Raw genomic sequence first — 68,377 nt, 5'->3', positions numbered from 1 at the left:
GTGTGTCTGCTCTTCCCTGTATCTTGCTGTTATAACTCTTGAGCTCTTGCTCAAGAGATAATTATGATGCTTAGGCTCTATTAAATTGTTCATGCTGTTGCTATATGGATCCTGTCTCTCTTGTGTGTGCCTTTTCATATCCCTGGCTTGATCAGGGTGCTTGATCCTTGCATTATGCAAGTGCCAGTGCCCTGGGTGTGATGTGTATAGGGCTGTGAATCTTGGAAATGCTCAATTGAGCATGGCTGTTGACTAAACAACACCATTCCTTAATGGTGTGCTTCTGGATACAATTGTATTTAATTTAATTACTCATCTGTGATGCAATTATTTATGAGATGTGGCTATATAGTTGATCTGGTTAAATATGTGGTTGCTAGTCTTGGCTCTAGCATGTATTATCATGCTCTAGCAAGCTTCTGGTGATCATATGATCATTAGTTGCTTGTAAAAGTTGCTGTGTTATGACTGTGCCTCCCTTCTGCTCATCTTTGTGGCTGTGTGACACCAAAATTTGTACTGATGCATGCTTTGACTTGCTCAAGCAGTTGCTGATGCTTGCAATGATCCATTGGATCATCTGCTAGATCCAGTGCATAAGTAGCTTAATTATTTCATTTATCTGTGCAGTTCTTGTTGTTTAAATAGATAAATGATGTGAGCTGTGATACAGTGATGATCATAATGATTTAATTTGCTTGGCTGGAGGGATGCCAACACTTGTTGGGTACCCTAGCCCACTCTGAACCCATCTGGGTGATGATGCAAGTACTGGCTTGGTGGTTTAGTTGTTTTGGTTGGTTGAGGTGGCCTTAGCAGCCATGCTTGGCTGCTCAGGAAGCTCCCACCATAGTTGGCTTGATGTGAATGGACAAATGCTTTCTGGGTGATCCATTCATTGGATTACCAGTAGCCCTTTTGATGTTGACAATATTAGTAGAAACTTGTATTTCTACCTTCTGATGGTGTAGCTGGACTGTTAGGTGCTTGGTGACCTTGATTGGCTAATTAGGATCAAATCCATGATGGATTTCTCTGGTTGTGTCACTGTGTTGACACAACCAGTGTTCCCTTGGTTGTTTTCCTGCTAGCCTTTGCTTTATTTACTGGCACCAAATGGTTTTGCAACCAAGTGATGATAAATCCAGGGTTTCCCACCCTTATTTGATTCTGTGATGCAAGTGTATGCTTATTTATGAGCAAAACAGGGTTTTGCTCAGGTTGATCTTATTTATACCTCACTCCAGCTCCTAGAATGAGTTGTTGGTGTAGAGGATTGCTTCTGGTTGATTTGATGGTTGAGTTGCTTGCCCTGCTCCTCCTGGTGAGCTTGTGCAGCTTGGTTTATTTTCTGGTGATTGGAAATAGATGGAACAGCTCTAGCTGTTCATCTGTTCTTAGTGTTCTTGGCTGTTCTTGATGAACTTACCACTGCTGCTGTCGATGGATGAACAAATGGCTAGGGTTTGGGCTCTGGAAAGGTTTTATATGGTGCTCCTATGCTCTCCACGGTCGACGGCTTGGCACTGGTTACTTTGGGTGACTCACCGATGCTTGTGTGTGTGTTGTGCCACATGCACAAGCGGTGGCTTGGTGGTGAGCATGCACACCTGCTTGTGTGTGCTGCTTGTGTGTGTGTGTACACCGGATCCCGTGAACTTGGCTTTGGAGAGGATCAGCTCGGCGAGGCTGTGATATTATCCACCATTTTAACTTCTTTTCTAATCGCCAAGTGGCTTTGCCACTTGGCATAATTTGTTCTTCTACTTTGTGATTTTGTGCGGGGATCAAGAATGGATCAAAATGGACTTGGAGTTCATCATATACGGGATCAGATGAAGATGAACTTGTAGAATTTAGTCTAGGATCAATAAATTGTAATTTTTCTTTATTTTTCTTTCTTCTATTCTGCCCATTTATGTGATGTGTTGTAATTCATTTATTTCCATTATGAATAATGTAAAGACAATGTATCTTGTGTGTTATTCAATAAAGCTCAAAGTTTTCTCTAATGAGCTTTACTTTAATATAATTGTTCATCTTATTTATTATTGATCATTTACTTAATGAATTTCCTCAATTGAAGTATTTAAGTAATTATTTAATGTTTGAATTTGAAATTCAAATTCAACCTTGGTTTGAATTCAATCATGTCATAACTTTTAGAATTCAATCATGTGAACTCTCCCCTCTCTTCTCAAAACCCTAAACTAGTGAAGTGAGAAGCAAGTTTGTCGCACTCTCGAAACCCTAACCCTGTAAGGTGTCGAGAGAGAAACTTGTCCCCCTTCGATGCAGTTTTTGTTTAAAAGCGCGAAATTTCCCCAGAATTTACTATGCAATGCACATCCCTTTCTAAAATCTACCCCTCGATCGTCTCTAAACCTGGGACATTACAAGCAACAAAGCTTCTTGATAATATGATGGTTAATTACTCTGAATGGCACACGGAAAGAGCTCCACAAGGTAAGAAGGTAAATTCTGTTGAAGAATCCTCTTCCTTGAGTGATAAGGTTGATGCTATTATGTCTATGCTTGCGAATGATAGGACTAATGTTGATCCTAATAATGTTCCATTAGCTTCATTGGTTGCACAAGAAGAACATGTTGATGTAAACTTCATTAAAAATAATAATTTCAACAACAATGCTTATCGGAACAATTCTAGTAATAACTATAGGCCATATCCTTATAATAATGGTAACGGTTATGCTAATTCTTATGGGAATTCTTACAACAATAATAGGAATACACCCCCTGGACTTGAGGCCATGCTTAAAGAATTTATTAGTACACAAACTGCCTTTAACAAATCTGTTGAGGAAAAGCTCAATAAAATTGATATTCTTGTTTCTAGAGTTGATAGTCTTGCCTCTGATGTTGATCTTTTGAAATCGAAAGTTATGCCTAATAGGGATATTGAAAATAAAATTGTTACTACAGCAAATGCCATCCAAGTTAGAATTAATGAGAATATAAGATTAATGGCTGAACTGCGTGCTAGGTGGGATAGAGAAGAAAATGAAAAACTAGCTAAAAAGGAAAATGTAGCTAAAGTATGGACGATTACCACCACTAGCAATGCTAATGATTCATATGTTGCTGCACCTCCTACTATCCATGATAAAATAATTGGTGTTAGCAAAGCTTCTACTCCTAGTGCAAAGCGCGCAAAATTACCTGAAACTGCTAAAACTGCTGAAACTGCTTGTGATAAAACTCGCTGAAATTTTTTCCAACCTTGGGGATGATAATCCCATTGCTTTAGATTGTAATGATTTAGATTTTGATGATTGCCACATCTCTGAAGTTATAAAGTTCTTACAAAAACTTGCTAAGAGTCCAAATGCTAGCGCTATAAATTTGGCTTTCACAAAACATATTACAAATGCTCTCATAAAAGCTAGAGAAGAGAAACTAAAACTTGAAACTTCTATTCCTAGAAAGCTAGAGGATGGTTGGGAGCCCATCATTAAAATGAGAGTCAAAGATTTTGATTGTAATGCTTTATGTGATCTTGGTGCAAGTATTTCGTTATGCCTAAAAAAGTCTATGATATGCTTGACTTGCCACCATTGAAGAATTGTTATTTGGATGTTAATCTCGCTGATAATGCTAAAAAGAAACCTTTGGGGAAAGTTGATAATGTTCATATTATGGTTAACAATAACCTTGTCCCCGTTGATTTTGTTGTCTTGGATATTGAATGCAATGCATCTTGCCCCATTATATTGGCAAGACCTTTTCTTCGAACCGTTGGTGCTACTATTGATATGAAGGAAGGTAATATTAAATATCAATTTCCTCTCAAGAAAGGTATGGAACACTTCCCTAGAAAGAGAATGAAGTTACCTTATGATTCTATCATTAGAACAAGTTATGATGTTGATGCTTCATCTTTCGATATTACTTGAGTTACACTTTCTGCGCCTAGCTGAAAGGCGTTAAAGAAAAGCGCTTATGGGAGACAACCCATGTTTTTACTACAGTATTTTTGTTTTATATTTGTGTCTTGGAAGTTGTTTACTACTGTAGCAACCTCTCCTTATCTTAGTTTTATGTTTTGTTGTGCCAAGTAAAGTCTTTGATAGAAAAGTAAGTACTAGATTTGGATTACTGCGCAGTTTCAGATTTCTTTGTTGTCACGAATCTGGGTCTATCTCCCTGTAGGTAGCTCAGAAAATTACGCCAATTTACGAGCATGATCCACAGATATGTACGCAACTTTCATTCAATTTGAGCATTTTCGTTTGAGCAAGTCTGGTGGCCTAATAAAATCCATCTTTACGGACTGTTCTCGCTTTGACAGATTCTGTCTTTTATTTCGCATTGCCTCTTTTGCTATGTTGGATGAATTTCTTTGATCCATTAATGTCCAAGTAGCTTTATGCAATGTCCAGAAGTGTTAAGAATGATTGTGTCACCTCCGAACATGTGAATTTTTATTATGCACTAACCCTCTAATGAGTTGTTTCGAGTTTGGTGTGGAGGAAGTTTTCAAGGATCAATAGAGGAGTATGATGCAATATGATTAAGGAGAGTGAAAGCTCTAAGCTTGGGGATGCCCCGGTGGTTCACCCCTGCATATATTAAGAAGACTCAAGCGTCTAAGCTTGGGGATGCCCAAGGCATCCCCTTCTTCATCGACAACATTATCGAGTTCCTCCCCCGAAACTATATTTTTATTCGGCCACATCTTATGCACTTTGCTTGGAGCGTCGGTTTGTTTTTGTTTTTTGTTTTGTTTGAATAAAATGGATCCTAGCATTCACTTTATGGGAGAGAGACACGCTCCGCTGTTGCATATGGACAAATATGACCTTAGGTTCTACTCATAGTATTCATGGCGAAGTTTCTCCTTCGTTAAATTGTTATATGGTTGGAATTGGAAAATGCTACATGTAGTAACTCTAAAATGTCTTGGATAATTTGATACTTGGCAATTGTTGTGCTCATGTTTAAGCTCTTGCATCATATACCTTGCACCCATTAATGAAGAAATACTTAGAGCTTGCTAATTTGGTTTGCATATTTGGTTTCTCTAGAGTCTAGATAACATCTAGTATTGAGTTTTGAACAACAAGGAAGACGGTATGGAGTCTTATAATGCTTACCATATGTCTTTTATGTGAGTTTTGCTGTACCGTTCATCCTTGTGTTTGTTTCAAATAACCTTGCTAGCCTAAACCTTGTATCGAGAGGGAATACTTCTCATGCATCCAAAATACTTGAGCCAACCACTATGCCATTTGTGTCCACCATACCTACCTACTACATGGTATTTACCGACCATTCCAAAGTAAATTGCTTGAGTGCTACCTTTAAAATTCCATCATTCACCTTTGCAATATATAGCTCATGGGACAAATAGCTTAAAAACTATTGTAGTATTGAATATGTACTTATGCACTTTATCTCTTATTAAGTTGCTTGTTGAGCGGTAACCATGTTTCGGGGACGCCATCAACTATTCTTTGTTGGATATCATGTGAGTTGCTATGCATGTCCGTCTTGTCCGAAGCAAGAGAGATCTACCACCTTCATGGTTGGAGCATGCATATTGTTAGAGAAGAACTTTGGGCCGCTAACTAAAGCCATGATTCATGGTGGAAGTTTCAGTTTGGACACATATCCTCAATCTCATATGAGAATAAAAATTGTTGCCACATGCTTATGCATTAAAGAGGAGTCCATTATCTCGTTGTCCATGTTGTCCCGGTATGGATGTCTAAGTTGAGAATAATCAAAAGCGAGAAATCCAAAATGCGAGCTTTCTCCTTAGACCTTTGTACAGAGCGGCATGGAGGTACCCCATTGTGACACTTGGTCAAAACATGTGCATTGCAAAGATCCGGTAGTCCAAGTTAATTAGGACAAGGTGCGGGCACTATTAGTATACTATGCATGAGACTTGCAACTTGTAAGGTATAACTTTCATAACTCATATGCTTTATTACTACCGTTGACAAAATTGTTTCATGTTTTCAAAATAAAAGCTCTAGCACAAATATAGCAATCGATGCTTTCCTCTTTGAAGGACCATTCTCTTTACTTTTATGTTGAGTCAGTTCACCTATTTCTCTCCACCTCAAGAAGCAAACACTTGTGTGAACCGTGCATTGATTCCTACATACTTGCATATTGTACTTGTTATATTACTCTATGTTGACTATTATCCATGAGATATACATGTTACAAGTTGAAAGCAACCGCTGAAACTTAATCTTCCTTTGTGTTGCTTCAATACCTTTACTTTGATTTATTGCTTTATGAGTTAACTCTTATGCAAGACTTATTGATGCTTGTCTTGAAGTACTATTCATGAAAAGTCTTTGCTTTATGATTCACTTGTTTACTCATGTCATCACCATTGTTTTGATCGCTGCATCCACAACATATGTTTACAAATAGTATGATCAAGGTTATGATGGCATATCACTTCAGAAATTATCTTTGTTATCGTTTTACTGCTCGGGACGAGCGTAACTAAGCTTAGGGATGCTTGATACGTCTCCGACGTATCGATAATTTCTTATGTTCTATGCCATATTATTGATGATACCTACATGTTTTATGCACACTTTATGTCATATTCATGCATTTTCCGGAACTAACCTATTAACAAGATGCCGAAGTGCCGATTCTTGTTTTCGCTGTTTTTGGTTTCGAAATCCTAGTAAGGAAATATTCTCGGAATTGGACGAAATCAAAGCCCGAGGGCCTATTTTCTCACGAAGCTTCCGAAGTCCGAAGGAGAGACGAAGAGGGGCCACGGAGGGGCCACACTATAGGGCGGCGCGGCCCCCCCTTGGCCGCGCGGCCCCGTGGTGTGGGGCCCCCGTGCCGCCTCTTGACCTGCCCTTCCGCCTATAAAAAGTCTCCGTGACGAAACCCCCGGCACCGAGAGCCACGATACGGAAAACCTTACCGAGACGCCGCCGCCGCCGATCCCATCTCGGGGGATCCAGGAGATCGCCTCCGGCACCCCGCCGGAGAGGGGAATCATCTCCCGGAGGACTCTACACCGCCATGGTCGCCTCCGGAGTGATGAGTGAGTAGTTCACCCCTGGACTATGGGTCCATAGCAGTAGCTAGATGGTTGTCTTCTCCTCATTGTGCTTCATTGTTGGATCTTGTGAGCTGCCTAACATGATCAAGATCATCTATCTGTAATTCTATATGTTGTGTTTGTCGGGATCCGATGGATAGAGAATACTATGTCATGTTAATTATCAAGTTATTACATATGTGTTGTTTATGATCTTGCATGCTCTCCGTTTCTAGTAGAGGCTCTGGCCAAGTTTTTACTTTTAACTCCAAGAGGGAGTATTTATGCTCGATAGTGGGTTCATGCCCGCATTGACACCGGGACGAGTGACGAGAAAGTTCTAAGGTTGTGTTGTGCTGTTGCCACTAGGGATAAAACATTGGCGCTATGTCCGAGGATGTAGTTGTTGATTACATTACGCACCATACTTAATGCAATTGTCTGTTGCTTTGCAACTTCATACTGGAGGGGTTCGGATGATAACCTGAAGGTGGACTTTTTAGGCATAGATGCAGTTGGATGGCGGTCTATGTACTTTGTCGTAATGCCCAATTAAATCTCACTATACTTATCATGTCATGTATGTGCATTGTTATGCCCTCTCTATTTGTCAATTGCCCGACTGTAATTTGTTCACCCAACATGCTTTTATCTTATGGGAGAGACACCTCTAGTGAACCGTGGACCCCGGTCCATTCTTTAATACTCGAAATACAAATCTGCTCGCAATACTTGTTTTTACTATTTTCTCTCGCAAACAATCATCTTCCACACAATACGGTTAATCCTTTGTTACAGCAAGCCGGTGAGATTGACAACCTCACTCGTTTCGTTGGGGCAAAGTACTTTGGTTGTGTTGTGCAGGTTCCACGTTGGCGCCGGAATCTCCGGTGTTGCGCCGCACTACATCCCGCCGCCATCAACCTTCAACGTGCTTCTTGGCTCCTCCTGGTTCGATAAACCTTGGTTTCTTTCTGAGGGAAAACTTGCTGCTGTGCGCATCATACCTTCCTCTTGGGGTTGCCCAACGAACGTGTGAAATACACGCCATCAGATGCCAAGACGATTGAAGCCATCGTCTACAACCGCGCTGCAAAGCCGCCGATCCAGCCCTCCGCTGATCCGTCGCTGATGAAGTACACCAAGACAGCGGCGGTTCCGACAATGGTCATCGATGCCACGAACATTGAAGCCATCGCCGATAACATCGCTTCAACGGCGGATGGCGCAGATGACCACCCTCGACCGCCCGTCGTCCCGGCCTTTCTTGCCCATCGCTGCGCGGCCGTGTTCGACGCCGCAAATTGGGATAAATTATGATAAATTTGTATTTTTCAATTTCCAATTGGGATAAAATTGTTCGAACTACTACCTCCGTCTCAAAAAAAGCTTCTCCACGTTCTTGATGTGTCCATGTACATCCGTATGTATGATTTGAATTCTATCCCAACTTGATTGGGAAGATATTGATATGTATTTGATCCGGAGGCTGGTACATGCTTTCACTTTTGGGATCCCTTCACTTTTATAAAATGTTCATGCATGCTAAAATTATCGTGCACATTACTTACCACAAATAGGAAATTGTACACCAAAATACAGTGCTTAGAGCCACAATAAAATACAGTGGTTAGAGCCATCTACTGAATAACAATTCTATACTAAATCATCTACCAGAACCACATAACTGCTAGGACAGGGATGACACCTAATAAAACCGCACGTATGAATCTACTTTTCTCCTCTCCCATCACTTTAAGTTCATGTTCTAGATTTTCTACCACTTGATCAAATACGGCAAGATCTGTCTCAACTCTCAACTTCTCCTTGCGAATAAGCTCTGAATTCTTCTTTTCTTCCTCCACAATACGCTTCAGCTCGAAGATCATCAGGTTTTTACGGGCCAATTCATCACCTAAATTGGCCACCTTCTCCTCCAAATCCATCCTCTGGCTACACCACTCGGGTTGATTCATCTTGGTATGCAATGTACCATGGATCATCGGCTTGCTCGGCTAACTCGTAACAATAATGGAAAAAAGAACAACTGAAATCACTCCAACAGGCCATGGCGGAACTTCAAATTCAACGGTAGTACAGAGAGCTGAAGCTAGATACCTGCACTTCCTACGAGGTAGGAGAAGTAGAACGTGGCCACGACATGATCGAATCGCCACCCTCGCCGGTGTACCCACTACGACCAGACATTGAGGACTATTTCGTACCTGCAAACTCCAATAAATTACGGGAACCGAATCGATTAGGAGGCGGGGGAGGCAGAAGCGGAGGTCTTACCAAGCTATACCAATTGGTGCGCGGAACAAATCCCGGTCGTCGTGGGCGGCGGATCTGCTTGCGGCGGACTTTCCTGCGGTGGGTACAATGCGTGCGGACGAAAGAAGTGTTGGAGCCGTGGTTGACGTGCAGCGCCGCGAGCTCGTCCGACGCCGCCGGGGGACGGAGCCGGCGGCGCGACGAGGCGCCGGCGATGGCTGCTCCGTCCGACGGTGGGGAACGAGCTGCCAGCCGGTTATCCAGCCTAGCTTAAGAATAATTAATTAGCGAACTTGTTGCTTCTCTCTATGATATTTTCTAAAGACATATATCGAGCGGCAATATGTGAGTTTTCCCGAAAAATAGACGACCCCACTGGTCATTGGCTGCGCAGGCCCCACGGAGCGGCAATATATGATTTTCTCTCTCTAAATAAATAGACGACCCCATCGGTCATTGGCTGCGGCAGCCCCACGAGCGGCAATATGTGTCTTTTCCTGAAAAATAGACGACCCCACCGGGTCATTGGCCGCGGAGGCCCCACAGAGCGGCAATATATGATTTTCTCTAAATAAATAGACGACCCCACTGGTCATTGGCTGCGGCAGCCCACGGAGCGGCAATATATGTGAGTTTTCCTCGAAAAATAGACGACCCCACCGGTCATTGGCCGTGGAGGCACCACGGAGCGGCAATATATGAGTTTTCCCTGAAAAATATACGACCCCACTGGTCATTGGCTGCGGCAGCCCTATAGAGCGGCCCCATTTGTCATTGGCAGCACCGCGTATAAAATCATGAAATAAAATGGCCCACACGTCGCCGATAGATGGATGGCTGCTCCGACGTGTCTCCCGACCCTACCCGTCGGGGAGAAGCTGCCCCCGTGCGGCCCCACCCGGTCAGACTAACGGTCAAGGCCTCCGACCCGACGGCTACCGGCCGTTCCAGCACTTGTGCGTGTTTCAAACTAGAGGAGGGGAAAACTGAGGAAAAATTAAGGGACTGGGGAAAACTGAGTACAACTAACGAACCAGGGGCACGAAAATAGAAATCCCTAACCTCTATACCGCGGCTTGATACCAGAAAGCCAAGAAGTTTTCCGGCAGGAACACCGAAGGTGCATTTTGCCGGATTAAGTTTCATCCGGAACCTTCTCAAGTTGTCGAAAGTTTGCCTCAGATCATCGATCAAGGTGTCTTTTACCTTAGTTTTTATCACGACATCGTCCACATAGACTTGCATATTTTTTCCAATATGATCAAACAGGAATTTTTGCATACAGCGCTGGTACGTTGCACCAGCGTTGCGCAAACCAAAAGGCATAGTGACATAGCAATAAGCCCCGTGCGGGGTAATGAACGCAGTTTTTATTTGATCTTCCTTTTTAGGGGAATTGGTGGAAACCGGAATAAGCATCCAGAAAAGACAACAACTCACAGCCAGCAGTAGAATCGATTACCTGATCAATCCGGGGTAAGGGGAATGGATCTTTTGGGCAAGCCTTGTTCAGGTTGGTGTAGTCGATACACATGCGCCACACCTTTGGAGCCTTGGGTTCTTCCTCTTTTTTCTTCTCGACCAACACCGGATTGGCTAGCCACTCGGTATGCAGTACCTCCACGATGAAACCGGCAGCCAATAACTTTGTCACCTCTTCTCCAATGATTTTCCTCATGTCTTCAACGAACCGGCGTAAGGGTTGTCTTACCGGCTTCGCATCCTTCCGGACATTCAAAGAGTGCTCAGCCAACTCCCTCGGAACACCCACCAAGTCGTCGGTAGACCAGGCAAAGATGCTCTGATTCTCACGGAGGAAGCTGACGAACGCGCTTTCCTATGCCTCACTCAGGCCGGCACCGATACGAACGGTACGCTCTGGGTATGCCGGATCCAGCACAATGTCCTTTGTTTCCTTGGTTGGCTTGAATGCCGGTGTGCCCAAGTTGCCACTCATTGCAGCTAAGCTCAACTGTGAGGACTGAGCCAGCGCAACTGCGGTTTGCATCCTTCTTTTTTCATCTGCTATTACCAGCGATTCTGCTAGGTTTGATCCGGCGGAAGCGGTTTCCAGCGAGACCTTATAGTTTCCCACCACAGTTAATGGTCCACGAGGTGTCGGCATCTTCATCTTGAGATACGCTGTATGAGTTGAAGCTATGAATGCCGCCAGAGCCGGTCTCCCCAGCAGTGCATGGTAAGGACTGTCCAGATCCACCACCTCGAACAGAAGGTTTTCGACCCGGCAATTGTCACGCCCTCCAAACGATACATCCATCCGGATTTTTCCCATGGGCGAACAAGACAGACCCGGAACGATTCCATGGAACATTGAGTGAGTTGGTTGCAACATTTTTTCTGTTATTCCCAGCATACGCATGGTGTGCCGGTACATGATGTTTATGCTACTCCCATTGTCTATCAGCACCTTGCTGAACTTGACTCGAGTCGTTGGCCCATGCATGATTGGGTCCACAACTAGAGCATAGCCACCTGAGTTTGGCATTATCTTTGGGTGATCCTTGAACGACCAGGTAATTTCCTGATCTGACCACAACGTGTATTTCGGAACTGCCGGTATCACTGCGTTCACTTCCATGGAATGGCGATGCATGCTTTTCTTGTATGTTGGCTCAGTGACGAACACAACACAGCACAGGTGCGGATCCTGATAAACGTTCCGGCCCAAAGGTGCCGGTGGTGGTGGTTGGCCATTGCCATCTCCCACCTGATGAACTTCTTGCTGCTGCTGCTGCCGGTTTGGCTGAGGCTGTACCGGTAGCGCATTTATTACGGTAAGCGGTGGTGGTGGGGGTAATCTTCCGGACATTAGGTCCCTTGCATCTTTCATCATGCCTTTCTCCATTAACCTCTTGGTCCAGGAGCAATCTCTTGTCAGATGGTTCGCAGGTCTCGCAGGATTCGGTGTGTGCCAACGGCACGGCTGATCCATAGCGGATTCTATGGTGTACCTCTCATCATTTTGCCACGGTTTATTTTCAACCCATTGTTTCTTAGGACCCGTCCACGGCTGCGATCCGATTTTTTGTCTCTGGCTTCCGCTGGCGCCGGAATTATCCTGCACCGCGGCCACTTGCTGCGGACCATACCTCCGATCCGGAAAATCTTCCCTTCTTTTGTTGTGCCGGTTGTCTCGGTATTGATCTTGGCGCGGTTGGCTCGTTTGCGCCGGTTCAGCTTGAACCGCCGGTTGCATTGGATCTCCCAATGCGTAGCTATCCGCCACACGTATCATTTACGTCAAGGTTGTTGGCATGTTTCTCTGCAGCTTTTGCCACAGCGGTGAACCTCTTCTGCACCCATTGCAAAACCAAACAATGGCCTATGCCTCGATCACTCCTTCACAGGAGTTCCTTGTGGAATTCCACCGGGCCAGGTAATCCCGGTCTGTTTCATTGGAGCGCTGTAGGCACAGCGCGAGCTGCTGCGGCCTGTTTGGCCTCCGGTACGTGCTGCTGAAGTTGCTCACGAAAGCTTCCTCAAAGTCCAGCCAGCCATTTATGCTTCCCTTTGGCAAATTGTTAAGCCAAATGTGTGTCGGTCCTACCAGGAAGGACGGTATGATTCTCACGGCCCAGCGCCGGTTTCCTCCACCTATCATGGTTCCTCCGCCACCAGCGACGTACACTGCGGTCACATAATCCGCAAGCCAATCTTCCGGCTTAGTGGTGCCATCGTATGTTTTTATGTCACGGGGCAACTGGAAGTTGCGAACCGGTGGTTCCTCATTCATGATCCGTGGGCCAAAGCACTTTGGACCCGGAGGACCTTTTGCTTCGATCAACTCAGATAAGTATACTCTGTCCAGCCTGTGCCTCGCATCCCGGTCTGGCAGGCACCTTTCACCTAAGCGTTCCCCCAAAGGGTTCCGGTAAGCTCCGATCATTTCCATTCCAGAATCAGCTTCATCGTAACGTTCCGGTACCGCGGCTCGTGCCTGCCGGTACCTTGGTGAAGGCATTTCCTCCTCAACATAAGCTGCTCTTGCTGCACGATAGTTTTGCCCGGTTTCACCTTTACCGGCATAATCTTTCCGGCGTAGCCATCTCCGGCATAGCCACGAACTGCCCCTTGGCTTTTTCTTTTGGCCTCGTGTCGCCCGGCTTGTTGTTTTCCGGCAAGTACTGGATCATATACAGTCATTTACTGCGCATTCACTTCTTTTTCTCTTCTTCTGTCCGGATGGGGGGACAACGCCTGCCCATGCGACTTGCTTCCGGCATTCTTTGGCGAACGCACTGATTTTGACGCTGCTGCTACTTTGTTTACCCTAGCAAGCTGCTCAGCGTTTTGTTCCTGTATCATATCGAGCAACTCCCTAACTCGATCTTGTTGCTTTGCTAATGCATCTCCGGTAAGCGAGTCACACAGCTCTACTGCAGCCCTAGCAGCTTTTATTGTTCTATCCGGGCTGCTGTACTTAGGTTTTTCCACGATGCTCAAGGATGCAGACGTAATTTTTCCGGCAAGAACTTCCCGGCGCAGATCCTGATCTAGGTTGCGAGCTCTAAGCCGGTTTTCCGGTACTCTAGCAGGCTGAGCGCTAATAGAAGCAAAGCCATGGGCAGCGTTGTACTCACGTAGGGTTAGGTTCAGCTCGCGCTGCGCCCTGACGATGTTCGCACCTCCGGAGAGCAGCTTCTGCCGCTGCGCCTCCAGCTCCGCTTGAGCCGCTGCCGGATCGATGTTCTGCGCGATAGGCGTCGCCAGAACGCTCATGGCCGCTTGGAGAGGAGTCTCCGGTCGCGCTGCAGATGCACCCGCAACCACTTGGTCATGCTCGGTCGGCGGCTTGGCCGTGCGCGCGGACTTCGTCTGTCCAGCGCCTTCCGCCGCTGCTCTCTTGCCGGCGTCAGCCGTGCCAACCACCAGCACCTCCACGCTGCCAGCGGCGCAGCCGTTGCGCAGCGCACGAGCAACAGATCTTGGCGGGTCCGGCGCTACCAGCACCGGCGAGAGTTACTGGCGCTCCGGGACGGTGCCGTAGTAGACGCGGTGGCTGCCGAACTCGATGACGCGGCCGTTCTTGGGGAACTTACCGCCGTTGGAGAAGCAGCCAACGTTGTCGTTGATGAAGTCCAGCGAGCCGAGGCGGTAGACGAGGCCACTGACCACGCGCTCGCCGGGGATGGTGAGGAGGCCCGCCCGAATGTGAACTCCAGCAAGCGCAGCAGCTGGCCCCACGGTGGGCGCCAACTGTCGTCGTGGTGAACAGACAGATGCCATGGGATGGCTTGAGTTGGGGCCGAATGTGCGCTAGAGGATTCGGGGGAGGGTTTTGGTAACACAAGGGTGGATTTCGGGTGGAATACCGGTATATTATTGATGAACTTGGCCTTGGCCAGAGGCTGAAGAAGCACAGTACAAGCTTCTACTTCTAACTTAGAATCTGTCTATTGAATACTCAGGTACCCCGCGCAAGGGTGTGCTCCCTCTCCATATATAGGGGAGAGGGTGACTTACAGGGGAAGAAACCCTAATGGCATCTTTGACTAGACAAACTACTTTATAAAGCCTCTTTGGCAGCAGGTGACGCCGGTATGTCTTTAATCAGGAACGGTGACATCCTCCGGTAGCTTTTACGTCATCTTCTGCTTTGGTCTCAGAGCTTCGATTAAAGCTGATGTGCTTCGCTCATTCTTGTCCTCTAGTCCTTGAGGGAATCTTTGACCAGACTGCCGATGTGCTATAGTGTAGCCTGTGCCGGTACTCCGGTACTTCTTAGCGTATTCCGGTATACCCCTTCTGGGATACCGGCATAGTTTCACTTAAGCACAAACTTAACTTCATTATCCGAAATAACCTTTAAACCGGTACCTCAACAGCCTAAGCCAGGCCAGTTTAGCATGCCTTTAGCATACCGGGGGTCATCCCCCCAACAACCACTTTATTGGAATTTAACTAGATACGTTAACTAAATTTAAACTAAAATAACGACTTTGACTAGTTCTTCGTGCATCCGCTGCCGCCCTCCTGGCTGCCGCAGCTGCTGCTGCAGCTCCTCTTCACAATCCAGATCCACCACACGTCGTCGCTTATGTAGCTCCTGGAGACTCTGCCTCTCAAATGCTTCTATGGTAGCCGCTAGCGCCGCCTTGTCCCACTCCTCTATCTCCGCGAGCTGCAGGTCCACCTCATCCGCTGCAGCCCTCCTGGCTGCCGCCTCCTGCCGTAGCAGCTGCTGCAGCTCATCCCACTCCTCTATCTCGACGAGCTGCGGGTCCACCTCCACCGGCGGTGGGTGTGGCTTTGGGCGCGTTGTGAAATGGGCTAGGGTTCGGTGAGTGAAGTGGGAGACGGGGACGTAGGAGCTATTTATTGAGGCGTGTAGGCGGGAAATCTCCCGCGCGGCGTCATGGCGGGAAACTTTCCCGCGCGACGTCTTGGCGGGAAACTTACCCACCATATGTTATTTTTTGATTTGAAATCAGGCGGGAAACGAAATTATTTGAAAAACTCACTTCATATTCAAATTCATATTCATAAGTTATTCAAATTCATATTCATAAGGAATGTAAATATTTAAATGTTCATAATGAATAAATTATACTTTTATTACATAGAGATTTCTTTTCTTAACAATTTGATTTATCATATCTGATTTTTTGATTTGAAATTAGGCGGCAAACGAAATTATTTGAAAAGGCACATACAAATTTGCCTTTGGTCCCGGTTCGTGCCACGAACCGGGGCCTAATGGTTATTTTGCGCGGGCAGTGAACATCCCACCGAAAATGGGCCTTAGGTCCCGGTTCGCGCCACGAACCGGGACCAAAGAGGCGCCTTTAGTCTCGGTTCGTGCCACCAACCGGGACCAAAGGGTCCTCCCCTATAACTTCTCCTCTTCGTCTCCGCGGAGATCAATCCCGCGGAGAGAAGCAAAAACGATGCCGCCATGCTGCCATTTTTTTGCGCGCCCGCCGCTCGTCGTTGCTGACGCCGTCGCCGTGCACTACCGCCGCGCACGCCGACCACTGCGCCGCCGCCCTCCGCGCGCGTCGCCGACCACCCGGTCGCCTCTCTCCTCCTCACATTCCGCCGCGTCGCGCCGACCGCGCGCCGTCCGCCGCGTCGTCCACGCGCGCCGCCCGCCGCGTCGCCGTCCACGCGCGCCGCCGCGCCTCTCCTCCCCGGTAAGCCCCCTCCCTCTCCTACGGCCGGCCGCCGGCATATGCATGCATTTTTTTTTGTTCGATTAGTGTAGTGAAATTAGTAGTGGTGACAAATTAGTTAGAAAAATAGGTAGAAATATTTTTTTGTTAGATTAGTGTAGTGAAATTAGTAGTAGTGAAAAATAGTTAGTGTAGTGAAAATTATATTTTAGTGAAATTTATATGTTAGTAAAATTTATAAAAAATTATATGTTAGTGAAATTTTAAAAGTAGTGAAATTTATATGTTAGAAAAAAGTAATATATTTGTTAGATAAAAATTTATTAGTTAGAAATATTTGTTAGTAAAAAATTAGTGAAATTATATGTTACAAATATTTGTTAGATAAAAATATTATTAGTATAAATATATTAGTAATATATATTCATAATTAGTAAATATTAGTAGTATAAATATTTAGATAGATATTCATAACGAGGAGGCTGCGGAGGCGGAGCTCGGCCGCCAAGTGCGGTTGTGTCTCCAGCAGGCGAACCACGAGGCCTGGGATGCCGGCCGTGTCCGCCTCGAGGCACGGGACGCTATGGAACGTGCCAAGCGCGTTGTGTGGGAGCTCTCTTAGTGGGGGAAGCGGGCCGTGACACCGCAGGAGGCGGTGCGCGCCGAAGCTACGAGGAGGGCCAGGAAGAGGGCGGCTGCAGACGAACGCCGGAGGAAGGCCGCCGTCGGGCCGCCCAGCTGATAAAGCTGTAGTGGTATCCTCACGCGTACAGGCCAGCGCGCCGAAGCTACGAGGAGGGCCAGGAAGAGGGTGGCCGCTGCTGGGCCACCCAGCTGATAAAGCTGAAGTGGAATTCTCACGCGTCGAGTGAAATCCACGGCCGCGGCGATGAGTCACCGACGAGTCGGTAGCTAAGCTAGTAGTAGTACTAAGAAAATATAATATATTTAATTTTAATGAAAATGATACTATGTCCCTACAACACGCGAGCCAGGGGAGGACATAGGAGGACGCGAGCGGCCAGCGCTCGACGTCCACGGCACGCAAATGAGACCTAAAATTAGGCCGGGTTTAAGTTATCTCGAATGCAGTGGCCATCCGTTTTAAGGATGGATCTGCACGGTGAGCCACGTTTTTATCCGGTTTAACCTATCCGACGCACGGGCGGCGAGATGGGTACCCGTGTTGGAGATGGCCTAATCAAAAGGAACGAGAGCCATCCATGCCCCATCTCCGTACAGCACTAGCGGTTCAGGCGAAAATAAGACTACAGTGGAGCACCCTTTTACAGAACAAATTAGTACTTCCACCAAAACAAATGATGATCCCAGGATTGATTAGGCGCGAGCCAGCTCACAGAACAGATTCCGCCAAAGCTATATACTACTGCGAGAGATGGGCGGCCCCACCTGTCTGTTGCTTTCGGCGAATCGGGCGCGCGCACTCGGGAAATGACAGAAAACAACACGGCCTCGTCGTGTCCTGTCGAGCTTACAAGTGGGGATAGCTTTGCTCCGGAACACGCGTGTCAGTGGCCAGGGTTCGCCGTCTGCGCCGTAGCGAAACGGAAGACACGCGCCCGGCCGGATATGCGAAACAAATCGCCGCCGGGGCCCGCCGGCGGTGGGAAAGGGTACGGTCGCAGGACCCTTATCTAATCTTGCGCTCGCTTGTTTGTGGGCTCGATGTGTCATGCTCAGGACATGGTGTCAACTCGAGGAGCCAGAGCAAATCATTAGCCTCCCTCTACCAGGAGATAGTAGCGACGCTACGAATACCAAGGGAATGTACCATAACCCATGCATGAACACACTTAACCCATGAAACATGTTTTCGGTATTTTCTCTTTTCCAGGAAAAATAATGGCCTAGAGTGTTGTTTTAAAACTGTCAGCGTCGTTACTCGCAAAAAGGTTGACCGAAGAGGATGCCGTTACAAATTTCCAACCTTGCCGCCCCAGAGACAAAAACAAATTAAACCCTTGCAACCGTCGGTCCATGAAGATATCAGGCTGAGGAGATGGGCGTATAAATACATCGGCTCGAGGTCATGTCGTAGCTACGAACTCTTATAATGCCGTTCGAGATAGAAGGGATATATCACTATGATTTGATCTTCTTGCAAGGAGAAGTGTGATATAGTCTACACCACGGTTCGTAAATATATCACCGCCTTACCACGTGTAACTACCGATGTCAAGCGACAACATATGCTCTCGATCCCTCACTGTCACAAGAATATTCATACCCAGAAACTCCTAACTTTCGAGTCCTCTTTTGATTATTTTTGCACTTCACTTCCTTGTTGCATCCATAGTAGAGAGCAAGCTAGCTATTAAGTAAACAACGTCGAGAAGTAATGCCGCCGATTAATTCAAATGGATTGAGATGTTGAACCAAAAAAAAGGAAATTTGAACCTCAAATGTATATGTACTTTTTATTTCCCAATCTCTATGGTCCTATATTTTTTGAAAATAATCTATACTCATAAAAATCTTTAAAAACTCACACGTCAATGACTCAATATGGTTTAGATTTCAAGCTCATAAAATTACAACTGATTTCATGGCTGTGTAAAAATACAAACCCAAGAGTCTCCTCACCACCTAAATATTATATTCTACCTTCTTGGTTTTTCATCCAGACTACGAATCAACAAACTACCACAAAAAGTTTGGCGGCGCATTCTTACTCTAATCTCTACATGACTAGTTTCTTCTACTGTATGTGTTTTTATCTTTTCAAACCAGTTTATAGAATTTCCAAGAAAAAAAAGACCAATCCTCAGTCGGAAAATTGCTCTCTTACTACTGTCAATTGTTGACACACCCCTAAATAGCCAAAATGCAATAAATAAATCAACAAAATTCTTTCTAATATTTTAGATAGAAGAAATGTTTCTTCTATCTACTAAAATATTAGAAAGAATGTACTCTTCTATCCAAATCTAATTTGCATCGATAAATCAAAATTCTAGTAGAAGATGAATAATTGTGTGTACAAGATTAGAATAACTTCAAAACAGCTGGCATAATTTTTAATTTTTCCTGATCAGAAATATATATGAAAAAGAAAGGAGGTAGAATTTTTTTGGGATTTACGGGAAAACAAGAAAACAGGATTCTGTTGGATTTCAAGTATTCAGTTTCACCAATAAGATATGGAGACTTCCTTTACATTTGGAATTACACAAAAAAGATTTGATAGCCAGAGTGCAGTGGTGGCCGTAGCATTTCCGTCTTCTCTTTTGACGAAAGTAGGCTGGAGAGCGCACACCGCACCAACTCCGCTGCTGCGTGCGCTGCCGCTCGTTATTCGCCACAACTCTCCTCTGCGCTGTGCTACCGCCGCTTTCGCCTTCGCTAATCATCCCTCCCACCACCCATCGTCGCCTCCTTCTTCTTTCTCCCTTCCGATCCTTCTTCTCCAGCAGCATCATCTGAGGCGCTGGCCGGCGACGCGGAGGGGGAGGGGGAGGACGGGATGGCGTCGGCGGCGTGGGGCGGCACGAAGCAGAAGTGCGCGTCCTGCGGCAAGACCGTCTACCCGGTCGAGGAGCTCGCCGCCGACGGCCGAGCATACCACCGCCCCTGCTTCCGCTGCCACCACTGCAAGAGCACCCTCCAGGTCAATCCGATTCCTCGCCTTCTTCCTTTCCCAGCTCAGCTCCCCCTTGACCAGAATATTCGCACCGAGAGCTTCACTGTTCATATCCTCCATTTCAGGCTACAAAGTACAAAGTACATATGCTATAATTCATTGATCCTTTCATTCTGATACCGTGCTTATGCTCTCCTGATTCCTAACTACTATTATTGCGAGCTTTGCAAGAAGGGGTACTAATGCGCCTACCTGACCATCATCACAGCTTGCTAAATTATTGTCCTTGTTCGATTGACGCGGTAGGTAGTACTCAAGTCGATGATTGTACTTGCTGTGGGTTTCTCTTTCCCAACAACAACCCAGTTAAACAAGTTAGGCTGCATGTTTATGTCAACCGCCGCGACTTCTTGCCATTAGCGCACAGAACAAGTTAGTGCTGATTGCACACCTGCAGATTATATGTGAGCCCGAAATGATGATGTTATAATCTGCATTTAATTTCTTTCGAGGAATGAATCTCCAGTGCGCATTGAGGTGTCACATTGGCATGATGAGTTCTATGTACTTGCCTTTCCTTAAAGGAATGGCCAAGACAGCATAGCACATGCAGTTTAGTGATGATTTGCTGTGGGTGGGCCCCTTAAGCCCTGATTGGATCCCTGAAATTCTCTTTCCAAGATCATAAAAACAATTTAGAGCTATGATAGTATGTAGGCAGTTGAACTAGCAATAAAGCCAAAGACAGAATTAGGTTGGTGTGTCATCCATCCTAGTGCTAGATTAGGCATGCTCTCCTTGCATTATTCGTTCGGACCACATGGTTTGGCAGTCTGTACTATGTAGCTTTATTTAGAAACTAATCATTTTGTTGAAAGCAGAAATGATCATGCCAAATGTTTTCTGCTACATCATACTTTCTGTTTTGAAAATTTTATGCTACATGATACCATCTTTTTTTTTTCTGTTTGCGGCTAAAGCCACATCTCTGAAACCTAACTGAACTAACACTGATATTGTTTCTGTTGCAGTTTAGTAATTATTCTTCCATCGAAGGTGTGCTGTACTGCAAACCTCACTATGACCAGATACTGAAATCAACTGGCAGTTTGGACAAAAGTTTTGAAGGTACTGAAGAAAATACTTGACCAATTTGGCTCAGATGTTTTTTTGTCAGGATTAATATTGTTCTCTGAAATTGGGAAACAATTCTGTATTTTCTCAGGTGTGACGAGAGCAGCTAAGTCAGAAAAATCGAATGGACAGAAGGTAATGAGCTCATGTAGGACATGCCTTTTGTGTGGTTAAAGCATATGCCCAGAATCAAAATTTGTTACACTTATGCTGCAATATACACATAATTTATGTCCATTTCCACATTGATTTTTTTTTCGCAAAATGCAGGGCCAGCAAAACAGCAGATTCTCTAGCATGTTCGTCGGCACGCAAGACAAGTGCGTAGTTTGTAGCAAGACAGTGTACCCTCTTGAAAAGGTTGGTATTATTTAGTCTTTGGTTTTGTTACTCTAATACACACTAAACCAACAACTGCTGAGAAAAAATAGCATTCTGTATATTTTGTTCTGTCTAATAGCCCAGATTTATATTGGTGTCTGTAAGTGAGGAATTGTGGTTTGCTCTATCATCTTGCCGAACCTGCCATTCTTATTAGAAATGTAATCTAGTTATTGATGTTTATTGTTAGAAATTTAGAATAACTCCCTAATTGTTACAATCCAGCGAGTTTCCTGCATCTAATGCAGTTCTCCAATCTAAGTTGCAAGTAGCATGCAGGAAAAAAATTGATCAATATCTTAGCCACGATCCAAAGTTACTTTTTTTGGTGAAAAGATGTTATGTCGATCCAATAGTCATAGTTAAGTCTTCAATGCCTTTTAACATAGTGCATAGCTGTGGAAGCGTCATATAATTAACTTTACCTTCCATGGCGGGTCCGATAAACATCAATAATGTTGACCTTCCATGGCGGGTCCGATAAGCATCGATAATGTTTGCATTTTTAGCTATATTTTCCTTTAAATCTATATTCTTTCTCATCTCATCACTGTATGTATTTATCTCATTGACTGTTTTTTTTGGTTCAACTCATTTTTTTGCAGGTTGATCTTAACGGAGGCTCATATCATAAGTCATGCTTCCGTTGCACCCATGGCGGCTGTACACTCAGCCCATCCAACCATATCACGCATGAAGGCAAACTTTATTGCAAGACCCACCATTCTCAGTTATTTATGGTCAAAGGAAATTTCAGTCAGTTTGAGGAGAACACCGCAAATGCAAAAGTGGCTGTCGAGAAAGAAGCAGAAACTGTAGAAGGCACCAAAAAACCAGGTCAAAGTGATGAACTTGGTGAGAAACCCACAGAAAATGAGCTCACGGCAGACAAACCATCCCAAGATGATGTTGCAGCTGAAAAGCAAGTGGAAAGTAGCATTGATGTTCCTAAACCATCAGAGAGCATAGTCCAGAAGTCAGCAGAAAGTGAAACGGTAACTGAGAGTGATTCAAAGGGTCAGGTGGTCAACAAGAAGCCGTTAGAAAGCAGTGCCGAGAAGCCACCACAGAGCAGTGTGGTTGATATTAAGCCATCAGGAAGCAGTACTGCCGTAAGAAAACCATGGCAACGCAGTCTTCCCACAGATAAGCCGTTAGTGAGTAGTGCAACCGCTGAAAAGCCATCACCGAGTGATGAAGCCAGTGAGAAGCCATCTTCCAGTAACGGGATTAATGTGAAACCATTGGACAGCAGCACAGTTGTAAAAAAGTCATGGAAACGCAGTGTAGCTACTGAAAATCCACAACAAAGCATGCTACCATCGGATAAGCCAGCATCAGGCAGCGCAGATGATGTGAAGCCATCAGAAAGCGGCAAAGCGGTCAAAAAACCATGGCAACGCACTGTGGCTGCTGAGAACCAAACGCAAAAGAGTGGACCAATTGAGAAGCCGTCACCTACGAGTGATACAAAGCCATTAGATAGCAGCAGCACAATTAAGAGGCCGTGGGGGCGCAGAGTGGCCAGTGAGAAATCTCTGCCGAGCAGCGAGGTTGATGTGAAACCAGTGGAGACCAGTACAGTGGTCACTGTGCTACATCAACAGAGTGAAACGACTGAGGAACCTCCAGAAACTAAAAAGGCAGATGACGTGAAGCCTTCAGAGGACACTGCAGCAGTAGAGAAAAAGCCATGGCAATTCAACCTAGGAACCGAGAAGCAACCCCAGAGCAGTGCAGTTGATGCAAAGAAAACTGAAAGTATTGGAGTGGTCAAACGGGCGTGGCAGCGCAACACATCATTTGAGAAGCCATCACAAAGCAGTGCAGCAGCTACAGCAACATCACAAAGCAATGTTACCGTCACAAAGCCAGCCCCGAGCAACATGGCTGTGAAGAAGTCATGGCAAAGAAGTACAACTCCAAAAACCATTACAGGGAGTGGTATGACTACCAATAAAGCATTGCAAACCAAGGCAGTGATCGAGAAGCCATCACAAGAATGTTCTCAAGAGAAGCCATTACAGGAAAAGACACCTCAAATCGCTGCAACCACCGAGAAGCCCTCACAAGAAAGTTCTCAAGAAAAGGCACCTGAAATCACTGCGGTCATCGAGAAGCCATCACAAGAAAGTTCCCAACAGATGCCATTACAAAAGAAGGGACCTTCTAAGGAGCAATTTCAGAGTGAAGAAACTGTTGAGAAACAACTTCAAACTGAAGGTACTGCTGTTGCTACACAACAAAGGGACCTGATTATCAAGAAGATACCAGAGCCTGAAAGCGACGCCACTTCTGACAAGCCAACCAAGGAACCATCAGAGCATGAAGGGGCTGCATCAGGTGAGAACTTGTCAATGTCTCAGAGTAAGCGAACAGTTGAACAGACATTGGAATCTCAGGACGTTGCTCCTGAGGAGGCAACTGAGCAGATACTGGAAGCTAAAAATGATGCAGGCATTGAGCAGCCATTAGAATCTGAAAGTATTGCACCAGCTGAAGTTCCAGTGGAACAGCCATTACAATGTCAAAAGGATGCAGCTACAGCGCAGCCATTGGAATGTCAGCGTATGGCCGATGACAACGATCAATCAGAGCCTAATAGTGATGCGATTGCTAAGGAGTCATTGCAGCCTGAATTTGACACACCTGCCGTGAAGTCATCCGAACCACAAAGAGATGCAGTTGTTGATCAGTCAGTTGAGAAACTACCGGAACTTCAAAGTGGCACATCGGTGGAGGAGCCAGCAGTCCATCGAAGTGACATGTCTTCCAAGAATCCATCTGAGTCTAAAAGTGATGCAGATGCTGTTGAATCATCAGGACAGCCATCAGAGCCTCAGAACGTTCCATCTGCCAGTAAGCCATCAGAAACTAGTGATGCAACTACTGAGGAGCCATCAGAAATTGATGGAGCTCCACTTAAGCTAACTAAGGAGCCATTGGAACCTCAAGAGGATGAATCTGTTGAGAAGCCACCTCAAGAAGATGAATCTATTGAGAAACCACTGGAAACCGCCATTGGTGTTGTTGCTGATAATCCATCAGAAAGCAGCTTAGCTACTGAAACACTGCCTGAAAGCACTCCAAAGATCAGTACTGCCACTGAGGAACCTGCACAAGGCGGTATTTCTGACGAGACACCGCCTCAAAGCATTTCACTAGAAAAAAGCACTGTACCTGCTGAGGATTCCGTAGATGTCAGAGAGGCCAGTGTTGAGACATCAGATGACAGCTCAGCTCTTCAGAAGCCATTGGAGGACAATGACAGCAGTGCCAAGCCATTAGAGGACAGCATAACTCCTATGAAGCCATCGGAGCAAGGTAATGCAAGCATTGAGCTAGCAGAAGACAACGCACCTCTTGAAAAACCATCACAGGAAGATGAGGGGATTGCTAAGCTATCAAACGTCGGAGTGGATGTTGAGAAGCCATTAGTGGAAGAAGTTGACACTGTCAAGCCATCAGAAGACATCATGGCTCTTGAGAAGCTAGTCATCGACAAACCACCAAAGGAAGATGAGGAGATTGCTGGGCCATCAAACAACAAAGTGGATCTTGAGAAACCATCAGAGGAAGAAGCTGACACTGTCAAGCCATCAGAAGACAGCATGGCTGTTGAGAAGCCAGTCATTGGCAAACCATCGAAGGAAGACGAGGGGAGTGCTGAGCCATTAAACAGCACAGTGGACCTTGAGAAGCCATCGGAGGAAGAAGTTGACACTGTCAGACCATCAGAAAGCAGCACAGCTCTTGAGAAGACAGTAACCGACAAACCATCAGAGGAAGACAAGGTGAGCGTTGAGCCATCGAATGACAGCGTGGATCTTGGGAAGCCATTGGAGGAAGAAGTTGACACTGTCAAAGCATCAGAAAACAGCACAGCTCTTGAGAAGCCAGTAACCGACAAACCATCAGAGGAAGACAAGGTGAGCGCTGAGCCATCGAATGACAGCGTGGATCTTGAGAAGCCATTGGAGGAAGAAGACGACGCTGTTAAGCCATCAGGGGATAGCAAGGTTCATGAGAAGTCAGCTACCGAGAAATCATCAGAGGAAGCGGAAGAAGGCACTGCCAGCAAGAAACTGTCGCACAGCGATGCTGTCATCGAGGCACCACCGCAGAATGACACAGATTCATCCACTGACAAACCCCCACCTTCCTCAGAATAAAAAATGCCAGCATGAGTCGGTACAGGTTAGCTGGATACACAGTTAGTATGCAATGAGCAAAAAGTTATTAACCAAGACGGTCAGATACTACCGGTGATAGTTTTGTGTGCCATTTTTGTTTATTTTGTCTGTACAATGTTTGTTTGAGTTGTAAAATTTGAGGGAAGGAAGAAAGAAAGAAAGAACTATAGGTCTTGATTTACTCACAGGCAATAAGCCCCTCCCCACATTAGGAGGAGGGCAGCATTGTGGTTTTTACAGCAGAATTTGGTTTGGTTGGTTTTGGTCATATTTCTATATCAGATGATGTAAACGATTCAGTACAAATTTATTCGTGCTTGCTGAATCTGTTCAGAATTGTTTGTGTGCTGTGATTAGATATTCAGAGTTGGTCCTGTCTCTTGTCCTGTTTCAGAGTTCATTTATATGTTCCTCTTGTGAAGTTTCCACACTGCTAACCCATTAGTAGAAGCAGAAGTTAGAACAACCTTCCTTAATAAATATTAGGACAAAGCGGAAGTTTCAGACATACTCCCTCCGATCGATATTACTTGATGCTAAGATAGATGTATCTACGACTAAAATATATCTAAATACGTCCATATTAGCATCAAATAATATGGATCGGAGGGAGTATTAGAAAGGGGGCGAAGCGAGGAGAGGAGGGAGTGGGGATGCGAAGTTTTTGATGGAGCCAAAGCGGAAGCCAGCGCCGACGGGATATTCTGCGGCGTCTCCACCTTCTTCGTGCCCCGCGGAGTCCAGTGGCATCATTTGGGTTTTTTACAGCAGAATTTGGTTTGTATTTTTGCTCATATTTTTGTTGTATATGAGATGATGTAAATGATCCGGTACAAATTTGTTTGTGCTTGTTGAATTTTTTCAGTATGTGTTGTGTGATGTGAGCGGATATATTCATGTGCTTCCTGAATTTGTTCTCTTGTGAAGTTGCCACTGTGCTTACTCATCAGTAGATGCAGAAGTAGAGCAACCTTCCTTAAAAACAAACAGTACAAGCTAAACCTCCAAACCTCAGAACCCTGAGGGCGGCGCGGCGAAGGTCTCGATGGCGCCGAAGCGGAAGCCGGCGAACCCGCCGGCGGACCCCGACGGGATATTCCGCGGCGTCTCCGCCTTCTTCGTCCCGCACGGCGTCCAGTCCCGCCGCCTCGAGGTCGCGCTCCCCACTTCCGCTCCCCTCGATTTGCTCTATCTGGCGCCTCCATTTGTGCTTAGGTTTCGGATGCGGTGGTGCAGGTGTGGAAGCAGAAGCTGGTGCAGATGGGGGGCCGCGTCCAGGAGCACAAGGCCGCCAAGGGCGCCACGTTCAACCACGTGCTCGCCGCCGACGCCAAGGCGCTGCTCCGGGAGCTCGACGCCGCCTGGCTCCACCGCTTCCGCGGGGTAATCCCTCCTCTCCCTGGCCCCTTTTTCCCCTTATTTTCCCCTACTCTGTCCTAACCTGCATTGAGTTCTGAAAGACTCCTTTTTTGGGCACTTGCCAAAGCAATGTGAGGCATTTTTTTTATCAAATAACCCTGCTAGTATAAAAAAGCCTTCTGAAGGTGCATGTACTCACACAAGGATTGGATTTTGATCGCAGAGCACGGTGTCCTTTGATTGGCTGGAGGAGTGCCTCAAGGCCGGCGAAAGGCTGCCCGAGCACAAATTCACTATCAATTACGAAGAGGAATTTAAGCCCAAAAAGGCAGCTGGTGCAGGAGATACAGGTGTGTCAAATCCTGCGAAGAGGGGCAAAATGGCATCTGAGAATCACAAAGAAATTAGTGGGCAGGATGGGAAGAAGGAGATAGCGACCGGAGAGCACAAAATTGTTGCAGAAGGTTCAGGTGTCGAAAAGGGGCCTAACCAAATTGCATGTAGCCAGAGTAGCTCTGGAGATACTAAGGATACCATAGGGTCTCAGGGTACATTTGATGCAGAGGTATATAATCATGGTCTGATAAGCCAATGTGCCTAAACCATCTTTACTGTAAAGCTTAAATTAGATAATTTGACACATACATTCTTGTTTAGTTTGCTGAAGTTTATTCACAGTGAGGCAACAGAAGATAGATATTAGGAACTCCTAGATATAGTTTCTACTTACATGTCTGAATATTGGAATTCTGCTCTGTTATCCTTTTATCAAGTAACTTTATGGCTATTCAAATTTGGATCTATGGAACGGAAACTTGAAAGTCTTGACATGCCATTACTGGGCTTCATCTCACTTTTTTGCATAAAAGGGGATTTTTATGTTGTGCGTGCTAATTCATTAGTTATACAACCAGGAAGCTTCTTCTGGAGGACCCACAACATATACTCCACCAGATCTCAACAGGAACATCACTGAGATTTTTGGAAAACTTATCAACATATATAGAGGTAAGGTCATTGACACATTGCACATAGTAATTTTCTCATTATTTGTCGATTGCTGTGGTAAATCATTTTCCTTTTGAAGCCCTCGGAGATGACCGGAGATCATTTAGCTATTACAAGGCCATTCCTGTAATCGAGAAACTGCCATTCAAAATAGAAAGTGCTGACCAAGTTAAAAACCTCCCTGCTATTGGGAAATCTTTGAAAGACCATGTATGTATGTATGTCTTATTCTATCATTTATTACTGTTTGTTGGTTACTGCTAGTGTAGTGTGCTCACTATTGGCATTTGAGCGTGTAAAATAAGATCTACAAGTGCCAGATGATGCTGACTGAATTGTTGCATCAATTATGTGCCCAATAGGAGTATGACCATAGAAGTTCCGAGAAAAGGATTGATTTTGCATTCATATTGATTTTCTTTCTCTTTGGTAGTGATTGTATTAACCAATTCATATATGCAGATTAATGAAATAGTAACAACAGGGAAGCTTTCCAAGCTGGACCACTTTGAGAATGATGAAAAGGTAACCTAATTTGAGCAAGGACTACACTCTTAAGCATTATTCAGCTGTATGTCCTGAGAATAGATGTACATAATTTTGAAGGTGCGGGCTGTCAACCTATTTGGTGAAGTTTGGGGTGTTGGTCCTGCAACTGCTCTCAAGTTATATGAGAAAGGATATCGTACTCTTAATGACCTTCAAAAAGATGACTCACTTACATATGCTCAGAGAACTGGCCTGAAGTTTTTTGATGATATCAAACAAAGAATCCCTCGGCATGAGGTATGTAATTCGTGGAATTTTTTGCTATTAGCTGCTAGCTTTGTGCCATACAACGTTGCACATGTTACCTTATTTGCTTATCTAGGTCAGTGAGATGGAGAAGCTTTTGCAAGAAGTTGGGAAGGATATCTTGCCTGGAGTGAGTTACATTGACAATTTCGCTGTTAAAATAAGCCAATCATTTCCTGTAGTTATTACTAAAATTTTAAATGTGTGATTCTTATTTGGAGGTGATAATCGTATGTGGAGGATCGTACAGGCGTGGAAAAGCTTCTTGCGGGGACATGGATATTGTTATTACTCATCCTGATGGTTTAAGGTATACTTCAAAGCATATGCAAAATTTGTTGACTTCAAAATGTACAGGTTTTGAACTGGAAAATCATGTCATATAATTTTATATTGAAGTTTTGGGAGAACCCTTTTTTTCACTGTATGCTATGATATTCTATTGAATTCAACAATGACTAGGAAAAGCAAAAATGAGCAAAAGAGAGAACCTCAAAATCATTCCGAACAGCATTTTTTTTACCATTGTTAGCAGCTCATTCTTGTAACTTGCAAGTTTGGTTTCGTGACTTATTTTCAATTGTATAAATGTCAATTCATGGTTATGCCAGGATAGTTTGGTAGTAGGAAATTGTGTATGGGACCTTACAATCTTTGCAGTCATGTAGGTTTTCTGCCAAAGTTTGTTCAGAGGTTGAAGGACATGAGTTTTTTGAGGGAGGATCTTATCTTTAGCATACACAGTGTTGAGGTAAGTAGACACCGCTTTCACAGGATTTAGGAAGACAGATTAAATGAAAGAAAGCCTATAGATAGGAATCCAATAGGCAGTGTGGTGATAATAACTAGGAAAATGACAATATTTTGTAAGGTCCTTTTTCAACTTCCTGAGAAATCGTGTTAGAGCATTTCGATTAACTAACATTCCTCAATGAAATGCAGGGAACTGACTATGGGGTTGATACATATTTTGGTCTTTGCACATATCCTGGACGTGAGCTGCGGCACCGTATTGACCTGAAGGTATGGAGTCATTCCAGTGGGAGGAAATTCTGTTGTGTTGACATTTTTATTCTTCAGTTAGCATAATTTGTTTCTTTTGGAGATGAAGAACAATATTCATTTGGTATAGGTTCTTTTTTTTACGGTTATGTGCATTGTTATTTACTTGTCTTGTGTTTGTAGAAATTAACAACTCCAGTATTTTTTATTGATACCTTGTTAATAACAATGATGAACTGTCAGCGGGCATGATGGGTGGCTTCGCCATGTACAATATGTTGTATAATAATGAGTATAATAATAACATTAATATATGCGGAGTAGTATTTATCTGCTGATAATCCAAGTATCTGACGTCCGGTGTTGACAGGTATACCCAAGGAACAGATATGCCTTTGGGCTGCTTCATTGGACTGGAAATGATGTTCTAAATCGACGGTACAGTTTCAAGCTACATAGGTTCTGATAAACTACATATTAGTTTTTGAAATAATTTTTGCAATTAAAACATGCAGATTAAGAATATTAGCAGAATCCAAAGGTTACGTACTCGATGACACTGGTTTGTATCTTGCCACACAGAGCAGTGGTGGAAAGCGCGTACGTGTATACTTGTTTTTTCGTCATTACAGATCGGTCTACTTTTTCTGTCTGAATTCTTCATTTATCATGAATTTTACAGGCGGGGAGATCAGAAGCTATAGTTAACTGCCACGAGGAGAAGGATGTGTTTGACACACTTGGATTCCCCTGGTTGGAGCCCCATGAACGAAATCTCTAGTTATAGTACCCTAAACCTTTAAGAAGAAAAGTAGTTTGCTGGACCCGTATAGTTTTGTTTCCGTTCCGTGTACTGTAGACCAGCGGGTAGCTGTTTTCAAACCTTTCTGTAGAGAACATAGTTTGGCAGGCTCGTATATAGTTGTTGTTCTTGTTGTATTGTAAAACAGTACGGAGAATGTTCTTCATGACAGCATGAATCTACGGCAGGTCCTGTAATATACAACCGCTTTGGCTTGTCAATAGACACGATGTTTGCATGAGCATCTATCACAAGGTGTGATCTCAAACTTTCTGTGATGTTGTTCTGGATTGTATCAGGAAGCAACTTTGTGCCGATGTTTTTGGTTAAATAAATGTCAAGAATTTATGAAAAGGTGAAAACGTAAGTTATTATATTTCAGAAAATCTGGTGTTCTATGATTGTAAAGTTGTGATGCGGAAGACTGCAAATGTAGAGCTTTTGTAATTTTGTGTTTTGTAGGATTAAGATAACCAAACTTTGAGTAATTGCTGAACAACCAACCCTAGAGACAATGCCGGTGGATGAGCAGTGTTGTTTTTGTTGGCAGAATGTAAAGGTGGATGGAGCAGCGGTTCAAAGCTTATTCTAGGTTCCATTATCATGTCAGCCCGAGTGGGAGTTGGTTGAAGAAGGATTTTCTTCTTTACAATAAGACCTATGATTATGTGCAATAATGCATACACAACAGGGTTTTGTGCAACTATTACCATATAATATTATGTTGTTATCCTGAACTTATAAGAGAGAAATGCACTTTAATTAGAGTATTTAATTTAATACAGAATAATAATCAACACGAACGATCCAAAGTTCCAGCGAAATACCACAAATACATCTCGAGGAACTTACAAGTTGGGGCATTCAAAGCCTGATGTACCGCCAGATAATAATCCAAAATCCAAAACTCTCCTCTCCCTCTGGACGTTAACCATCTAAAGTTAGCACGCAAAGTTGGAAACCATCTGATAGATGTTGCCATATATGCTGCATCCCAGCCACTGTCAGTGACTGAGAGCGGAGCTGAAGTTCCAGGCTTCTTTTAGAACTAATCATAATCACCTACATAGATGGGAAGATTACTTACATTGTTTTCTTTGCCTATGCCTACCGCACGAACTGAGAAGCAAACATTGACAGCAAAAGCTGTGATCAATAAGAGCTATTGCTGGGACCACCACCAAGCATTTCCTCCCTGTCGATGAAACGCTCGAGAAGCTCCTGGTCCTTGGTGACTAGGCATTCATCACCTTTGCCAAACCAATCGTACCGATTCTTTGCAATGTAGTCATAGGCTGCATCACGTAGTGGTATGGGGATGATCAGCAAGGAGCTCAACACCGAGTAGGGAAGAGGCAGGTATGATGCAACTTTCAGCGCAGCTGCAACCAAAAATATGAAAATGGTTAGTGCCATGAGAACCAAGAGGATCAACAATAATGAAATAACTGTACTTTAATTGTTTGTTTTCTGAACTGTGTGTGTGTGTGTGTGTGTGTGTGTGTGTGTGTGTGTGTGTGTGTGTGTGTGTGTGTGTGTGTGTTTTAGTCTCATGCCATTATATCACAGTATAGCTCTGTTCATAATTTGCAATTCGCATGACATGCATATAAAAATCTTAAACTCTCTGTGTACTTTCAGAATTGTGATGCCTCGAGGACTGATAGAACTACAGCTTATAATGTTACTATTATGCATTTTATAGACCAAACGCATTTTACACAATCTAGTGCAGGAGAGCAAAAATAGTTATCATTGCAAAAAAAACTAGGTTGAATAAGGGGCAGTACAAATTAGCATAAAACATGCAGATGAAATAATTTCAGCGAACCAGCTGAAGTGCAAATACAGATGAGTTCTATGATAAGTAAGGTGCCTGTGTATCCTTCAAAATCCTAGCTACAGATAAGTCAATTGGCCTGACTCAAGAATCAACAAGGGGCCGGTGATGGCTCCCAAGTGATAAATTATGACCAATAACATATTTTGTACTAGATGGTACTGAAATAAAAATCAACTCTAAGATTTCGAGTAGCTCTGTCTCATGTTAGCCTTCTGCAGAAAAGACAAGAATTCCCAGCTTTAAATAATGACCCTGTCTCAGGGTGATGTTAGTTTTACTCTCAGGTCTCAGCGCCGTAAAATGAAAACTCTCCAGTATCCCATTGCTATTCTATTGATGATACAGCACAGTGGCCAATCTTTTCTTGACAGTTGACACAACACGGAGCCTGCTCCGAATCTGATGAGGAGCATACTAACCTGTGGAGCCGTCGTAGTAGGCCTCAGGCCCCTCGATGAAGAGCACGCGGCGCAGCACGTCCTCCCGGTCCATGCCGACCAGCCGCAGGTACGGCTCCGCGGCCTTGGACTGCAGGCAGCAGAACCTGATCTTGGCGTGCTTGTCTGCCTTGAACACCCATTTCACCCCTGCATTGCAAATAAAAATCGCGAACGATTCGACATCGCAAGAAATCCAATGGCACAGCAAACGAGTGCCACCGAACGCGAATCGTTCCCCCAAATTAGCCGGCGGTTCGAGCCAAATGGTACCCAGGGTCCTAGGGCTAGGTCGGTCGGATGTTGCTCACCGCGGTGGCAGAGGTGGCAGACGCCGTCGTAGATGAGCACGCGCGGCTGCAGGACGGTGGGCAGCGTGGCGGCGATGGCGGCGCCGCCGACGCCGACACCGACGGGGGCCGCGGGCCGCGGCGTGTCGTCGTCGATGGCGATGTCCGTGGCGGCGACCGAGGCTGAAGCGCGGGACGAGTAGCCGCGGAGGGCAGCGAGCGACGGCGAGAAGCGGGGGCGGAGGAGGCGGCCGGTGAGGGTTCGGGCGAGCATTTTTTTTTCTTCCTCGCGGCGAGGTGGCGGTTCTACACAGGTCCTGATTTCCCTTTTCTTCTTCGGGCTGCTCTTCACTTTCTCTTTTATTTTATTTTTCTCGCTTTCGCTTTTTCAACGCTGACTGCGGATCCCCAGGGCTTGTTCGCTTGGAGAGCAAGTCAAACATGGCTTTTCTCTTCTTGCCTCTTGCATTATTGTTTCTCTTTTTTATGTTAGCAGTAGCGAAAAGATGAACAGACACATTGGTTTTAAGTACAATCGGCACGAAATCTAAACAACGGCAAACCACACCTAAACAAATAGACGCTAGAAGGTGGAGCACACGAGACACATAGGCGAGCTATTCAAGGGTCTCATCACTCGTATTGTTCACCAACAATAGTCGCATCGTCCTAATCTTCCATGATACCTTTGGCCAACCTAGTCGACACCCGAGAGGGATGACATTCAAAAGAGGAGGACATGTGCCTCTCTGAACCCATAAGCGAGACCAAATCGGCTGACCCGACGCTCCTTCCATGTGGAGGGGGCTCCTACTTCCCACCGTCTCACACCCTCGCTAGCCATGGGTCATAGAAACCTCCTCCAAGACGATGCCCCCAAAGAGAGAACATGACACCGAGTAGCGTCACCATCGTCCCAGGGGCTTGTTCGCTTGGAGAGCAAGTCAAACATGGCTTTTCTCTTCTTGCCTCTTGCATTATTGTTTTTTTTTATGTTAGCACTAGGGAAAAGATGAACACATACATTGATTTATATTAAGTAACATCGGCACGGATCTAAACAACGGCAAGCCACACCCAAACACATACAAGACACCAGAAGGTGGAACACACGAGGCACATAGGCGAGCTATTCGAGGGTCTCACCGCTCATAGCGCTCACCAAAAATAGTCGCATCGTCTTGATCTTCCATGATACATTTCGCCAACTTAGTCGACACCCGAGAGGGATGACATTCAAAAGAGGAGGACATGTGCCTCTCTGAACCCATAAGCGAGACCAAATCGGCTGACCCAACGCTCCTTCCATGTGGAGGGGGCTCCTACTTCCCACTGTCTCACACCCTCGCTAGCCATGGGTCATAGAAACCTCCTCCAAGACGATGCCCCCAAAGAGAGAACATGACACCGAGTAGCGTCACCATCGTCCCAGGGGCTTGTCTGCTTGGAGAGCAAGTCAAACATGGCTTTTCTCTTCTTGCCTCTTGCATTATTGTTTTTTTTATGTTAGCACTAGGGAAAAGATGAACACATACATTGATTTATATTAAGTAACATCGGCACGGATCTAAACAACGGCAAGCCACACCCAAACACATACAAGACACCGAAGGTGGAACACACGAGACACATAGGCGAGCTATTCGAGGGTCTCACCGCTCATAGCGCTCACCAAAAATAGTCGCATCGTCTTGATCTTCCATGATACATTTCGCCAACTTAGTCGACACCCGAGAGGGATGACATTCAAAAGAGGAGGACATGTGCCTCTCCCGAACCCATAAGCGAGACCAAATCGGCCGACCCGACGCTCCTTCCATGTGGAGGGGGCTCCTACTTCCCACTGTCTCACACCCTCGCTAGCCATGGGTCATAGAAACCTCCTCCAAGACGATGCCCCCAAAGAGAGAACATGACACCGAGTAGCGTCACCATCGTCCGATTTAGAAGACCAGATCTAGGGTTTCCCTAGAGCATTCCAGCAAAAGGCAGCTAGGAGCTGCTACGCCGACGCCTCCAACAAGAGAACGACGCCCGTAGGAGCTGATGTCGATGACTCCAGCCGCAACTAGGGTATGGCTTTCACCGGTTGTCTCACCCGCACAAGTCCTAAACCAGGAACCGATCAGCCACCACTCCACCGATGCTACCACGGATGTCTACGCACGCTTCTATTCCTGTAGACAGTGTTGGGCCTCCAAGAGCAGAGGTTTGTAGAACAACAGCAAGTTTCCCTTAAGTGAATCACCCAAGGTTTATCGAACTCAGGGAGGTAGAGGTCAGAGATATCCCTCTCAAGCAACCCTGCAATTACGATACAGGAAGTCTCTTGTGTCCCCAACACACCTAATACACTTGTCAGATGTATAGGTGCACTAGTTCGGCGAAGAGATAGTGAAATACAAGTATAATGGATGATTGTAAGTAGTAATTGCAATCTGAAATAAAGATGGCAGCAAGCAAACATGTAGCAGAACTTGTTGGAAACGGTGTTTCAATGCTTAGAAACAAGGCCTAGGGATCATACTTTCACTAGTGGACACTCTCAACATTGATCACATAACAAATAAATAACTTCTCCTCACTTGGGCTACATACACTCTCTTGTTGGATAACAAACACCATTTATTATGTAGGGCTACAAGAGCACACCTCAAGCCGGAGTTAACAAGCTCCACAACATTCGGAGTTCATATTTAAGTAACCTCTAGAGCATAATAGACCGTTGCAATTTAGACCGAGTACTAACATAGCATACACACCGTCAACAATAGCTATGAAAGGGGGAATAGATCACATCAATACTATCATAGTAATAGTTAACTTCATAATCTACAAGAGATTACAATCATAACCTACGCCAAGTACTACATGATGCACACACTCGTCCACATTACATCATGAAGGAGGAATAGACTACTTTAATAACATCACTAGAGTAGCACATAGATTAATAGTGATACAAAGCTCATGATCACATAAAGATCACATGGGAGAGAGAGATGAACCACATAGCTACCGGTACAACCCTTAGCCTCGGGGGAGAACTACTCCCTCCTCATCATGGGAGACAGCAACGGCGATGAAGATGGCGGTGGTGTCGACGGAGATGCCTTCTGGGGGCAATTCCCCGTCCCGGCGGCGTGCCGGAACAGAGACTTCTGTCCCCCGAACTTGGCTTCGCGATGGCGGCGGCTGCGTAACTTTTCTCGTCCCGTGGCTTCTCTTCTTAGGGTTTTCGAGGCGGAGAGAATATATAGGCGGAAGGGCAGCCTCGGAGGAGCCAGGGGTGCCCCCCCATAGGCTGGCGCCCCCACTTGGCCGCGCCGCCATGTGGGGTGGGGCCCCAGGGCTCCCCTCTGGTCCCTCTCTGGCTCTCTGGAAGCTTCCGTGAAATATAAGATCGTGGGCGTTGATTTCGTCCAATTCCGAGAATATTTCCTTTGTAGGATTTCCGAAACCAAAAACAGCAGAAAACGAGAACCGGCACTTCGGCATCTTGTTAATAGGTTAGTTCCGGAAAATGCATCAAAACGATATAAAGTATGAATAAAACATGTAGGTATTGTCATAAAACTAGCATGGAACATAAGAAATTATAGATACGTTGGAGACGTATCAACCACTGCCTCCACGGTTGTCCACACCTCCCTAGAAAGCCCAAAGCGATGGCATCCCTTCTTCCTCTTCCCCACTCTAGACGGGAGGATGCAACACCTTCATCAGCACCATTCATCTTCCCCCAGCCACCACCAACTTGCCAAGTGTTGAGGGTGCTCCCCGGCAATGCCCACCATGAGGGGCTTAGGGTTGACGGAATCCTGCAGGCTGACACGAGACATCGGATACCAAGCAAACGGGGAGAGAGATTTACCTAGGTTTGGGGCCCTCGATGAGGTAAAACCCTTACTTCATGCTTGTCTGATCTTGATTATCGAATATATCGGGTTACAATGCGGTAGCCGATAGGTTGTGATGGTTGTCTCGTCGAGAGGCTAAGGTTCTAGGTTTCTAGCTCTGACTTACGGTGGATCTATGTGTTCAAGTTGTGTATCGGCAAACCCTCTCTTGGCCTTTATGAAAGATCGAGATGTCGCCTAGAGGGGGGGTGAATAGGCAATTACAAACTCTTGCGGATTTTTCTTGTAAGAATGCGGAATTAAACTAACATTTAGTTTACAAGCACAAACCCTAAATATGCTAAGCTCAACTAAGTGTAACAATGGCAACTAGAGCTAAGCAAGATAGGCACAAGATATATGTAGCACAAGTGATAGCAAGATATATGTACTTCAAACACGATGGCTATCACAAGGAAAGAGAGCTCGGGTATAGAAATAACCGAGGCACGCGGAGACGAGGATGTATTCCCGTGTTCCCTTCCTTTGCAAGAAGGTACGTCACGTTTGGAGGAGTGGAGGTCCGAAGGCTCACCCTATTCTCCGAACCACACCCACGAAGGATAATGGCCCTTTCCTTATGGTTAGCTTTTCCTCCGCTCCGGAGATGGCAAGCTCCACAACCACTTCACAAGCTCCACGAAGGAGAAGCCCGGCCTCTTCACAATCTTCTTGAAGAGATCACCGGAGCACCAACCGCCAAGCCAACTAGGAGGTCTCCCTCCAAGAGTAACAAGCTCACGGTCTCTCACTCGAACTAATCGTGGTGGAAGCTCAACACTATGCAATGATGCAAAGCAAGAACACTAGAGGTGTTCAAATCCTTCACACTCAAATCCAACCCAAACAACAAATGCTAGGATGAGATTGGAGAAGAAGAACAATGGGGAAAGTCAACAAAAGACTACAAGATCTAGATCCCAAGAGTTCCCCTCACTTAGAGGAGAAATGGATTGGTGGAAGTGTAGATCTAGATCTCCTCTCTTAGATCCCTCGAGAATGAGCAAGAATCATGGGGGGAGACACGAGAGAGAGAAAGTTCTTCAAAGGCAACAATGGAGGAGAGAGAATAGGAAGAACTAACTTGCTCAAGGTGGAAGAAGGGCTATTTATAGCTAGGGAGCAAATAAAACCGTTGGGGAAAAAAGACAAGTCAAGACGCGCAGGAAAAATGACCCAGACGACGCACATGCCGGCCGACCGGACCTGGAGCCGGCCAGGCCGGTCACCAGTCCGGCCGGACCGGGCCACAGGCCGGTCGGGGCGGGAGCAAGCTGGAAGGGGCGGAGCAGCCCAACCGGTGGCCCAGCCGGCTGACCGGGGCTGAGGCCGGACAGGCCGGTCTGGGATCCGGCCCAGCCGGACCTGCAGCCGGGCGGAGAGGCGCGCTGCACAGCGCGACGGATAGGTTGGGCGAGGCCGCGCGAGGTGGGCCGCGCGGGGGAGGCGGAGACGGCCCGGCCCGGCCAGGAGGCCGGTCGACCGGGCGGGGCGACGAGCGGGCCGGCGGGCGCCGGGTGCTGGGCCAGCCCAGACCGGAAACGCCACAGTAAGCGGCCCGGCTGGCACCAGCACCAGATCCGGTTCGGACCGGGTGGGCCGGTCTGGCCGGGCGGCCGGCCGGCCACTACCTCCCCTTTTCTTTTCCTTTTTATACTTTTCCCTGTTTCTTTCATAACAAAAGCTCCCGAACTCTGATCGACATAAAACCAATTTTGTTGGAAATATGGAGACTCCTCACAGAATATTTTATATGATTTTAGAGAGGGAGTCTCCCACCGTCAAGAAACGGTGAGGACGTCCAAACTCGAAAACGCAATAGAAGATGCATGCGGATTCCGTTTTCGATGAACTTGGGCTTGTTGTAAAGCTAGCAACAAGCTCAAGAACCTCACACAGAGAAACACCAAGAAGCAATAGGGATATGCAAAGTATGCAAAGGATTGAGCTCCCTAAGACGATGTGATCAAGTTACCCAACCGAAAGCCCCTCTTAATAGTGCGGCTATCTATCCTATAATCCGGTCTCCCATCAACCACCTTGAGACCGGTAAAAGGAAAATCTATCAAGGCCATACCTTTTCCTTGCGCATCCCGCTTGATCTTGATGATAACTCTTCAAGCTCCACTCAAGCCGGAATGCCTCACTTGATGATCGTTGCTTCGTGAAGACTCACAAATGCTCCCCCATACACCATGATGGGAAAGCTCCATTGATGCACATCTTCACATGTCTATTATCACCAAATGAACGGCAAGCTTCAAGCATGTGATCCACTTGAGATGCTCATCTTGAACTTGCACGACTCAACCTTGTATCTTCTCATACTCTATCATACTATCTTGAGATGTATATAAAGAATTCTTCACTTGGAATCAAGCTCTCAAGATCTTGATCATCCATTGCTTATCACATAAGATAGAGCATGACTAATATTGAGTTCCACATAAGAACTCCATCTTCATTTCTTCTTCTTGATCATATCACATATATATCTTCAAATCGATGATCTTGATGCCAATACACAAGGTGTATCTTTATCTTCATGGCATCCATACTTGAATCCAGCATATGGAATACAAGTAGTACCTATGGAATATTCCTTCATATACACTCAATGAAAACATTAGTCAAAAGGGGTTGTCATTAATTACCAAAACCACACATAGGGGCAATATACCCTTACACTTTATATAGCAGGCCAGGTCCCGAGAGTTCTGTCTGGACTCGACTAGGTGACAAAGAGATCTATTCTAATCTTCTCTTGTATAGCGTCTTCTTGCCTTGTTCGTCAAGAATCCTTCTTCAGATAAGTCTCCTTCTCTAGAACCGACGTATAGACCCATCTTGGTTGTTGGGCAATCTTCATGGGCCCCTAGTTGGGCTGGAGGAGGTAGTCTAATGTTGGTTACCCAAAGGGTAATGCCCACATCACCAAGCATCGCAACGATGGACCTCCTTCCCGCACAACTGTGAGCCAACAACACCAACCCGAAGAGCTAGCACACACCGAGCTCACATGACGTGCCAAGCTCCCGGCACCAACCATGTTCACAGCCACGTAGAAGCCCAGATCAGGCACGCACAGACCAGCGCCCCGACGGAGTCGACCGGCCACACCCCTGCCCTCTGCCACGCCGATGTTGCGCAACAGCCGAGATCATCCACCAGCGGCGCACACCGCACAGCCACCCTTCTGCTCGTCCGCTTGCGACCCATAGGACACCACGCTTGTGTTTACCTCTTCCAGAGCCAGCCGAGCCGGCCTCCCTAACGGCCAACCGAGTCGATTGCCTCCGCCTCGTTAATCTCAGTGCTCACAGACGAGGACCTTGGACCGCCGTCCGATTTCCACATCTCCGACCGGCAACGCGGCTTAGGCCGGTGGCAGTGGCAATGGGGAAATCGATAAAGGTGGCCTAGCGACACGGTCTCTAGAGTATGCCCTCACGTCGCTTGGGGAGTGACACAAGTCTGATTGGCTTCTTGTTCATACCTTATTCTTTCCCTTTCAAAACTATCACTACTTCTACTGTATTACATTTTTTTCTGGATGCCTCAATTAATTTATGTCAGATAAACTATCTACAGTTTGTTAGGACAAACATTTGATCGACAATATGTTTTAGGGCCTTATTGGTTCAAAGGATTTCATAGAACTTTTAAAGTATTGGACTCCCCGTGACTTTTACTACTCCATCCGGTCCATATTAATGGACTCAACTTTGTCTAGATTCACATGCATCTAGTCTAAAAACTTAACTAGATACATATGAATCTAGATAAAGTTGAGCCCATTAATATAGACTGGAGGGCGAAAATTTTCCCGGATAACTCCTAACAAAGCTCGCTTTCACCCAAGCCTCTTTTTTTATGTAAAATCAAGAGGCCCTTAGAGCATGTCTAACAGGTCCCGTATTTTTTCGCCCCTTAAAACGCGAGTAGAGGGCCCTGTATTCAGTTTTCGCCGGCCGAAAACTGGGATGAGCTAGCAGAGGGCCCTGTACGGGGTGGGGATACGGGGTCTGCTAGCTCATCCCAGTTTTCAACCCCTCAAAACAGGTTTTTTTGACAAATTGCATATGAACCAACACACCATTCACATAAAATAAATGTTTTACATCACACAATAATCGTCATAATTATTACAATAATGTTTTCGGAAATGTCAACAAATGTTCTAATGGAAGAATTAAACAAATAACAAATGTTTCAGACATACAACAATAGGAAATGAATGTTTCACACATACAACAATGGGAAATGAATGTAATAAATCATTGGCCATGCAACTGCCAATGGTGATCAATCAAATCTTGGGTCAGCTGGTGATGAGTCTCGGCATTTTCAATGCCTTGATGAGCTGCAAGAAAAGTTTCAATCCGATCAGGGTTCCTCTCGGGCTGCACTCTGGTGCCAACATTGTCATAGAAACATGGCAAGTTCAAACCTCTTTCATCTTCAATGATCATGTTATGAAGAATGACACAACATGTCATGACATCAACAAGAGTTTCCTTGTCCCAAAACCTAGCGAGACCCCGGACAATTGCAAACCTTGCTTGCAAGACACCAAAAGCTCTCTCAATATCTTTGCGGCATGCCTCTTGATTTTTGGTGAAGCAAGCTTCATTTCTTGTCAAAGCCCTGTCCTTTTTCTCTTTTATGGACTTGACAAGGGTTGCATAGTTAGGGTAAATACCATCTCGTGAGATAGTACCCCATGGTGTACTCATTGTTCATAACTTTGTAGTTACAAGGTGGAGCTTCACCCTTAACTAGTCTTGCAAACAAAGGGGATCTATTCAAGATGTTGATGTCGTTGAGTGTCCCCGGCAATCCAAAAAAAGCATGCCAAATCCATAAGTCTTGAGAGGCCACAGCTTCAAGAACAATGGTAGCATCACGGCTTTTGCCACAATACATTCCATGCCATGCTTTTGGACAATTTTTCCATGTCCAATGCATGCAATCCAAACTACCAAGCATCCCCGGCCACCCCCTCCTTTCATTGATCTCCATGAGCCTTTTTGTATCATCCTCATTTGGAGCTCGGAGATACTTCTCTCCATACAACTTGATCACCATCTTGGCAAACATACGCACGCAATCCGTGGTTGTTTGCACACCAATGCGAAGGTACTCGTTCGGTATAATCTGCCTGGTATACCGTATGCAATAACCCTCATGGCGGCAGAATTTTTTTGATATGGGCTAAATCCCATGACTTGGGCAGCATTTCTTCTTTGCTTGAAATAATCGCAATTTGCCTCGCAATCTTTGACGATTCTCTCGAACAAAGACCTACGCATTCGGTAACGTCTACGGAAGAGGCGGGAGGATAGGTCGGTACCTCGGCGAAATAATCTTGCATCGACTGTTCGTGGCCGAGCGCGCGGTTCCGCGGAATGCACATACGCCCCATCACGGATCCTTTCCGCCGATCCGAGCAGCTTCATGCGGTCCTCCGTTTTCTTCAAGCCGAACAGGAGCACCATCATCTCCGTCTCGTCGTCGTTGAGCAACTCGTCGATGTCCGAATCGTCGGAATCCGACGACGACCAATCGGTCGACGTCGCCTCCAAATCCGCCATGTGCACATCCTCCGAAGCCATCTACCACGGTGTACCATACATCAGCCCGAAATCCGACCAATTTACCGGCGGCAACGAAGAAGAACGCGGCGGAATACTCACCGGCGACAAACGGCAGAGAAGACCACGACGGGAGGGCGGCGGCGCGCGCGGAGGGACGCGGAACTTCGGCGGGGGTGCGGCGGAGGTGCGGCGGGCGTCGACGCAGCTCGGCGCGGCTCGGCGGACGGCGGAGGGGCGCGGATCTGACGGATTCCGGCGACGGCGCGCGGGTGGCTGCGGCGGCGCGCGGGGGAAAATGGATGGGGACAACTGAAATATCCGCGCGCGCTTTCGGAATTGGGATGCTAGTTTCGCCCACTATCCCCGCTCCCACCCCGCACAAGTAGGGGGCGACGACCCGCCCCGTAGTCGAAAACAGCAAAAAACGATGCGGGGGCCATTTTTACGGGGCGTGCTAGACGGCCGGGTAGAGCCGAAACCCTCAAATCGGCGGTTATTATACGGGTTTGCCCCTTTTACGGGGTCTGTTAGACCTGCTCTTAGTATGTTACCTTTGTGATACATAATTCTCAAAAAAAAAAACCTTTGTGATATGAATTAGTGGCATCAATTGTATGTTACCATCGTAAGTGTGTTTTTACAAATGTACCAACTGAGCTCGCCCTACATCAAAGCCAAATGACATCCTGTCCCTCCTTTTTTCCATCCAGCGTCTCTGGACGGGTCTTAGAGAAAACAGACGAACACAAGGGCGAGAACGTCAGTTCAGCTCCTCCGCGACGCGATAAGAGGCGCCGGCCGAGAAATGCTGCCATGGGCGCCGACGGCTTCCTCCTCCGCCGCCGCTACCTCCCCCCTTCTCCATTCCTCCCCGCTCCCCGCTCACCCCTGTGCTGCACCACGCTCCTATCGCCCACATCCCCACGTTCCGCCGCCGCTCTCAATTGGCTCCCGGGCCCCGCCACGCGCTCTCCCGCGGCGGCGCCGCCTTCTGGGAGGAGCCGGACGACGGCTCCGGCAGCGAGTACGAGGATGAGGGCAAGCAATCCACCAGACAAAGAAGCTCCCCTTTCCCTTCCCCCATCCCGTTCTCTAGGGTCGCTACGGCGCGGCAGCAAGACCGTGAAGAGCAGGAGCTCCGGAGAGGTACCATATCGACCGAGTCTCCGGGGCAAATTTACTCCTTCAGCAGTTCTTTGATGTGACTGTTCTTACACTTTGCACTCACCAGTGATTGTGCGGTTTATGCTTATCAATTCTCATTTTGGTACTTTTTTTTTTGGACCGTACAGCTTATCCTGCCGCTATTTTGTTGTTTTAGAAATCGAGCTTCTCCTAACGCCGGAAGAAGAGGCTATCTTGGATCAGAACCAGACCGCTGATGTCACCCTAATATCATCAGTTAAGTGTGTTCCACTATCTTACAGACAATTTTTAAGTGTCTTTCACTGTCTTAGAGATGCTCCTTATCATGTCTAGCGTGGTTTAGGTGTTTATGCTACCTGTAAGAGTGACACGCAGTCTGTTGCCAGTGGCTGATTTCCATGCCAACTATCGCCATATCATGCCATCTGAGAAGCTGATTATCCGATTAAAATGCAGTGTATTGGTTGTAGCAGATTTTCGGTGCCTTCTGTTGCGGTGTTGTAACCTGATTTCTACATCGATGTCTTGAATCAATTCATAAACTTTCATACTGAATTGTGCACCAGTATCTAGAAAAAAAATATGTTGGTTATGGTACATTTCATAAATTGTATCTGGATAGCAAGAGACATTAATGAGTGCAATGTTGAATGTCGATGTTGATTCTAACTTCAGAAATTGCAATGCTTGGTGCAGCCGAAATGGCATCCGCTTCATACCTATGCGTTGGCGCTGCAGATACCTCTCATGGACAAGTTGCTGGACAATGGTGTTGATATCAATCTAGTCGATAAAGTAGGTTCCTGGTTTATCCATTGTGATGGCTGTCCAAAACCACCTCATCTAGGATAGTGGGGCTAATGTTGGGACTGTTGCTATTGCAGGATGGTTTCACCCCTCTTCACAAAGCAGTAATAGGCAAGAAGGAGGCTGTCATTAGCCATCTCCTAAGAAAAGGAGCAAATCCTCATGTCAGGGATAGGGTAACCGGCACTATCTTTTGTGGTTTATTTTCTGTAGTTTCATAAGCAAGTGGTATTAACACTTGTCAGACTGATTTGGTTCTTCACAAGCAACAGTTCAGTTGTCATTTTAGGTTTGTGATTTTTCCTGTATGTTGGCACTGGAATTTAGTCTGCCCTATTTGCAGGATGGAGCCACACCATTGCATTACGCAGTTCAAGTTGGTGCTCTGCAAACTGTGAAGCTACTGATTAAGTATAAGGTGGATGTTAACGTTGCTGATGTTGTAAGTTGAAAGGGCACATCTCTCATATCAGCTCAGTAATTCTGCGCCTGTGAGATCTTTTGTCATATTTTCCTCTGATGCAGGATGGCTGGACACCACTACATGTAGCAGTCCAAAGTAGAAATAGGGATATAGCAAAGATATTGCTCGTCAACGGTGCTGATCAGACAAGAAGAACAAATGTATGACCCTTTGGTCAATGTTTTGAACCTTTGATCATTGCTTCTTATGCTCTCAGATCTTATTTTGTGTACATTTTCATGCCATTGTATATTGCTCACAAATTTTCCATGGTTGCCTTCAGAAATCTGTACAGCTTGAATCTTGATTCTAGACTTCTAGATCATAGTTCATTTCGATGTCTTGCTCTGAAATCACAAACTAATGTCTAAACTGTGTGGCTTAATTCTTTATGTTACGCAGATGTCTCAACTCTGAACTCATAAACTGTTTGGATTTATATTTCCACATTGCAGGGTGGAAAGACACCATTGGACCTGAGCTTATGCTTCGGAAGGGATTTCAACTCATATGATCTGGCAAAGCTTCTTAAACTCGTTCCAGCAAACAGAGCTGCTTGAGGTCTGCTCTGCCTGAAATTCGAAACAAAAGATCAAATGTTAGCAAGTACTCCCTCTGTTCCTAATTATAAGATGTGTTTTGGCAGTTCTATTTAAACTGCCAAGACGTCTTATATTTAGGAATTGAGGTAGTAGCAACTGTGTCTTAAGTTGATTCTTCCGATGGAACATGGTCTGTGGGTCATACCTTTCCGTCTGGATTCATGGACAGCTTATGTAGAAACTTCGTGAAGATGAAATAGTCAGTGACAGCTGACAGGTGAAATCATTCCTATTTGACGACTCCAGGCAATTTCGGCAGACTTGTTCTTCAGTTATTTTCATGGACATGTTTGTGTAGTCTATTAGTCTGTGCATCGTCCTCGGATAAGCAGGTAGGCACACAGGAAATCAATCTGGTGGAACAGGTTACCTCATTTGGGTTATAATTGTCTTAGAGCTGGCCTCAGTTGTAATTCTAGAAGCAACATTCAGGGATAGAACAGTCATTTTATTTCTACTTTTTTTCTTTTTATTTCTTCTGCTCTTTTGCACATAAATGTGGCAAGCCTTTTGAATTCGACATGTATGGCACGCTTTTTTATTTTCATCTGTAATGCATATTCCCGTATTACTATTAAAAATAAATAATAAATAAAATCCTTTTGTTTAAGTATGAGGTACCTTAACATTTTCGTCTAATACTCACACTTCTGCAACAATACAAAAATTCGCAAGATGAACCTGCTATCAATTTCCAGACAGCAATACAATTTTTCCAAAAAAAATGCAAAGTACTACACAACATTAGAGTTCAACATAATGCAAACTCTCAGTGAGCTTGAACTCAAAGCAATGTTCCCGTTTTTTTTTTCTTTTTGTAAGTAGAGTAGAGCCACACATTTTGGTCAACAACCGTAAGACTACAGAATACTGAAATCCTACTAACAAAAATGCATAGAAATGACACAGATCGATCTAGCACATTCTCGGAAAGTGCACTAGTGCTATGAGCTACTAACTCCCCAAATGCTTATTCCTCTTGCAAAGATATGCGCCTGAAGATGGCCTGGAAAGTTTGACCTCCGTTTCTCGCGACCTTCTGGCCTTCTTCAGTGGCAGTAGACAGTAACTTGACAACTGGATCGACTTCTATCTCTTCCTCTGGAATGGCTTCAAAGAGCGGGTGTTTCTCCAGACATGACCGCATCCATACACCAAGCTCCTCTACATCGGTGATAGTATATATGATTCCTCCCACTCCCATCACAAAAGCGTACTCATCGAGCAACTGCATGCTAATCACCCTCCTCCGGTGGTTCTTCTCCTTGAAGTGAGGGTCAGGGAACAGGAAGAACATCTTGGAGAGCTGAGCCTTCCTGAAGTAGTTGGGAATGTATTTCATTGAATTGGTGCGCACAACAGATATGTTGTCATACTGTCCTGGATTTGATGCTCTTAAAGCCAGAACCCTCTCTTTAACATACTCAGTCACCTGTATCAAAATATAGAAAACAGACAACAATAAATTGCACAGTAAATTTGAACTACTCAACTAGAGTAAACGAATAAGTTAAAATAAGAAAGCTCCCCTTCTTTCACCAAGTACAAATCCATGTTCATTATACCATCACAAACTTAATTAAACATACTTTGCGAAATGAAAAGCCATGCTCACTATCGGAAAATAAATCAAATCAACAATTGACATAGTATTTGCTATAGGGGTGGCCCAAAATTCCTGGCAGCTGGGACGTCGGCTGCCAGTGTTGGCAGGACCGAGGAGGCAAGGAGACCCTGGGGTAGTGGCCTCAGAGTGGCATTACAGCAATGACCCCAAGGGGTGGGGTTTATGGATGGGTATGGCTATGGGTGTTCGCCTAGTCCGCTAGTGTGGCAGGGCGTTAGCCCAAATGGTTAGGGCTGGCGAGGTGTGGCGCTTACGTGTGTTCCAGCTACATGGTGAGGCTGTGTACGCCTGTACGGCAAGTACAGCATTCCCTAGTACCTTAGCTGGGAGTATATGCCATGGCGGCAGACCCAGGTGATGGCATGGCAGCTGGGGTCTGCAGGCGATGTTTCTGCACAGCTAGGGTTGCGCAGTGTTAGCCTGTGTGGCACCATGGCATGTGTGCAGGCAGTGGTTGGACCGGTGTCTCCAGAAGGAGGTGGCGGTGGACTGCGTAGAGCACAACGTTTCATTAGGGATGCAGTATCATTTCGGCACGGCTCTGGTAATGTGTACGACAGGGCCACTGGCCAGCAGGCAACAAGGACAGCGTACAGGTGAGATAGGTTTAGTGGTGTTCAGTCCTTTCATCAAAGCTGGAACAGCCTAGGTCTCTACTCCCACAGCGGATCCGGTTTCTCTCTCCTCACGACGTTGTTGGAGTCTTGGAGATTGTCAGAGGTGGAGCTCCTGGGGTGTCTTCGGTACTCTTTAGGGCTTGTCCAGGTTTTCACACCTTCTTTGGCATGCCATGCCAGAACTGGCTTTTAGGAGAAGTGTGAGGGGTGACCTCAGCATGGCAGAGGGGAGCTCCAACGGTGTGCAGTTTGCCTTCCTGGAAGCGTGCTGTGGTTGTTGTATTGGTAGTGTGTTATCCATGGCGTTGTTGGCTCGTGGGACCCCTAGCTATGGCTAGTTCAGGCCCTTTGTATTTGGTTCTCGGCCTGGTTTTCCTCAAATAAACTGGGTCACTTTTTTCCACGTAATTGAAAGGAAGAGCTGCTGCTAGTTCCTCGAAAAAAACAAATTTGCTCTACTAAACCTCACTATGTTACATAACGTGCATCTTTCTTTCTTTCCTAGAATAAGGTGGATAAACCCCAAGCAAGAGAACCTCACTATGTTACATACAGTGCATTCTACCGGGGATGGCAAATGTTTTCTATGAACTAGTATATCTATGACCTTAAGGTTAACACTGGTAGAAAATTCTGAGCATAACCTTCAAGCTCAACTCTTGAGGAAGCAAGACAAACTGGAGCAAGCATCAAAATTACCTTGTCCCTCAGCTCCATGCCGATCATAAGCTTGTCGGGGAAGAGCAGCGAGAGCCCAACAAGCAACCCACCAAACCCGCACCCGACGTCCGCAAAGCGAATCAGGGGCGCCTCCACCTCCTCGCCATCGCCGCGCTGGCCCTTGTCGGCCGGGTAGTAGCGCGGGTAGTGCTGCGAGAGGTCGAAGTCGTCGGGCGATATCGGGATCGGGAAGTGCGAGTCGCTGAGCGGGTTGCTGTGCGCGCGCGCCCGGTAGAAGCGCTTCCGCGGGAGCTTCCCCGACTGCCCGCCGCCGCCGTTCGCGCCGCTGGTCCTCGTCATCGGTGCCACGCCGTGCGTGGCGCGCCCCGGTTGTTTCGTCTGGAGGAGGCGTTAGAGCAAACAGCTTGTAAGCGGCAGCCGGGGAGAACGTGCAGAGGTGGAGTAGAGAGAGAAGGTGAACACGAACCGGAGAGCCGCCGGGACGACGGGGCCGGAGGAGTTCGATGAAGCGGCGCCGCGGGATGTGCGCGTCCGGCGGCCGGGGCGGCGGCGGACTGCGAAGCTGAGCCGCCGTGCGTTAGGGCTTGGGCGATGGAGGGGAGTGGACAGATGGATTGGGCCGCGCTGCGCGGGTGGGAAGGAGAAGATGGATTGGATACGACGCCGGAGGAATCTGGGCCACGTCTCTACGTATGGGTTTTATTGGCCCATGGGTGATGGATTTGAATCACCAAAAAAGCACAGAAATAATTGCGCAAAAAAGAATTATCACTTTCAAGAAATATATCGTCCTCTCCAAAAAAAAAAATCTCAAGGCGCGATGCGTTTCAATGCCATTGGTTTCACGTTGATGCTCTGGTACATAGGCCGTTGAACCCGAGCATCTAGATTCTCCATCATCGTAGGCACACAAGGCAGACTCGACACGGCGGATGGAGGGAAGGGACGTTGTTGACGCCAACATCTCAGTTTCTTTCTCCCGACCGTGTGTGAGGTCGAGGGTGACGCCCGCTGTTGCTTCTCCTGACCATGGGTGAGGAAAGTGTTGCCTCTCGTTGTCCTCCCCGCTTCTCCGGCCACCAAATTCTCTGAGAGATCCATATTCTTTCAATCCCTCCAAGTTATACCTAGCATTGTGATGAGAGCTTCCATGTGTTATTGCTCTAGTGGTATATACGGAATTGCATGAAAATTAGCCATAGGGCCGTCAATCCTTAATATCGAACATTCTCTGTAGAAAACGTTTCTAAGAAATATAATAATACAATAAAAAATTATGCTTAGAAGGGCGGTGAAGCCTTTTCCCTAAATAAATTAGTAAAATTTTGAAGAAATTTCTCTTTCGGGTCATCCTTGCGCATGGGTCATGCTAATCTTCTCTGTATCGTTTCAATTTTATCGGATGTCCTGGAAGGAACTTTGATGAAATTTATTTAAACCAAATAGATCATAAAATCTTTGTTGAACGGTTCGGGGCTCGTAAACCCAACTTTTTTTCTTAGAGCAACCATGTATTTCATTAGTAAAAGATCAAGTTACATGAAAACTAAACGACGGACTATATGAGAACAGTTATCCTAAACACTTTACAGATAGAACCCTAAAGGATACAAAAAATATTGAACAATCTCTAGAGTTTCCTGCACTCGCCGAAGCTAGCAGCCACCGCCTAGACACACGTTGGAAGAGAAGATGAGCCTCCACCATTGGCAGATCCAAAGGAACACCATCACTAAGGAGGCTTTGTGATTCAATTAACAAGCCCACCGCAAGAAGCAAGACACATGTCGATGTGGCAAGTTGACTAGAGGACATCCATGTGCTGCCTTGGAACAAGATCCACCGTATCCCATCGACGAAGTCGCGGAATAACGACATATAGACCACCTTCGGACCAACATCCTCGCTCTAGAGCCCACCTTGCCTCGGCCCCTAGTGCCACCATGGATAACGATGAATGCCAGCGACACGCCGAGAAACTGATCTCGCCATATCTGAAGAAGGGCAAGAAGACTAAGCTGCATCAACAAGCACACATTTTCATCAACTCCGAGATGTCGCCGGTGTGGGAGTGGATTTAAGACAGATTTATTCGCCCATGTGACACCCACACCACCCCAACGACGCACCACACCAGACAAACCCATTTTTAAACCCCAATTAATAGACTAGAAAGGAGGACGAGGTGTAGGGATTCGTTGCATAGAAAACAAAAAAATTCCTACCGCGAGAACGCAATCCAAGCCAAGATGCAATCTAGAAGACGGGAGCAACGAGGGGATGATCGAGACTCACCCTTGAAGATTTCCAAAGCCTATAAGAGTAGGCTCTTATTGCTGCGGTAGACGATCACTTGCCGCTTGCAAAGCGCGTAGAAGATCTTGATCACGGTGCCACGATCGGGCAGCACCTCCGTACTCGGTCACACGTTCGGTGTTGATGAAGACGACGTCCTTCTCCCCGTTCCAGCGGGCAGCGGAAGTAGTAGATCCTCCTTGGAATCCCGGCAGCACGACGGCGTGGTGGCGGTGGTGGTGGAGATCTCCGGCGGAGCTTCGCCTAAGCTATGTGGGAGAGAGAGGTAGGAGGGAACCGCTAGGGTTTGGGAGAGGGGGCGCCGGCTAGGGCAGCCTTGAGGGGTGCGGCCATGGTGGTGTTGTGGTGGCCGGCCAGCCCCTCTCCTCCCCTCTTTATATAGGTGGAAGCCCCAAGGTTTAGGTCAAAGTGTCCGAATAAGACCCCAACAAAAACCTTCCAAGTAACCAAACCTAGGGGGAGTGGGACTCCCCCCTTTCCTTGGTGGGGTGGCCGACCACCATGGTGGGGAGTCCACTTGGGACTCCTCCCTTAGGCTGGCCGGCCAACGTGGGTGGAGTCTCTCTGGGACTCCACCTTCCATCCTTATTTCTTCCGGACTCTTCTAGAACCTTCTAGAACCTTCCAGAGAAAATACCGGATCATTTTCAAACCTAGAAAATGACTTCCTATATATGAATCTTATTCTCCGGACCATTCCGGAACTCCTCGTGATGTCCTGGATCCCATCCGAGACTCCGAACAAAACTTCGAACTCCATTCCATATTCCATATCTACTTTAAACAACATCAAACCTTAAGTGTGTCACCCTACGGTTCGCGAACTATGTAGACATGGTTGAGACTTCTCTCCGACAAATAACCAATAGCGGGATCTGGAGATCCATAATGGCTCCCACATATTCAACGATGACTTTAGTGATCGAATGAACCATTCACATATGATACCAATTCCCTTTGTCACGCGATATTTTACTTGTCCGAGGTTTGATCATCGGTATCACTCTATACCTTGTTCAACCTCGTCTCCGACAAGTACTCTTTACTCGTACCGTGGTATGTGGTCTCTTATGAACTTATTCATATGCTTGCAAGACATTAGACGACATTCCACCGGCCCGCGAGTATATCTATCCGTCATCGGGATGGACAAATCCCACTGTTGATCCATATGCCTCAACTCATACTTTCCGGATACTTAATCCCACCTTTATAACCACCCATTTACGCGGTGGCGTTTGATGTAATCAAAGTACCTTTCCGAGTATAAGTGATTTACATGATCTCATGGTCATAAGGACTAGGTAACTATGTATCGAAAGCTTATAGCAAATAACTTAATGACGTGATCTTATGCTACGCTTAATTGGGTGTGTCCATTACATCATTCATATAATGACATAACCTTGTTATTAATAACATCCAATGTTCATGATCACGAAACCATGATCATCTATTAATCAACAAGCTAGTTATACAAGAGGCTTACTAGGGACTCCTTGTTGTTTCACATAACACACATGTATCAATGTTTCGGTTAATACAATTATAGCATGGTATGTAAACATTATCATAAACACAAAGATATATTATAATAACCATTTTATTATTGCCTCTTGGGCATATCTCCAACAGTCTCCCACTTGCACTAGAGTCAATAATCTAGTTTACATTTGTAAAGATATAACACTTTGGCCTTCCGGTGCTTTATCATGTTTTGCTCACGGGAGAGGTTTTAGTCAACGGATCTGACATGCTCAGAACCTATGTATTTTGTAATTCATTTGCGTCTCAACGCATCACTCATTTCGAAATGAGTCGGTATTAAATATGTTGGTCTTCTGGTGGAACCTTAATTCCGCGGTCTGAAATATGTCACTAATATTGTCACACACAATATAGTTTCAAAGTTCTGACTCTATCGGAACTACACCAAGTTCTCAAAGAACCTCTTGACTTAACATCCTTTGCCATTGTCAAAACAATGACATACTCTGCCTTCTTTTGTAGAATCCGTCACAATATTTTGAACTCTTCTAAATCTAGCATAGACAACTTCTAGCTCATTGTGCTACCTTTTAAACAACACTTAGTCTAATTTGAGATTGAAATTTTTATTTTCATATGTGACAATACAAATATCGGTGCAACATCTTACAGCGATTTGTTTGTCATTTCTCCATACAAAACTATATATATATACTTGGTTCTTCTTAAGTACTCAAGAATATTCTTACTGTTTTTCAATGATCATCACATGAATCATTCTGGTACATGCTCATAACACTTTTAGAGCATATGACATCTGATTGTGTACATATTATTCGTGATCTATAATCACTCATGTGTTTTTACTCATTGAGTGTCATATACACTCAAGTCTTGTTAAACCTTCACATGATAAGAACATTTTCTTAATATTTCTATATTGAACTACTTCAATATCCATCCTATGTACTTTGACTTAAATTTATTTATGTGTTTCAATCTATCTTCATAGATCTTGACACTAAATTTGTTTCATTGAAATTAATTCTCAATGAAACCTTTTTAATCAAGTATATAATTACATCATTTATAACCAACTATATGTCATCTACATAAAGTATTATAAATATGTCTCAGCGCTTCCACTTAATTTCTTGCAAATGCAAGCCTCTTCATCGTCTCTAATGAAATCAAAAACTTTTTGACTATTTCATCTGGTGAAGATTCCAACTCCGTGATACTCACTTCATCCAATTGAAGTTCATATACCTATCTAGTATTCCACGGACTAGCAAAACAATTGGTTGTATCTTGTATACACCTTTAATACATACTTCTATTAAGTAGTGTATTTTGCCATCCTACTAGCATATCTCATAAAAGAAATATGTAGTGATTACTAGAATAATCCACATAGACTATAAGCATTGCTACGGAAGATCTAATCTTATTGTAGTCAACTCTTTGAACTTTGTTGTAAACAACTATTTGACAAGTCGAGCTTCTTCAAGGATATTTCATCCAAGTCCATCAATTTTATAGATCTATTTACTTTCAAAAAGTATCTATCTATCTTGGATTTCATGGCGTATAGCCATTTTAACGGAGTCAGGGCCCATCATAACTTCTTTGTTTGTAGTTGGTTTATCATTGTTCAAAATCAATCCTTTGTCCACAAATCATTTATTTGATCACAAAGTAAACCATACCTACAAGGTTCAATATATACTTCGATCTCCATGGCTAAAACACTTTGTAGTCATGGGAGCCATGATCGTCGTGGCCGCTTCCGGAACCAATTCCGATGCTGCGCTACTCTGATCATTATGCTCAGAGTTCATAAACTTTATCAAGTTCTATTGTCCTCCCACTCAAAAACTTCGCTAGAAACAATTTCTTGGAAATAAGAAACATTGACAAACACTTTTGTCTTTGTCTCCATAGTGGGAAGAATTCCCAATCAATTCTCTGGGATAACCAACAAAGACATTTATCCGATTTTGGTTGTAAACTTATTTACTTATGTTATGCATATAAAAATTTAAGAAAGGACTATTAGGGTTCATACCCATGCCATAACTCGTATGGTGTCATTTCTACGGATCATGATGATGCTCTATTCAGTGTAAAAGCGGTAGTCTCTAAAGCATAATCCACAAAAATATAATGGCTTTATTTTATTTTATCTCATCATTAATCCAACAAAGTTTGGATACATCTCTTGAATACTTCATCATCACTATGATACTCCAAGAAACGTGAGTTGTAGAACAATTTCATAACTCTCTTAGATGTTCGCTAAAACTCGTAATTCAAATATTTCCACCATGATCCAATCATAGATATTTGACTTTTCTATTACGATGATTTCCACTTCATGCTGAAATTTATTTGAATCCATTCAAATGTTTCAAACTTCTTCCTTATCGAATATATCCACATATACTCAATTCATTGTTGAAAGTTTTCATGAAGTAGAAGAATCTACCACACACAACTATGTCTAGTGAACCACATACATCATCATGTATTTTTCCACTAAGTTAGTTGCCCGTTCAACTCTTTCGCCTATGAACGGTATTTTAATCATTCTCTTTAGAAAAGATTTGCAAGCGCCAAACGATTCAAAAAATCAAATGACTCCAAAAATCCATTTGCATGGAGTTCCTTCATGCGTTCCTTTCTAACATGACCTAAATGGCGGTTCCACAAATTAGTGGAATTCAAATCATTTGCCTTATGGCATTTTAGCGTCAGTATTATGTGTGTGTGTTTCACCATTAAGATTTATAATAACTTATCCATCATACATGGAGTAATGTCATAATTTGAACAACTCATTGTTTTCATTTGACCAGAGCAAAATAACAATTATTAAGTTCTTTATTATAAATCCTAAGGGCTAGATAGAATGCCAACGACGAACATAATAACACTTTATTTTGTTCCAGACGTGTATTCCTATCATATTCCTTGTCGATCACTTAGGCCATTGTATTCTTGTATTGCGTTGTTTTGTATGACACTTCATACCAACCAATATGGTACAAATACCCAAGAATTTCATTGTGTGACCAAACGAGGAATACATCCATAACATGTATATCATTTATATACACCCGAGCTAGACTTTCTAGTCTTTTCTTTTCTTTTGCCAAAATATCTTTTGCGGTTTCTCTTTTAGCTTTCCTCATTATTCGGAAAAACACTTTAACATTATTAACTTCTAGGTTTGTTGGTCAAATACCAATAACCTTGAGGTTCTTACTTTAAGTTGATCATCATATGACAAGTGTTTCAGATTTCACTATTAGTAACTTTGTAATATGATGAACAATTTCACTCATAATTTTATCCATCATATCATGACGACTTTCCGAGACCAAGTCTGTACATGCTAGGCTCGTAAAGTTTTAATCTTGGTATTCGCATGTGCAAATCTGGCTTGCACCCGTTGTATGCACACGTAGAATCTATCACACCCGATCATCACGTGATGCTTCGAAACGACGAGTCTTAGCAACGGTGCATACTAAGGATGATAACTTTATGGATATGCGAATATTATTAGTGCCCCAATAGTTGGAGGATTGTGACGCCTGGCGTCTTCAACCTTCATACATTCCCATAAAACTTATGAGTTTATGTAGTCTCACCAAATTTATATTCTATCATCTTGCAATAAGGTCTTAGATATCACATATATCTCATACCTTGATTATTTACGAAAACTAAATTTTTAGCTCCTTACTTTTCAAACAGATTTGAACTTCAAGTTTCACGGAGACAAGATAACTTTAGGTACTAATTGAAACCATAGCTCTTTGAATCAACAATGTGAGGTTTACTAAAAGTTTGCAATAGAACTTAATTAATTCTTGATTCTTTAACAATACGGTACCAATCCATAAAGTTTCTTATCAGATTTTAACAGAATTTCTATCTCAATTACAAGACTAGCGCATAGTAGTAAACGGATGCCAATACTACAAAATTAATTCAAAATACTACTCTGACTATGTTTATGATAATTAGTTCATGTTTTAATCTAATTACTAATGAACTCCCACTTAATACAACATCCCTCATAGTTGTTAAGTGGTTCACGATCCAAATCCACTACACCAAAACCGATCATCACGTGAGATGATGTAGCTTCAATAGTGAACATCAACATGTTGATCATATCATCCATATGACTCGTGTTCAACCTTTCGGTTTCCGTTGTCCCGAGGCCATGTATGTACATGCTAGGCTCGTCAAGCAAACCCAAGTATTCCGCGTGTGCAACATGGCTTACACCCGTTGTATGTGGACGTTGAGTCTATCACATCCGATCATCACGAGATGCTTCGAAACGACGAGCTGTACAACGGTGCATACGAGGGAGAACACTTTATTATCTTGATATTAATGTGAGGGATCATCTTATAATGCTACCGTCGTGATCTAAGCAAAATAAGATGCATAAAAGGATAAACATCACATGCAGTTCATATGTGATATGATATGGCCCTTTAGTCTTTGCGCCTTCGATCTTCATCACCAAAGCACGGACATGATCTCCATTATCAACGGGCATGATCTCCATCATCGTCGGCGTAGCGTCAAGGTTCATGGCGCCGTCTTCATGGTTGTTCACCTCATGTAGCAACTATTACAACTAATTTGAAATACTACTCAACATGAAAATTTAAAGACAACCATAAGGCTCCTGCCGGTTGCCACAATACAATAATGATCATCTCATACATATTCATCATCACATTATGGCCATATCACATCACCAAACCCCTGCAAAAACAAGTTAGACGTCTCTAATTTGGTTTGCATATTTTACGTGGTTTAGGGTTTTCGAGAGAGATCTAATCTACCTACGAACATGAACCACAACGGTGATACTAATGTTGTCAATAGAAGAGTAAATTGAATCTTCACTATAGTAGGAGAGACGAGACACCCGCAAAGCCTCTTATGCAATACAAGTTGCATGTCGAACGAGGAACAAGTCTCATGAACGCGGTCATGTAAAGTTAGTCCGGGCCGCTTCATCCCACTATGCCACAAAGATGCAAAGTACTCAAACTAAAGACAATAAGAGCATCAACGCCCACAAAACCATTGTGTTCTACTCGTGCAACCATCTATGCATAGACACAGCTCTGATACCACTGTAGGGATTCGTTGCATAGAAAACAAAAAAAAATTCCTACCGCGAGAACGCAATCCAAGCCAAGATGCAATCTAGAAGACGGGAGCAACGAGGGGATGATCGAGACTCACCCTTGAAGATTTCCAAAGCCTATAAGAGTAGGCTCTTATTGCTGCGGTAGACGATCACTTGCCGCTTGCAAAAGCGCGTAGAAGATCTTGATCACGGTGCCACGATCGGGCAGCACCTCCGTACTCGGTCACACGTTCGGTGTTGATGAAGACGACGTCCTTCTCCCCGTTCTAGCGGGCAGCGGAAGTAGTAGATCCTCCTTGGAATCCCGGCAGAACGACGGCGTGGTGGCGGTGGTGGTGGAGATCTCCGACAGAGCTTCGCCTAAGCTATGTGGGAGAGAGAGGTAGGAGGGAACCGCTAGGGTTTGGGAGAGGGGCGCCGGCTAGGGCAGCCTTGAGGGGTGCGGCCATGGTGGTGTTGTGGTGGCCGGCCAGCCCCTCTCCTCCCCTCTTTATATAGGTGGAAGCCCCAAGGTTTAGGTCAAAGTGTCCGAATAAGACCCCAACAAAAACCTTCCAAGTAACCAAACCTAGGGGGAGTGGGACTCCCCCCTTTCCTTGGTGGGGTGGCCGGCCACCATGGTGGGGAGTCCACTTGGGACTCCTCCCTTAGGCTGGCCGGCCAACGTGCGTGGAGTCTCTCTGGGACTCCACCTTCCATCCTTATTTCTTCTGGACTCTTCTAGAACCTTCTAGAACCTTCCGGAAGAAAATACCGGATCATTTTCAAACCTAGAAAATGACTTCCTATATATGAATCTTATTCTCCGGACCATTCCGGAACTCCTCGTGATGTCCTGGATCCCATCCGAGACTCCGAACAAAACTTCGAACTCCATTCCATATTCCATATCTACTTTAAACAACATCAAACCTTAAGTGTGTCACCCTACGGTTCGCGAACTATGTAGACATGGTTGAGACTTCTCTCCGACCAATAACCAATAGCGGGATCTGGAGATCCATAATGGCTCCCACATATTCAACGATGACTTTAGTGATCGAATGAACCATTCACATATGATACCAATTCCCTTTGTCACGCGATATTTTACTTGTCCGAGGTTTGATCATCGGTATCACTCTATACCTTGTTCAACCTCGTCTCCGACAAGTACTCTTTACTCGTACCGTGGTATGTGGTCTCTTATGAACTTATTCATATGCTTGCAAGACATTAGACGACATTCCACCGAGAGGGCCCGAGTATATCTATCCGTCATCGGGATGGACAAATCCCACTTGTTGATCCATATGCCTCAACTCATACTTTCCGGATACTTAATCCCACCTTTATAACCACCCATTTACGCGGTGGCGTTTGATGTAATCAAAGTACCTTTCCGGTATAAGTGATTTACATGATCTCATGGTCATAAGGACTAGGTAACTATGTATCGAAAGCTTATAGAAAATAACTTAATGACGTGATCTTATGCTACGCTTAATTGGGTGTGTCCATTACATCATTCATATAATGACATAACCTTGTTATTAATAACATCCAATGTTCATGATCACGAAACCATGATCATCTATTAATTAACAAGCTAGTTATACAAGAGGCTTACTAGGGACTCCTTGTTGTTTCACATAAGACACATGTATCAATGTTTCGGTTAATACAATTATAGCATGGTATGTAAACATTATCATATATAAACACAAAGATATATTATAATAACCATTTTATTATTGCCTCTTGGGCATATCTCCAACACGAGGCCCCCTCCCTCCTACCTCCGGAGCGGATAGAGGAAGGAGAAGGGGCCAACGCCTGACCGGTGGAGCCTTTTGTCATCTATGAGAGACGAGTGGAGGTGAAACCGGTTCTCTACGAGTCCTTTCTCTCGTAACATTAAACCATGTGTCGTGAATCCATGACAGACAACACGAGGCAACTTTGTTAATCGCGTGCCGCGCGCATCTGACTCCATGCGTAACACAGGGTGGACCCAAGTACACTCGATTTGAGGCCCACGACATCACTCAAAGTTTTGAATTCCCTTTAACATATTCGAAATAAGAAGAAAAAAAATTAAATTCTCCCAATCTGTAAAAGGAATGCCATGTCAAGAGTATCCCTAGTCCCACCTCGAGTGTATGTGGGGGCGTCATATAGAAAACCGCACATAGCCGCTACCCCAAAAGGCTACTTGCGTCCCTCTTTCCATACCCGACCTAGACCCACAGGGGGCGTTTGGGAGCGCCGGACACAAGTCACGTAGGATACCGATAGGTGGGTACCACTAGAAGTGACCTAGCAAACCCCCTTTCCCACTACCTCATCTCTCCCTGGCTCGAGGTCTCTCCCTCCCCCACCAAATCGACATCGCCACCGTGCCCCCTTTTGATGCCGATAGTTTGGCGGCTTCTACACCAATCCCCTATCGACGCCAACCGCCTTTGAAAGTGCATGGAGCCCCCATGTGTGGTTTTGGTAATTAATGACAATCCCTATGGACTAATGTTTGCATTGAGTTATATTTGTAGGAGTTGTCCATAGGCAATTCTTGAACCATATATTGGCTTCAAGGTTGCAATAAGAAGAATTTGATGAAGGATATCAAGTGTCAAGTATGTCTTGAAGATGAAGATGAAGTGAGCCATCAAGTTACTTCAAGACATCAACATGTTTGTATTAGGTTGCAATAAGAAGAAATTGATGAAGGATATCAAGTGTCAAGTATGTCTTGAAGATGAAGATGAAATGAGCCCTCAAGTTACTTCAAGACATCAACATGATGAAGAATGAAGAAATGAAGTGCAAGTTCAAGATGAGCCAACTCGAAGAGATCATAAGCTTGAAGCTTGCCATGGAGAAATGAAGTGCTAGTTCAAGATGAGCCATCTTGAAGAGATCCTTTGATTGAATCTTGCCATCCATATGGTGATCATGGATATGTGAAGTTGCGCCGAAGAAGAAGCTCTCCCATGGTGGTGTATGGGGGAGCAATCTACAAGACTTCGTCAAGCAAGCACAAGCAAGAAAGGCGTTCCATCTTGTTGCGGTCAAGATCGTCATCATCGAGCTCAAGTGGAATGCGCAAGTATAAGGTTTGCTCTTGATAGGGTTTCTTTCTCACCGGTCTCATAGTGTAGTTGGAGACCGGTTTATAGTTTAGTTGCCGTACTATCAAGAGGGCTCTCGAGTGAGTAACTCGATCGTATCCTTCGGAGAGCTCAAACCTTTGCATCCTTGCATCATCTTTCTTGGTTGTTATTTGTATCTTATCCATATGGTGTTTTAGAGCTTGTGCTTATTCTCATGACAAGCTGAAAGATCGAGATGTCGCCTAGAGGGGGGGTGAATAGGCAATTACAAACTCTTGCGGATTTGTCTTGTATGAATGCGGAATTAAACTATCGTTTAGTTTACAAGCACAAACCCTAAATATGCTAAGCTCAACTAAGTGTAACAATAGCAACTAGAGCTAAGCAAGATAGGCACAAGATATATGTAGCACAAGTGATAGCAAGATATATGTACTTCAAGCACGATGGCTATCACAAGGAAAGAGAGCTCGGGTATAGAAATAACCGAGGCACGCGGAGACGAGGATGTATTCCCGTGTTCCCTTGCTTTGCAACAAGGTACGTCACGTTTGGAGGAGTGGAGGTCCCACGAAGGATTCCCCGCGCCACGAAGGCTCACCCTATTCTCCGAACCACACCCACGAAGGATAATGGCCCTTTCCTTATGGTTAGCTTTTCCTCCGCTCCGGAGATGGCAAGCTCCACAACCACTTCACAAGCTCCACGAAGGAGAAGCCCGGGCCTCTTCACAATCTTCTTGAAGAGATCACCGGAGCACCAATCACCAAGCCAACTAGGAGGTCACCCTCCAAGAGTAACAAGCTCACGGTCTCTCACTCGAACAAATCGTGGTGGAGAGCTCAACACTATGCAATGATGCAAAGCAAGAACACCGGAGGTGTTCAAATCCTTCACACTCAAATCCCACCAAAGCAACGAATGCTAGGATGAGATTGGAGAGGAAGAACAAGGGGAAAAGTCAACCAAAGACTCCAAGATCTAGATCCCAAGAGATTCCCTCACTTAGAGAAGAAACGGTTTGGTGGAAGTGTAGATCTAGATCCCCTCTCTCAAATCCTCAAATATGAGCAAGAATGGTTGGAGGATTCAAGGGGAAGAGCAAGTTCTTCAAATAGTAGCAATGGAGGAGAGAGAATGGGAAGAACTAGTTTAGCTCAAGGTGGAAGAAGCCTATTTATAACTAAAGGGGAAATAGAACCGTTGGGGGAAAAAACAAGTGAAAAGGGGAAGAAAAACGGCCCAAAAAGGTGCCCCAGCCGGCTGCCAGGCCGGCCGACCGGAGCTGGCGCTGACCAGCCCAGCTGGGCGCCCGGTCGGGCCGGCCCACTGGCCGGGCGGGGCGGCAGCAGCGCACGGGCGGCGGAGAGCAACGGGGCGCGCGGGGAGGTGGGCCGCGCGGGGGCGCCTAAGGCCCAGCCGGGCGGGAGGCCGGCCTGGCCGGGCGGGAGCCGGGAGGCCGGCGGCGGCGACCGGCGCTCGGGCCGGAGTGGGCAGCCAGGCCCATCGGAATCGCCCGGTCGGACCGGGGCCTGTGCCGGGCAGGCCGGTGTGTGGCCCGGTCGACCGGTCGGAGACCGGGCAGCCGTCCCCCTTTTTTCTTTTCTTTTTCTTTTTCTTCTTTTACCTTTTCTTTAATAACTATTGCTCCCGAACTCCGATTAACATGAAACCAATTTTGTTTGGAAGATAACAACGAATGCTATCTAATAGAAAGTGAAAACCCAAGAATCTGTAGGAGGGGATTTTATCATGAATATAAAAGGTAGAACCTTATATCATGAATAACCGGTAAAATCACCCAACCTCGAAAACGCAATAGAAGATGCATGCGAACTCCGTTTTCGATGAACTTGGGCTTGTTGTAAAGCTAGCAACAAGCTCAAGAACCTCACATAGAGAAACACCAAGAAGCAATAAGGATATGCAAAGTATGCAAAGGATTGAGCTCCCTAAGACGATGTGATCAAGTTACCCAACCGAAAGCCCCTCTTAATAGTGCGGCTATCTATCCTATAATCCGGTCTCCCATCATCCACCTTGAGACCGGTAAAAGGAAAACCTAGCAAGGCCATACCTTTGCCTTGCGCATCCCGCTTGATCTTGATGATAACTCTTCAAGCTCTACACAAGCCGGAATGCCTCACTTGATCAATGTTGCTTCGTGAAGACTCACAAATACTCCCCCATACACTATGATGGGAAAGCTCCATTGATGCACATCTTCACATGTCCATTATCACCAAATGGACGGCAAGCTTCAAGCATGTGATCCACTTGAGATGCTCATCTTGAACTTGCCCAACTCAATCCTTGTATCTTCTCATACTCACATAAGATAGAGCATGGCTAATATTGAGTTCCACATAAGAACTCCATCTTCATTTCTTCTTCTTGATCATATCACATATGTATCTTCATAACCGATGATCTTGATGCCAATACCCAAGGTATACCTTTATCTTCATGGCATCCATACTTGAATCCAACACATGGAATACAAGTAGTACCTATGGAATATTCCTTCATATAAACTCAATGAAAACATTAGTCCATAGGGGTTGTCATTAATTACCAAAACCACACATAGGGGCAATGTACCCTTACAATCTCCCCCATTTTGGTAATTGATGACAACCACAATAAGAGGGTTTATATAATGAATATTAGAAACAAGTACGCAACTTATCCGAGAATAAGTTGTATACAAGAGGTTGTATTTGATATGGTCAAGTAACACAAAGCTACTAGCCCATATCAAAACCGGCTCTACTCACACAACTACAACAAATGCAAGAGATGTGAGTAGAACCAATATATATAGAGAAAACTCCCCCACAATGTATGCACGTGTGATGAACATGAATTCATTGCATATATTGTCAAGATTAACCTTTGGGATAGTTTCCACTATATATATACAACCATGCAAGACATATAAATATGGAATGCATGAGAGGCAAAACACTTAAGCACAAACCAAGCTTAAGTATAAAACCAATCCCTTAAACCCTCTAAACTTCTCCCCCATTGGCATCGATTGTCAAAATGGGAGAAACATTTAGAAGGCCAATATAATGTGAGTTCCTCCCCAAAGTGTGCACTTCTCATAATTTGAGTGGAATCAAGTGCACGTATCCAATGATGAATACTTGAAGGAAGTCAAACTATATTGAGGATCAAAGATTGCATAAAGATAATATGGTGAAGTGAGCTTCAACAAATAAAGGCAAGCAATCAAGGATCCAATTGGACAAACAAAGATATCATAATAAGAGAGATATGGTGCTCTAAAAATAAGAAAGCTCCCCAAGGTTCGTGCACAATTTATAATGTTTGCATTTGAATACAATATGCACAAACATGGAATCCTCACTCCCTATATATCATTTAGAACACAACTAAGATAAAGAGAGTATGCTTATCAAGAACAACTTTAGTCCAACAATTACGAAATATGAGTGCAAGAAGGAAAACAAATAAACTAAGCACTCATAAATCTTCTTTACCAACAACACTAAAATCAAAAGGATAAGAAGATGGTTGGCAAAGAACAAGGATATCAAGGTGATGGATTAGCGCTCTTATGTATATGAGTTTCTAAAGTGGACAAGTGATCCATAAAGAAACATGCACACACAAGAGGTTAACAAAATAGATAAGACAAGGTATCCAAGATGAAGTCATAAAATATACCAAAGGATGTTTGCTTAATAAAGCATATATATAGCCTATGGCTCCAATTTTCACTTATGGTATATGAATGAGCTTCAACCAAGAAAATCTCAAAAACATCACAACTAACAATAAGGGAAGTAAAGCTAGTTGGAATGTTTTGAGAGAGGCAACAAGTATCACAAATACGGATTTATTTCACAATTTCATCAATATTGTACACAAGAGCTCTTTGAGGAATTGATATGCAATAAATTGCTAGAGGGCATATTTGTGATAGGTGAATCATAAAATATGATATATATATATATATAACCTATCATATGCATCTTCTCAAATTACTCAAGTGTTCAATAAGAAGTTTTACTTTAAAAGGGTTTTTCAAGAACCGCAATATTTTCGAAATAAATAATTTCATGCCAAGATACAACCTACAAGAGGTTGGATGCTATATGAGAGTGCATGAATAAGATACTTGTTACCGAGATGGCAATGGCTTGATGTAGTGGATAAGAGTTCATCGATCATCCTAGCTTGACTCCAATCCTCATATGGTGACAACACCTTCCTTATAGATGAGACAAGCCTCCATTGCATCTCCAATGTACCTAAAACATCATTCAAGTACATCTTGGTCCCCAAACTTATTGGGTCCAACATGGTTAGACTAACCACAATATATAGAACACACTCCATATAAACATGTGCATATTTAGATGAAATTCGAATTTCATGCACATCTTAGCCATTTAGGATTTGATGGAGTATATCCTACATAATGGATCGAAAGAAAGCAAGCATGCTACAAGCATAAACAAATTACATATAAGCATGCACCAAAACCTTTTAAAGATCCAAGAAAGATATACTTTGGACAAAACACCAAAAGAATTAAATAATGCATAGAGGTGTCACAAAACAAATTTGTTGTCCAAATTATATCTAAGAAGCAAATCACAAAAGATTTGTTCAACAAAGTTCAACAAGTGAACTAAGAAGAAACCATTGAGCATAGAGGATGAAATAAAGCAAACATGCTCAAGGATTTATCTCATTCAAGCAAATAAATCATGTAAGAAAGAATGAGATAGCAAACTCCCCCAAAGAGCAAGGTTCAAACAAAATAAACCAAACCCTATACACTTTTCACAATGGCACAATGTACCGTAAGGAAAAGATTTGTCTTCCAAAACAAACACTTGATATGAATCAAGAGAATTTATCAAAAGATTTTTCAAAGGGACAAGGAAGACACATGGGAGCAACAAAGATTTGTTGGAAATAAAATAAGGCAATAAGAAACAATCCAAGGTGAAGATGATCCATGAATTCAACCACATACAAGGTTATCAATTGTCAAAGACAATGAATATATTGGACATAATTTCCGGTGGTGAATTGACAATGATAGTAAGGATCAACTTCACAAATAAAGGCATAGGATAAGTATATATAATTAAGCACTATGCACGGATGAAGATTCTTGATGGCTTCAATTAGTCAAACAATCACGCACGGCAATGATTAGAATAACTTGAAGCAAACGGTGTCCCAAATAAGATATAGAGATATGTATTTGAGGAAAACCGTACCAAGAATTTCTTACTCAAACAAGAACCAAAAGATGAGCAATAAAAGCTTTTTACTACAAGTGGAGCTTGTTTGAGCAAACATGCCACCTAGGATCAAGATAATTACGTGTATCAACACTAAGTGGCATAACCTCATATGTTCACATTTTCTAGGCTTGTGATATGTACATAACATATTACTCCCCCATAATGTGATAAGTCATTTCTTCTAAAACAAGAGGCAACTAAAATTCGACTAGAGATGATTAATGGACATTAGAATTTGAATTTCTCATGAGTATGACACACCACATAGTGACTAGATAATCTTGCAATATCAATACTAAGTGGTGGTATCCATGTACACATATTTTAAAGAAAGAGAGATGCACAAAGCATATCACTCCCCCAAAATGGGATGTTCCATTAATCACTTCAAAGAGAGCCAAATAAGATATCATCAAGATGCATTAGGCTCACAACAATACACAAGTATATGATGAGTCAAACAAACATACTTGAATACACAAGATAGGTAAGTAAGACACAACACATACACACAAATATTTGGTACAAAACCAAACATGCAAAGGGGCAAGTAACTTACAATAAATATGATGAGTTGAAGTATAAGTTACCGCAAGGAGGAACATTGGATATAAGTTATAGATGATAATCCATACGACTTGGCTTGGTAAAAATATAATATATGAAGATCCCTTAATTCTTCATGAAGTAGCCAAGTCTCCAATGCCCTCCACCTACACCTATTGATCAAATTTGAGCTTGTTGGTCCCCAACCAAGTTGGGTCCTAAGAGGTTAGTCACAATAGGCTTGGCAACCCAAATGGTTCTTTTCTTGAAACCACTTTGAGTTCCAACAAACTTGGCAAACACATTGCCATTCTTATCCTTCCCTAGAGAATAATCATCATCAACAATTATAGGGTTAGATAAGGTACCACCTAAGCAAGAAGAAGCAAAGTGCCCCTTCTCACGGCATAAGTAGCAAGTGTTCCCCTTTCTCTTCTTTATTGATTTCTTCTCTTGGGGAACAATATCTTGATTCTTCTTGGGAAGTGGCCTATCTTCAACTTGAGGTCGAGCATGAGCTTGACCTTGACCTTGTGGCCGTTTCCCTTGTTGTTTCTCACTCAAGTGCTTCTTCTTCTTCAATGGGCATGATCTAACATGATGCCCTTCAACCTTGCACTTGAAGCAAACCAACTTGGCCGGATCCTTGACTTTGTCTCGGCCCTTCTTCTTGTTGCTCTTGCTCTTGGACTTGTTCTTGTTATTGGAGTTGAATCCAAGTCCACTCTTGTCATTGGGAGATTGTTGCACACTTAGCATCTTGTCAAGTGCGGATTTCCCTTCATGACGCTTTTCCAAGTTTTTCTTCAAAGAAAGAACTTGGGCCTCGAGCTCTTTTATTTCCTCTACATGGTTAGTAGAAATACAAGTACTAGAGGAAGTAGAAGCTTCATTGTTAGAGCAACAAGGCAAGGCAAGTAATCCAACACAAGGTGTATCACTAGTTTGACTAGATGGATTACAAGGACTAGCACATGGCAATATAGCATTTGTAGTAGAGATTGTGCTAATGTCCACATGAGGCTCACAAGATGTTACCTTAGTGATACTAGCCTCATGAGCTAACTTTAGCTCATCGTAGGAAGTTAGAAGATCCTCAAGAGAGTGTGAGAGCGTTTTATTGCTTTCTTCCAATTCCCTACAATTGCTAGTTAGCAACTCAAGTTGAGCCCTTAGCTCAACATTCTCCTTTAAGGTAGATGCTTCACAAGAATTAGAGTTAGTAGCACAAGCATCAACAATAGTTTTCTCATTTTCATGCATATAGGATTCAATTTTTTGTGTAAGCATAAAATTAGTATGCTTCTCATCTTTTAGCTCATGCTTGAGGAGAGTGAATCTCATTTCCCCATTTTCAACATGGGACTCCAACTCCACTATGGTTTTCCTATATTTACTCAAGGTATCCATAGAGTGTTCGAGATTAGCACGAGCTTCTTTATTACCATGAAGAGAAGCATATACCATTGCCATATTATGCACCAAGATATTATATTCTTCATCATTATCATCATCATCACTCTCATCATTAGAGGAAGTGTTAGGAGTCAAAGTAGGAGATACCTTTGATCCATTTGCCATAAGGCACATGTGCATACGGGAGGATGAAGATGAAGAAATTCTTGAATCCTCATTTGAAAACATGTCTTGATCCATAGAGTGTTCGGTTTCCTCTACATTGTTAGTCAACAAGCAACTAGAGGAAATAGAGGCA

At 44.6% G+C, this 68,377-nt stretch overlaps 5 protein-coding genes and 1 non-coding gene across 6 annotated transcripts; 3 read left to right on the top strand and 3 right to left on the bottom strand.

Annotated features, from left to right (window-relative positions):
• The first annotated feature begins 19,939 nt into the window (after window positions 1-19,939).
• On the top strand, window positions 19,940-25,927 carry LOC124646411 (cell surface glycoprotein 1-like). Its single transcript, XM_047186531.1, has 6 exons — window positions 19,940-20,083; window positions 21,088-21,184; window positions 21,282-21,325; window positions 21,461-21,550; window positions 22,177-24,927; window positions 25,198-25,927. The coding sequence occupies exons 1-6, from the start codon at window positions 19,940-19,942 to the stop codon at window positions 25,741-25,743; spliced, it is 3,672 nt and encodes a 1,223-aa protein (XP_047042487.1). The 3' UTR covers window positions 25,744-25,927.
• Window positions 25,928-26,809: 882 nt separating this feature from the next.
• LOC124674529 (DNA polymerase lambda-like) lies at window positions 26,810-30,978 on the top strand. The gene is made up of 14 exons (XM_047210577.1): window positions 26,810-26,917; window positions 27,001-27,147; window positions 27,347-27,688; window positions 28,038-28,131; window positions 28,211-28,341; window positions 28,594-28,656; window positions 28,738-28,917; window positions 29,003-29,056; window positions 29,148-29,236; window positions 29,587-29,677; window positions 29,869-29,949; window positions 30,299-30,366; window positions 30,444-30,528; window positions 30,611-30,978. The coding sequence occupies exons 1-14, from the start codon at window positions 26,810-26,812 to the stop codon at window positions 30,707-30,709; spliced, it is 1,632 nt and encodes a 543-aa protein (XP_047066533.1). The 3' UTR covers window positions 30,710-30,978.
• Window positions 30,979-31,536: 558 nt separating this feature from the next.
• On the bottom strand, window positions 31,537-33,574 carry LOC124674518 (uncharacterized protein YuxK-like). The gene is made up of 3 exons (XM_047210566.1): window positions 33,322-33,574; window positions 32,993-33,160; window positions 31,537-32,112 (listed from the first exon to the last, which is right to left on the bottom strand). The coding sequence occupies exons 1-3, from the start codon at window positions 33,572-33,574 to the stop codon at window positions 31,883-31,885; spliced, it is 651 nt and encodes a 216-aa protein (XP_047066522.1). The 3' UTR covers window positions 31,537-31,882.
• Window positions 33,575-43,562: 9,988 nt separating this feature from the next.
• On the top strand, window positions 43,563-46,372 carry LOC124674507 (ankyrin repeat domain-containing protein EMB506, chloroplastic). Its single transcript, XM_047210555.1, is given in 8 exon segments — window positions 43,563-43,774; window positions 43,776-43,942; window positions 44,118-44,197; window positions 44,639-44,737; window positions 44,827-44,925; window positions 45,093-45,191; window positions 45,275-45,373; window positions 45,668-46,372. Coding segments are annotated over 8 exon segments (921 nt in total). The 5' UTR covers window positions 43,563-43,601; the 3' UTR covers window positions 45,773-46,372.
• Window positions 46,373-46,592: 220 nt separating this feature from the next.
• Window positions 46,593-49,093, bottom strand: LOC124674498 (tRNA (guanine-N(7)-)-methyltransferase-like). The gene is made up of 2 exons (XM_047210545.1): window positions 48,758-49,093; window positions 46,593-47,246 (listed from the first exon to the last, which is right to left on the bottom strand). Exons 1-2 carry the CDS (start codon window positions 49,076-49,078, stop codon window positions 46,785-46,787), a joined length of 783 nt encoding a protein of 260 aa, XP_047066501.1. The 5' UTR covers window positions 49,079-49,093; the 3' UTR covers window positions 46,593-46,784.
• A 966-nt stretch (window positions 49,094-50,059) lies between these two features.
• Window positions 50,060-50,157, bottom strand: LOC124685477. Its single transcript, XR_006997470.1, has one exon. It is a non-coding gene; the product is annotated as a U6 spliceosomal RNA (small nuclear RNA).
• Between the last annotated feature and the right edge of the window lie 18,220 nt (window positions 50,158-68,377).

Source organism: Lolium rigidum, chromosome 1, assembly GCF_022539505.1.
Source record: "Lolium rigidum isolate FL_2022 chromosome 1, APGP_CSIRO_Lrig_0.1, whole genome shotgun sequence".
Taxonomy (NCBI): domain Eukaryota; kingdom Viridiplantae; phylum Streptophyta; class Magnoliopsida; order Poales; family Poaceae; genus Lolium; species Lolium rigidum.
The sequence above is the reverse complement of the archived record's forward strand: the minus strand, read 5'-3'. Positions and strand labels throughout refer to the sequence as shown.

Coding starts and splice junctions, on each gene's coding strand:
- LOC124646411 (XM_047186531.1), top strand. CDS start 19,940: ATGGCGTCGGCGGCGTGGGGCGGCACGAAGCAGAAGTGCGCGTCCTGC. Junction 20,084..21,087: donor ACTGCAAGAGCACCCTCCAG/GTCAATCCGATT, acceptor TTTCTGTTGCAG/TTTAGTAATTATTCTTCCAT. Junction 21,185..21,281: donor TTTGGACAAAAGTTTTGAAG/GTACTGAAGAAA, acceptor GTATTTTCTCAG/GTGTGACGAGAGCAGCTAAG.
- LOC124674518 (XM_047210566.1), bottom strand. CDS start 33,574: ATGCTCGCCCGAACCCTCACCGGCCGCCTCCTCCGCCCCCGCTTCTCG. Junction 33,161..33,321: donor CTGCCACCTCTGCCACCGCG/GTGAGCAACATC, acceptor TTTGCAATGCAG/GGGTGAAATGGGTGTTCAAG. Junction 32,113..32,992: donor CTACTACGACGGCTCCACAG/GTTAGTATGCTC, acceptor TTTTGGTTGCAG/CTGCGCTGAAAGTTGCATCA.
- LOC124674498 (XM_047210545.1), bottom strand. CDS start 49,078: ATGACGAGGACCAGCGGCGCGAACGGCGGCGGCGGGCAGTCGGGGAAG. Junction 47,247..48,757: donor GCATGGAGCTGAGGGACAAG/GTAATTTTGATG, acceptor ATTTTGATACAG/GTGACTGAGTATGTTAAAGA.
- LOC124674529 (XM_047210577.1), top strand. CDS start 26,810: ATGGCGCCGAAGCGGAAGCCGGCGAACCCGCCGGCGGACCCCGACGGG. Junction 27,148..27,346: donor GGCTCCACCGCTTCCGCGGG/GTAATCCCTCCT, acceptor TTTTGATCGCAG/AGCACGGTGTCCTTTGATTG. Junction 28,132..28,210: donor ACTTATCAACATATATAGAG/GTAAGGTCATTG, acceptor TTCCTTTTGAAG/CCCTCGGAGATGACCGGAGA.